This window comes from Hevea brasiliensis, chromosome 1 (assembly GCF_030052815.1).
Source record: "Hevea brasiliensis isolate MT/VB/25A 57/8 chromosome 1, ASM3005281v1, whole genome shotgun sequence".
NCBI lineage: Eukaryota > Viridiplantae > Streptophyta > Magnoliopsida > Malpighiales > Euphorbiaceae > Hevea > Hevea brasiliensis.
The window spans coordinates 13,633,331-13,705,419 of NC_079493.1; the positions used below are offsets into that span (position 1 = coordinate 13,633,331).

Consider the following 72,089-nt stretch of genomic DNA (forward strand, 5'->3'; position numbering starts at 1 on the left):
TTATAAAAATCAAATATCAAGTAACTAAAATTAACAAAAAAGCTAAAATAGAACTAAAAACAAAAAAAGTACTTAATTATAAAAAAAAGGGCAAAATGAATGTAAAACTACCCTAAAAAACCTATATGAAATGAGTGTAACAAATTCTCCCAAACTCAAACCTTTACTTGTCGTCAAGCAAATTAAAAAAAAAATTCATGCAATTTGGGTACCTTCCTTAGATTCATGAAAATTACCTATCTAGCTCTTAAGCTTACCTCTAGCTACCTACAAACTATATACCCACTTTCAAGGTACAAAAAATTCAATCCTTACCAAAGCTATCATTGCTTAGCCTTGGGTTAATTATCCATCTTATCAAACCCAAACCAATCAATTACAAAGAGAAATAATTCCCAAATAGACTCTAGAGCAATCCATAGACTAAAGTGTCTCAAGTAATGATGGAAATAAATGAATGGATGAATGATATTCCAATCCAATAGGTAATCCTCCTATTCCAATCTCCACTAATGTAGTAAAACACTATTAAAAGATCAAAAGGACTTTTAAGGGTTGTGATGGGGCCAAAAGGGTAATAATGTGGCTAACAAGGAAAGGATAAAGGAAACAAAGCATGAGACTAAACAAATTATTGAAAGATCAAGATACACAATTTTTTTTTCTCTTTTTTTTTCTTTTTTTATTTATTGAATTAAATAGGAGGAAGAACTTTACAATAAATAACCAATGCTACCATATAATTTTGAAGTTTTTGGAGGAACTACATAAATAACATTAACTTTGAATTACAATTGTCACTTTTTGATTTATCCCCAAACTCATTTCTTTTTATACTTGGGTGATGAATTACTTTATATACCATAATTGAATTTGCTAGCCTCTTTAATTTAGTTACTTCTCCCATTTAATTATTATATTTTTTTTCTTTCATTTTCTTTTTTTCCATACTTTTCTTTTTTCTTTCTTTCTTTTTTTATTTTTTATGGTGTATTTATCTCTTAAAGAATTATTCTCATAAAGAGTAGGTAAGTATTTGAGTTCATGGCTAGGTAGTAATGTGGGTACCAAAGAAAGAAAAGGAAATAAATGTAGGCTCAAATTGGTTTCAAAGGGGAATTTTAAAATGAGATTGGCTAAGGCTAAAATGTGAGTATAAAATTCAAAGAATACCTAGATCATTTCTTTCTCAAGCATGCCAGGATTTCACCTTGAAAGGTTTAGATGGATTGTTCTACTATTGGTAAGATATCAATTAGCTACTTTTTACCCTAGAGTTTTTTATAAGTATTTAAACTCAATGCAATAATTGGGTGGCCCTTGGCTAAGAAGATATAAACTAAGGCAAGAATCTCACAACATTATACCTATTTAGAACATTCAATCCATCAAACCCTTCTAAAAGTAAGCTCAATTACTCTTCAAAGCAACTCTTACTCCTCTAAGGACAAGGTAAAAAATTATTTTTATGATATGCATGATCCTAAAATGAATGCATAAATTAAATAAAAACTATATGCAATCTATATGAAAACTATATGCAAGTGTATATATATAGGTATGTGTGGTATAAATGTAAGTATATGGACTAACTATGTATGAATGAATGAAATGCAATAAATGAATTAAAATGCTCGAAATTTTAAAAATTTTACAAAAATTTTACCCTCAACCGTAAACCGAAATGAGACATTGTCCTCAATATCTAAAATGAATGTAAAGATGGGCAAAATTGAATAAATCAATCAATTTATAAAATATAAACAATTGGAAATTAAGTCTAAGTAACCATAAGAAATTCAAAATTAAGCTCAAAAGGATATTAACAATGTATTTCAAAGAGAAAAGTATGTAAAAGTGTTAGACCTAGGCGTCTTAACCCATGTTTTAATGATAATAAATAATTAGTGTGCTACTAATTATATTGGAAGTGTTTGTGATGAGTTTGTAAGCCTTAAATTCAAAATTGTCAAATTGCTTTAAATCAAAGTTAAACAAGAGCAAGATAGGAAAACAAACCTCTGTGGGATCCTATAATGTAATTTTTATTTATTTTTATATCTTGTGAATCCCATTTAATTAATTGTGTTGGCTCAAGCTTAGGTGGTGCTAAGAAAATCTTATTTAATTTAGTTTTCACCTAATCTTTATCAAGTGAGAATTAAATAATTTTTTTTAAAGTGTAAAATAAATTTTGGAAAGTATTTTAGTTGAAAAATATATTGAATTAGCTTTCCAACGCTTCAAACGGATCAAAAATCCGATTTTGGGATAAAAAATTATGCATTTTTCAAGTTTTCAAAAAAACTAGACAGAATGGACTTCGACAACCGAAATGGGAGACTTAGGCAGTCAAAGTCTATTTTTCAAAAATGATATTTTGGTAGCATAAACTTTGGCAACTGAAGTAGGGGACTTTGACAGCCAAACCTGGGTTTCTAAAAGCCATTAGAACGCATTTTAAGTGGTTAAATGACCAGTTTTATATTTAATGTACCCCTAACGGTCATATTTATGCTAAAACTATAAATATAAGGTGTTTTTGATATGAAAAGAGTTTGTGAATTTATTGTGTTAAAACCTTCTTTCACACTTTCTCTCTCTAGAACTTGAGCCAAAGCATTTAACCCATTGGGATTTCTTTGAAGTTGTAATTTCTTTGTTATTCTGAGATAGAAAGTGAGATTATTGAGTGAATTTATTATTTCTCTTCATTAGAGAATGGTTGTAGAGTATTAAATTACTATTGAGTAAAAAGGGTATGTAAGAGTGCTTGATTTTGCACTCAAGGTTGTAAGAGTTTGTAAGAGTGTTAGAGATTGCACTAAAGATTGTAAGGGGTTTGATATTTTAACAAAGAAGATTGTTATAGTGGGGTGGATTTCTCAAGGAGGGCCTTGAGGAGAGAGGACGTAGGCTTGGGATAACCGAACCTCTATAAATTTCTTGTGTTCATTCTTCTTTTCTCTCTTCCTTGTGCTTATTCTCAAAAATCCCTCTTAGCCTTCTAAATTTTTAATTAGAAACCAATTCACCCTTACTTTTGGGTTGCTACAAGGGATAAAAAAATGTATCCCAAATACTTGAATTGACAATACTTAAGAAGTTGCTTACCCAGTATCAGTCACTATCTCAACATTTCACAAATCATTTCTCATTTCATTTCAAGCAATCAACACATATATACAAAAGTAAGATTTCAATATTTGCAAACTCAAATATTATACAAGACTTTTTGTACAACTGCTCAATATTCATGATCATATACATATATATACTATAAATACATCAAAAAGGAAAATACAATGGGTATTTCTAATATACCTAAAAATGAGACCGCAAAAAGCTCCAATCTATAGCTCACTCAGCCGTCTAAGTAGACTTCTCCTTACTCCTACCAGTGATAGCATAACAAGCTATCGCTGAGTATTTAAGTAAACACAATTTGTCAAAAATATAAATAAGAGTTTTCAACATTCATCTAACATTCATATTTTCAAAAATATTATATCAAATAATTTCAAACATTGGTGTTGCCACAATTCACACCACTTAGGTCACCACACAAAATTTTTAATCAATGCTGTGTTATACACCACGACAAAGCAATCTACAACCTCACTAACCGAAATTAATGAGGGAGGTGGCTAGCTAGCTATATGAGTACTCATCTGAACTCAACCTCAAACTGGCAAGCTAGAGAGGGAGAAAACATAATCAAACTCAACTCCATGAATGGAAGAGGAACACAATAGAAATTGTCATGCCAAGTATGGTTTCAAAACCAATTTAAACCATTTCATTCAAATAATTTCATTTCAAACACTAGTCATATGTCATTCAAAATTTTCACTTATAGAGTAGGCAACACACTATTTCTCAAATAAATTTCTCAAGGCCATAATAGTCAAAATTCATTCACACACTTATTCAAACAAATTTCCAAGTGAAAAACAAAGAGTTAAAGTTTGTTGTGCACAAACCTTCCCTACTTGTCTTGACTTAATCTAATCTTTCTCCTTCTTTGAAAGGCTCCTTTCCAACTGAAACACATAGTTAAAGTGTCTCAATACTCATCCAAAATGTTTCCAATAACTAATCCAATAATTGCATTATGCCTACTTAAGTTACTTATGAAGTTTCATAAGGTTTGAGTTCTGGACAGTTTTACTTCCTGACTTTTGAACCCGATTTCGACCTAGTTCTAGTCATAATCTAGTAAGGTGTTCTTCATAAGATTTGTCCCTCTATGTCTTAATTTCATTTTCCAATTTGAATCACTCCATTTGGAGTTCTGGTTTTCAAGTTATGGTCAATTTATCATGTGTTGGTCCAATGACTCTTTATAGTTCTAGAACCAGACAGATTCAGGAACCTCACTTTGCCCAGCCAATTGAACTAGCTACAATCTTATTTTGGCCTAATGTTCTTCATATAAGTTGTTCCTCTATGTGTCTTGGTTACACAAGTTTAAAATCATAATTTTTAAAGTTATGCATGGTGAGTTATGACAATTTAACTGGCATGGACTCATAAACTCTGTGCATCAGGATTCCAGGTTCAGGTCAGTGTATTGCATTTCACATTTGAGGTTATTATCCTAACAATTTGGGTAAGGTTGCTAAAGCAAAGTTGTGGCCCTGTTTCTTATATTTCCAGAACAGCTTGGCTCATCCCAATTGGAATTTCCTAGTGGGAGATATGATTTAAATACTATTCTGAGGTCAATGGCTATTTAACTCATTTTCAGAATTTGAATTGGTAACTTGTCCTAGCAAATTGCCCAAGTTCCATTAGGTTCTGGATTTTGGTCAAAACACCAAAATTGTAGTTCTAGGTCTTATAAAATTTTTTGCTTTGGTTTCACTAAATTTGTAGTTTTGTGGACCAAGTTATGGCATTTTTGCCAAAACTGGTCAGATGGCCATTTGTCCAGGATTTCAGGTCAATTTTGGTTCTGGTCAATTTTATTGACCTAATTTTTTCAAACAAATTGGTTGGGTTACAGTCAAAATTGAGGCTCATGATCTTCATGAAAAATGTGCTCCTATGTCTAACCTTTCCAATGGTTCAAGAATCAGGTCATTCTGACCTTCCTAGAGTGAGTTATGGCCATTTGAACATTTACTGTTCATTTGGTCATTTTTCCAGGTCCAGCATTAAGTCACTCGGATTCAAGCCAATTTTAGACCAACTTATGGTCAGTTTTTGGGCAAGATTTCTCCATGAAAAATGTGGCTTTAGGTCTTAAATTTCATCTCCAATTGGCCTCACACCAATTGGAGCTGCCTAGCTCTACTTATAACCCTAAAAGCATACTAGACTCAAAGGTCCAGCAATCCAGCACATCAAACACACTTCCCATCTCATTAATTCATCTCAATCACTACGTCAATTCACAATCAAAGCTCATCAATTGGTCAATATTTGACCTTAACAACATTAATTTAGCATCATAGCACAATTTGCCCAAATTGTTTCAAAACCCTAATTGGCTATCTTCTCCATCTCTTACAACTTATACAATTCACGTCATTCCAAACATACAAATCAATATAATTCATCATTTAAGCTCAATTACATGCTCAATTCCATTCAATTCCATCAAACCCTAAATCCCATCATGCTCGCCAAATTTGTCTCCCAAAACTCATGCATGATTTTTCCATCTTTTTAAATCAATTTTCCTAGACTTAACCTTAATTCAATGATCATACAAGAATTATAGCTTGTAAAAAGATTTACCTCTAATGAAGCTTGTCAAATCCTCCAATTTCTTTCACTTTCTCAAATTTTCTTGCTCTAAATCTTTAAATCAAAGTCCAATTTGAGTTTTACTCAAGATAAGTTGTGGGATTTATGGTAGAAGTTTGAGGTTGTAAGCTTTGGAAATTGGTGACAATGGAAGAAAGAGAGAGAGATGAGGTGAGAGAGCTGGCCGGATGGAATTTAGAGAAGAAGATGATTATTTTCTTTTTAATTTTTGTCTTTATATATGTATAATTATCCCCAAATTTTCATAAATTAAAATTATAAATTAATTAGATCATGCTCACTTCATGATGATGTCATAATCCATTAAAAATTGTAATTTCTTTTTCTTTCATTTTCTTTTCCTTACTCTTCTTTACATTTCTAAGTATTTTTCATTATTTTAATTTCCTACATTTTAATGGACATTTAGGGCAAAAGTCACCTCTAAGAGTGAATTGACCAAAATGCCTCTCGTCGGTTCAATTTATCTTTCTAATAGTGCTTGGTAACTCTTTGAGTTCTGATTCACTTATTTGGACTTTTTTTTTCTTTTCTGAGGTTTTCACATTGCCATTAGTTTTGCAATTATCCCTAGGCCTGGGGTGTCATAGGGTCCCACGCGAATTTAGGGTAGCAACTGAGCTCGCAGTCACTTCCCGGGTTGGCCACCCATTGCCAGGACCTCGGCTCATTTAACCGATTAGGCTTTGTTTTTCTTATTTCCATTTCATCTTCATGTGATTTCTATTAATTTTTATTTATGGCTTTTCAAGATGACTTAGATATGGTTCTAAACATCCTGACTGTCCGGACAGACACTAGTCACCGGAACAGTAGAATGTATAGGCTACTTGGTATGGGGGTGTTACATGATTCAAATACCAAAGTGCAAATATCATCAAATTGCACAACCCTACCTTTATTACTAAACTCAACCCTTTATATTAATAACGTATTCTTTCCAAGCCAAGCTTGTCACTCGGTCCCCTTGCTTCAGAGGCACATGAATTAGTTTCCTTTACTCATTAACCAGTGATCAAGCCATCCACACCAAGAATTACTCATTACTCCACCTAGACAAGCCATTCATGGAAAGAAATTCCTTCTTAGAAGCACTAATGCGCACAAAGTTGAACTCTTTGTTGTCAAATTTAGAATATTGCTGAACAATACTAATTAAAATGTCACTAAAAAATATAGTTGAATATATATATATATATATATATATATATATATATATATATATATATATATATATATATATATATATTAAACCAAAACTGAGCTGTAATATGAGATGTACAGTGGCCACCACAACCCAGAATAGAAGCATGCATTTTCAATCATCCAACATGCTTATGACATAAATTTCATACAAACAGCACTAAATTCTCTTAAATCTTTCAATTAATTTTGCCTACAAACCCCCTCCCCAAGTAATATGAGATGTATAGTGGCCACCATAACGCAGAATAGAAGGCATGCATTGTCAATCTTCCAACATGCTTATGAAATAAATTTCATACAAATGGTTCTAAATTCTCTTAAATCTTTCAATTAATTTTGCTTACAAAAAACCTCCCCACTTGAGGGAATACATTTACTTAATTCACTTGTGATACTAGGCTGGCAAGTGGAAATGACAAAGAGCTAGCAGATTGAGGGCCATAGATTCTGCAGTAAAAGCGAGATAAATGGAGACACTAGGCTAGCGAAGTGGCAATGACAGAGGCTGCCACTTATGGGTTGGGCGGTGTAAGATGGGAGGTTGAGGTTCAGACTTGAGAGAGAGGCCGACTAGATGGAAGCCTATGGGTTCTACTAAACGCATATGGGAGGAGCTACTACAACTTAGAGATAAGAGAATAAGGGATCTGATTTATGTTTATTTGTGAACTGTGAATCAATGGACTATGGAAAATGCATTAGATGCTTCTCAATACTACATAGTTTTCACTAATAAGGCAAAATAGGTATAAAAAAGTTATTTTTATAATAAAAATCTTTCTAAATTATAATATAAAAACATTTTATTATAAACCCAAACCCCTTAAGCATAATTAATATGAGCATTTATGTTATAATGTAAATATGAGTGTTTATGTTATAATGTAAAAAAGTTTAATTTGAGAAGTTCCTAAATTATTATTTAGATTAATATAATTTAATTTAACTTAATTATTTAAAAATTGAATTTTAGATTATTTTTAATAAATATAATATTGTAGTATTTTTATTTCTTAATTAACAAAAATTTATAATTTAATATATCATTTATCTATTTGTAAAATAGTCATTAGATTACAATTTTTATAATTAAAATTTTTTAAAATTAAAATTAAAATGAAAATAGCTAATATATATATATATATATATATATAGACACACACACACTAGAATCCAATGGGGATCCTAGGCCTTCAGTTACCTGGTTTTGTAATTCAAGGAGATGATTTTAGTTAGAAGTGCATGGATCTGATGGACTAATTCTGGATGTATGAGTTTTGTATAAAATTTGATTTTGTAAAAACTCAATGAATGATTGAGCTACCATGATATGATCCTCATGATATTTAATTCTGCTAAGGAGGTCAGCCACATATTCATTAGCTTCCTCGAACTCAATACAAAGTGCATTGAGAGCTGTTACTCCCAATCTTTTATTTTGTATTAAAGTCCAAAGATTATCTAATAAACATTGGTGTCTTTCTGTGGGAACATATGCAGTTCTGGCTACATTAATTCTGATAGTTAATAGTGAAGAAATTATAATTGAAGATTTTGAAAAATGTATAGATAATTAAGAAATTCCAAGAGTACAAAAAGATCAAATCTATCAGACTACAAAACTCAATTTTTTCAAAATCGATTTCACAATCAAAACTGAAGAGAGAGATCTTCAGATTTCAAAACCTTTTGAGATGATTTCTCTTCTGTCTCAAAAATCTTTACAAAAACATCGTGAAAAATCATACAAATACATCCACATAGGTTTAGTCCAAGTAGGAATTAAACCTCTTACAAAAGAAGGGTTGAACACCTCAATCCTAGCAGTCCAGGAGACATAGCATAACCTACAAAACATGATGGAAGGATGAAGGGGTGGTCCCAGCTCCACTCCACTTAAAAAAAAAAAAGACCGGCAAAAGAAATTTATGGCGATAACAGAATTATCCTTTTCTTTACTTTGTTTAAAATTTTCCACTTTACTTTTGTATTATTCTACTTTTCTGCTTTTTACTTTACTTTTGTAATTATTCTTGTACTTTTACTTTTCTTTTTCTTAATCAGACAGGACACTGTTCACTAGTCATCTTTTATACTGTTCACTTTTTACTGTTCGCATGTGAAAGAGACAAAAAGCACTGTTCACACGTGAAGGCATCAAGTGGCAGACACTGTTCAAAACCTACAAAATTATGGAGCATGCCCTCGACTACTTCTATAAAAGGAGGCTTTCATCCAAATGGAAGGCATTCTTTGAAAGATCCCAGCAAGCATCCTTTGAAGAATCCGAAGAAGGCATCCAAAGCCTTTCTTCTTACAAAATCCAAAAGGCATCGAAGGAAGGAAGAAGGTCGTCCATCCCTGCCCTACCTCTGCCTTACTTACAAAACTTACAAAACCTCTTATAACTTCCTTATAGTAGATCCTAAGAAGCTCATGTGTTGAGCAACCTTTGTAATACCTATCTAGAATTACATCTCCAAAGCCTTGTACAAAACTTTAAAAATCTATAAAATTTTGAAGTAAGTTCTTCAATTTCTTTACAAAATTACAAATTTATTTTACATGCATATGGCTAGTTCAACCGCCAAATCTGCATATATATATATTTCATATTTAAATTTCATATTTAATTTTCATTTCTGAAGATTTCCCATCTTTCTTGTATATTTTATTTATTTCTTTAATTATTTATATATTTTTCAAGATTTAGATTGTAGTTTAGGTTTTGTAAGCATTTGTTGCCATGGTCATTTGCTGGAGCAAATTCAAGATGTTATATTCAGACATACCATCTATGTTCCATTCATAGACAGTAGAGGCATTGAATTTAAACTAGGTCAGAATTTTAGGTCTATTGATTTGTAAAGGTTTTGTAGACTAAATTTCTTTAGCTTGGACAGACTAGGTTTCTTGGCTTTGAGCATCTGAATCTTCCTCTATTATATTGATACTTCTTTGGGCAGTTTGAGGTGTTTCAGGTGCTACTGGAGTAGAAGTCAAAGCTTCTAGTCTAGCTTTCATGTCTCTCAAAGCTTGGATAAATTCAGATTGGTTATTGTTTTGTAAATCCTTCTGACTATTTTTGGAAACTTGGAATGGTTTGAAGATTGGGTTTTTTAGTTTTGTATTTGGCTTAGTTTCAACCTGAGAAACTGTAGCCTGTTGGGTCTATTCTATTTTTTGTAATTACTTTCCTATGGTATGCAAATGGGCATTTGTAAAATTATTCTGTAAAATAATTTTTTTATGTTTACAAAATCATCTTCGTTTACATTTTTGTAAGGGACTGCATCTACAGGTTGGTCTAAATGAGGAAATTTTATCTTCCTAAGAGGAGGATGTTCAGACTGTATTTTTCTACCATCTGAAATTTCTCATTCAGGAGTTTTGTTTCTTGTAGTAACAGGGTTTACAGACTTTTCTAACTTCCTTAATTGAGCTTTAATAGCTTCAATAAATTCAGTTCTATTGTCTTGTGACCCCTGTTATTTTGAAATTTGAGAGGGTTTGGAAACTGGGGATGTTGATTTTGTAGACTTTTTAGATTTTTTGGAAGTTTTGGAAAACGGATATGAAATTTTATGTTTTTCGGCATACATTTCAAATTAGTCAAAGAAAAGAATATGAACTTTATGTTGGTATATAAAGTCATAATATTCCTTTTGGATTTCTTTTCTTTGATCATAAAATTTTGTAAAAAACCATATTTGCTTTTTATGATTTTTAGGAGAATAAAAATCATCATGCAAATATTGTTTATCTACTTCAAATTCTTTTTCAAGCACATTAAGTTCATGACATTTTCTGTAATGGCCGAAAAAATAGGAGAAATGGGTTCTGATTCTGTTTGGGTTTCAACCTGAACAGACTAGTTTTGTAAATTTGTATAGACAGGATGTGGAACATTTGTAGAGTAATCTACGTTTTGTAAGGTGAAACTAGGTATTTCTAAGGTAGAAAACCTAGAAGAGCTAGGTAAATTAGAGGTAGAATACCTAGGCTGGATGTTTTGTATTTCAATTGGTTTTGTAACACGCAAACTTATAATAGAAGGTATACGAGATACTCTTCCTATATATATAATTGATTTTTCTATTCAGATAGGGGTGGCAATTTTGGACACGACCCGCGAACATGACACGAAAATATAGGGTTTGGGTTAGGCTTATTAGTGTTCGTGTCGAATTCGTGTCGACCTATTTATGACATGGTTATAATCATGTCGTGTCACGTGTTAACCCGCTAATCTGACTTGACACATTTATGACACGATTTAATATTCGTGTCACTTGTTGACCCGTGACCCACTAACCCATTTGACCCACTATGACCCATGAACCCACTTATATAGCGTGTTAAATGGGTTAAGTCATGTCAAACCGTGTTAAATGGGTTATTTCGTGTTAAATGGGTCGTGTCGTGTTGAATACACCTAATACAATTTAATATTAATCGTGTCGTGTCGTGTAACCCATATAATAGAAGGGTCATGTTCGTGTTTAAATTTTTGACACGATTTGTTAATCGTGTCGTATTCGTGTCGCGTGTTGACTATTGACACGACACGAACATGACCCATCAACCCGAATTACCACCCCTAAGTTCAGGTACGATTCTTCATGAAGAATCAAAATCAAATCAAAACAGTAAACTAAGTTCGGTTTGACACAGTTTGTTTCCTACAATAACGGAAAATATTTTCATGAAAAATAATTTTTTTTAGAAAATATTTTCTGTGAAAAATATTATCCATATATAAGTTATTTTCCGCAAAATAAATGAGCCTTAATTCTAAATAAATGTTCCTATATAACAAACTAAATAAATAACAATCTATAAATGATTCAATCATATATAATAACTAAATAAGAGAAAATTTATAGGTTGTATTTTTCTCTACCTATTTACAAAACTTGTTACAGACTTACAAATTCAATCATGTATCAAATTGGTTCACACAATTACCTTTTCCTCTACAAAAATTGAACACACAGAAGACATTTTCTACAACAAATTTGCTCACTTTATCCAAAAATGAAATCAGCCCCTGCACTGATCCTCTCCTCCATGCATTATGGAAGTCCTTTCAGCAAGGGTGGTATTAACAGATTTAGCTGAGAAGTAGCAAAGAGATCTTTTTGTTATATTCACGCATTCTCAGACAATGGGACAAATGTCATTGGAGTAGTCAACAAAATAGTCCCTATTTCAATGCTGCCACCATGATTTGCACCATCTTTCAGACCACTTATAGCCACATGGAAATACAACCACTAATATGTGCAAGCATGAAAAAAAATCCTGCAAGTTCAAATCTAACAATGTCTTGAAACCCATGAACTTCTCAATAAGAAAGGTGAATACACAATTAGGAAATACTAAAACCTGATAAAAACCAAATCTCAATGATTCTAAAATCAAACAAGAAAATTAACAATTTCACAAAATGGCAAAAATAACGATAGTATTTAATGATGTAGATATTTCATCTTTATAAATGATCATGAATATTTTCCTTCTTTTTTACTAAAAAAACAAGTTTGTTGTTCCTTGTGTTTTTATGCAAAAATGCTGAGAATGAAAAGTGTATTTTTGGTAAAAGAAAAGTCATGATCCAACAGCTATTCTTTGTTTCTCAAGAAAGCTGTCTACAGCTATTGTTTGTTTTTCAAGAAACCAATTATAAACCTTTTTGCCTACCAAAGAATACTTCACTTTAGATGAGAGTTACCTTGATATTTTCTTCACAATATTTCAAAACCACAGAGATGTTTGCATAATGACCCTGCAATAACGTGTAAGGCCATAATAGGAGCTTCCTTGGAATACTCAGATTTAGAATTTCAACCCCATTTAAGACATGTTGAAATTGTGTTTCCATTGATAGCCGAGTTGGAACCAAATAAAGGTTGAGACCAGATGGAAGTATTACACAGGAACTCTCACCAAAGAACTTATAAGAGCTTCTAAGCAAGGAATTGGCTATCTCAAAATTTTCATCTGAAGCTCTTTTTATAATGATATTCTTAATTTTATCCAACACTAGATTCCATTTTGTTTCATGTTTTTCAAAACGGGTAGAATCCTCAAATGTTAAATTCCAAAACTCATTTGTTTACAGATCAACACAAAGCATATGACCACTTTCCAGAATGCTATCTGATGGGTTAAGGGTTTACATCTCAATTAGAGTTCCAGGTTGTAATGAAGTGATCAATGCTAAACTAAGTACAAGAGAACGACACCAAGCAACAGAAGCATGCCTGCAAACTTTTGCACAGCTTAAATTTGACAACTTGGGATTCTTAAAACGCTTCCGAATCTTCTCATTTATTGCTTCAAGTGTCTCAAGCTTGCCATTTATCTCCAATGATGCAATGTATCTGTGGGGGGTAGCTGCAACAAGTAGAGAATTGTGTGAAAATAAACAATTGTAAGAGTACAAAATAGGTGATGCATAAAATGTTCAACATATATGCAAACCCAAGAATGGTTTTTAAATCTTTGTATGAGTCAGAAAACTGGCATTTCAGGACTCTAACGTTATAAGCTAATCAAAAGAAAAAATTTTAAGAATTCGATAAAGGAATTACGAACTAGCTGGGAAGTCAATCATAACAAGAAAACATCAATAGAAAGTTTCAAAAAACTTAGTGAAAAAGGAAATTTAGCGTAAAGGAAGTTGGGCAATTCGAATCAGTTGAAAAAAGCATATAATGCCAAAATTATATAATTCAAAATAAGATATTTTCACAAGTACTTGCATAAGTGGAAAAAAAATTTCATAGGTAACTCATAAGCATAAAATTCTCATAGGTAACTCCTTTTTTTTTTTTTTCTTTTTAACTCATAAGCATGTTACATTTAACAACTTGGCCACTCAAGTGGTTTTGGGGGTGGGGATTTCAGTGAGGTCCTAATTTTGAACCATAGTCCTCTATATTTGTACAAAGGAAAAAAGCTCTCTCCTTATATCATACTATAATACTAAGGTTAAATGAAATTTATGCATATAAGCTTCTTTCAGATATTTCTGGGCTTCTGATCTCAGGCAAGGTGAATATTTCTGGCTATAAGTTTCTTTGTTCCATGAATAATTAGAACATCTTCTCCAATTGATGCTCAGTGTTGCACAAGGCACCAGAGCTAACTTGATGCATGGATGATACAAGGGCCTCGATGAACCTCCCCAGGGCTACTGGTACAAGATCTTCAATGCACAATGAAAACTAGATTCAAATTGAAGTTAGATCCCAACTATATACCAGAAAGTAGGATGAGCATAGAGAAATTGACATTAATAATGCCTAGTTATATTGAGTCAGCATAAAATAATATTAGAGGCTTATGTATGTCCTTCTTTGTAACAAACGTCCTAACCATCAGTAAGAATTTATTTTCCAACTGCCCAACACCCAGAAAAGAGAAGGGGAAAAACAAAGACTAAACAATGGCAAGCAATTCATTACTATAAGAGAGCATGCCCAAATCCACTCGTTTAGATCAACAGAAGCATGAAAAACTAGCAGGGAAATGACCGTGGCAACAGATTCAGAATAAATTAAATAATTTTTTTATTCTTGTGTACTGATTAAACTAAAGTATGCTCTTGGCAAGTCACTATAAATAATGTTTGATGTCTAAAAGGTTTAAGATTTTACCCTTTTATCTGCCCGAAGAGATATAAAAGCACGATCCAGGTTACAAATGTCTCTAATGTCTGTAATTTGATGTTTTCTGCCTGACATATATATAAGAAAAATAAATTTCAAATATAATATGACAGTTAGAAATTACTTAAAAGGAAGCCAGGTAAGTGACCGAGAAATGTTAATAAGGAAAACTTCCAACACAGCAAAATAATAAAATGACACTTGTTATAAGATGCACTTGGAACATTTCAACAAGGTCATTAGTTATATCCATGAGGTAATGCTAGGAGCATAGTTGCCAGATACTCCTAACCCTCGGGTTCTGCGACCCAGATTGCGCGTTCCAAAACGAGAGACATTTGCGTCCCAAATTGCTTGGTAACGCATTCTGGGTCTCTAAATGAAGCGATCCCATTTCTCCATGCTCAACACAAAATCAAAGGGAAGAAGAAGAAAATATCCTATCAATTTCTTCTTATTTTTTCTTCTCTTTCTTTTCAATAAAATAAGTGTACTTGGGATGTTAGTATACAAAGAACAAAAAAAGAGGAGAATAAATAAGAACAAAGAACAATAAGCAACTGCCACCACAAAGCCTTAGAAAGAGAAAGAAGAAACTTTCTAAAAGAGGCCTTGTATCTCTCATTCTCTCTTTGCATCAACGTTTTAATCTCCGCTGGCTTAGGTAATTGTGAATATAGGTTCTTGATTTCGCATGCTATTAAGTTTAATAAGGCTCATTAAGTAATTATAATGTGTTATCATACTATTAGGCCCTAAATTACAAGGGCCATTAAATATCAATTAAAAGCCCATACTATTTAAAATACTCAGATTTTTTAAAATTTCTTTTAGTAGTATTAATCTTGTGAAATATATACATCACAAAAAAATTAAAAATTATGAAAAAAGAAATTATTTTATTGATTGTTTTTAGAACAAAAATTAAACTAATTAGTTATAATTTATGTATCACGAATTGAATTGATATAATCAATGTATCGCGTTCTGAATTAACGTATTGACTCAATCTACCCTTGCGTACCCTATATTTAGCTAAGTGACGAATTGCATACTCATATCCATGCCCGTACCACAATCCAAGACATTCCGTGTTGGAGTTTAAAAACACATTTGGATTTTAAAACCACCTTCAGAACTGACATTCATCTTCTCCTAGGACATGATGAGTAAGGCCATATTCTCTGCCATGTGATAGTCCATCAAAAGATTGTGAGGATTAGTAATAGGTATCAACAGGAATGAGTCATACCTTCCTTTTTTAACCATGCTATCAATCTCCCACATATTTATAGTGAAGGATGATCGGGATGATTTAAAACAAAAAGAAAGTTCATCCTTTGCAAATCACCCTTCAGATAGTCCTTGAGCAAGTATATATATGGCCTTATGAAAATGTTTGAGATCCCCTTCAACACAAATTTCCAAAGAAGAAATACAATCGTTGTAAGGCATATTCTACACTTCATCCATGTGAATTGATTCCTCTTGTTTTCTCTCCAGGGAAGCTTCTTGAGTGCTCCTGTCCTTTGTATCATCCGGTAAATGTGGCATTTCAGCTGCCAATTTACCTAGGACATTCATAGCAGGTTCCTTCATTGATAGATCAAAGGAATATCCAGATAGTACCTGGGATAAAAAAATAAAAAAACTATAATACATCAAAACATATATAAAGATATCAATTACTGTAAATTTGTGATTCCAAAAACACTAAGATGATAAATTGTCGATAGGAAAGGCTACAAAGGGGGTCACAAGCACGTCACTTCAAAAACATAACATGAGCTGTAAAGGAAGTTCAAACTAATAAACAAAAAGTTAGCAATTAGGAAGAGATTCTTGTTCTTTTTCCTTTTCTTTCGTTTGTTTATGCTTAGAGCAGGGAGGGAAAGAAACCTTTAAGGGTTCCAGATTCTGTTTTCCATAGAAGCAAAGTAACTTTACGCATGAAACATGCATCCTATAGACAGGATCCACGGCCAATGGATTCGAAGCAATACCCTTATCATAATATGATAATGATGTCTCATACGAGTATCCAAGCTTCTCACAGAGTTTTTCCATATGGAATGCATGTGAACAATCCTGCCTGTAACATAAAAATAAGTAACCTTAATTTTTCATCTGTTAAGCATGGAAGAAGAATATCAATTAAGAACAGCAACCATACTTGGGCAAGGAAGCCTTTTTAAAAGGCTTCAGTGAGTTCTCACAATATGCTATCCATGCTGCATCCTTTGCAGGCACAACAGGTCGCTGGTCATAAAATGGCACCACATTCTGAAGGCTGTCATAGTATACCAGTGCCAGTAATTCGTGTATCTCGCACTGTAGCCAGAGAGATTTTTGCACTTGTTATAAATTTATTATAAAAATATAACTGCTGAAAGCTAAAACTAAATCACATAACTGGTGCTCCTCCATAACCACATTCATTCCAAGGAGGAAAGAAATCCTAATGTTATTTCTATTAAATCTATATATCGATTAAAAAAGGACATGATGTTAATGAAAATAGAAATCCAAAGGGTTTAATGCAACACAATAGGAATACAAGGGCTTAATAGACAAAACCTAATAAGTAGAGAGGCCTAAGGATGGAAACAAACATCTCAAATAATTCATATAGTTACTAAATCCATCTGGTCATCCTCGGATGATATAATGAATAAACTCCCAGTAGGAACTTGTCCTGTTTGACACCTCATTTCTAGCAAGCCACCTTTACCAAAAGTAAGGTGCTTTATATGATCATGGGATGAGACTTAAGATATAACCCCAGATGTACCTAAGGATATCATATCGGTCCAAGAGAAAGAAAAATAAATCAGATCCACATGCCACACAACAAAAGATGAACCTGTTGAGCTAATGTCTTTGCCAAAGCCAAACTCACTAACAGACAGCGCCTGCTCCTCCTTTGACTTGTCTCAACTCTCTGAGGCAAAGTACCATTCTTTCTCCATCCTGCAACATTTATGTGCTTACTTCCATCAGTCAACAACAAATCTACCTCCTGTTTCAATGAAACCAAAGGAAAAAAAATTCTGATGAAGTCAAAGCATGGTAAGAAAAAATTTGTAAACCTCAGCCAAGTGAGGATATCTTAGTTTCTATATCACTGACTGTTTTAATGACAGGCAGAATAAATCTTACCTCATCATAAATATTTCCAAGCTGTTGCCAACTCTCAAACCGTAAAGGGTTGTACAGAAGATCATATTTGAAGAGATTTGCATTTTTCTGTACAAACTCTTCACCTTCCTTGGTAAGTACAAAGCCTGGCCGCTTATCAGTTGCACTTATTTCCTCTGACAGAGCTAGAAAATAATATAAATTGCAATATACATCCACATACGGCTCAGAGTGGCAACAAGTAAATTATTCATACTGTGAGCTCATTCCTAAAGAATTTAGATATCAACAATCTCAAACACCAATTGAAAGAAACAAAATAGCTTATATATACAATAAACAAAATAACTTTCAACCATCATTGAACTATGCTGGTTGACAGTTTCCACATCAGGAAGTATTATCTTTGTTATGGTCTCAAGATACCCTTCAGATCCTGCTTCCTTAGTTTGTCTTCACATAAGTTAAGATCAACTGAGAACTTATCGATTGCATTTCCAATCAAAACCTCTTCAGCTGGTTGTGGAAAGTGTTTGCGAATGGCTCTTAACACTCTACGAAGTTTTACCAATCCAGTTCTCTGAGATGTAACATGCATGGCCAAGTCAAAAGGAAGCAGAAATTCACATACAGACAGATACACAAACAAACAAAGAGGGGCAGAGAGATGGAGAGCACTCACAGAAGAAGCCTTTGCATACAGCAGTATATATTGAAAAACATCAGCACATTGCTCCTTGGTCTGATAATCTCCACGACTAGTATTTTTGTGCATGGCTAGGTCATCCTCACAGGACGAATCAGATCTAAGATTGAGGCCATATAAGCAGAAAAAGCATTGACCCAAAGCACCATCAATTATTAACTCAAGTTCCTCCCCTTCATCTTCAGTAAGTTTATTTCTAGATTCAGTAAATTGTCCAGTGGTTTTTTCTCCTTCGTCCTTGCCCTCATCACTGCCTTGCATTTCACATCCTATACCTGCATTGTCTTTCTCTGGGCCTAAAAGAGATGGAATGCTTTCAGAAGCAATTCCACCAAAAGCATCATCCTCTACAGCACTTGATTCATTAATTTCCCATCTCCACATCCAGCATATCAGATTTTAATTCCTTTTTACGTGTTCTGTTTTGAGAATGAGGGGAAAGATGCTTATCATGCTGAGTTGTTTCTCTGTCTGATGAGTTTAAATTGGACTTGAGCTTCATGTCCAAGGCTAAGAGGTGCTTTATTGCAAATCTAATAAATGTTCCCTCCCCCCCTTGCCCCCCTCACCCACACAGCATATTCCACACTCAGCAAGCAAGTCATGGATTGCCACAATTAATGCAACCTGGACCAGAAATCAGAAATCATTACAAATCCATGAGAAAAAGAAAATTATCTATGACCAGAGCATATCCAAAATTCAGTACCTCGATAGAAGAAAGTAAGACTCACTTGGGTTTTGACAGGGACAGTAGGGATGAGATGTTCAAATTTGCAGAAGGCAATACCAGAATCAACGAAGCAGAATCCTTGCTTTTGTTCAGTTTCATCAGCAATCACTGTTGCAGAAGATCTCTTAGAGAGGCAGTTTATTGCAACATGGCACATGACTGCCAGAAGCAAAGTTTGAATATCAATGATGCTGCCGATTGGAATGACCACACCATTCTGCAAGCATAAAATATTCACATCCTTTATTGCTAATGTGGTATTTAAAGTTATGTTAAGAGCAAGAATTGAAAAGAAGTAACATCGTAACCAACAAAACTATTAGATCATGAGCTTCCTTAACTACATGGTTAGGGTGAGCAAGTGAGCTAAGCTACTTGTGGGCTCATTGAACTTGACTTGCAAACTTCTTGAATTCGACAGTAGTTAGGTTGAGCTTGAACTCAAATAACTCAAGTAATGAGTCAATTCTAGCTTGAGTATTACAATACATAACTCATGTAGCTTGGAACCCTACCTTCTAATTTAAACAATAACTTAAGAAACTTACTTGAGTTTATTAGAAAGTTAATTCCAGGTCAGTTAAAAACTTGAATTGAATTTGTTGCGGTAATCAAGATGAGTCATACTAAACTCAAGCAACTCGAGTACTATATTGAAACATGTTTGAACATAAAATATAAAGCTCAATTGAGTGTGAGCTTTGAGTCAATTTAGTTCAATGGTGCATTGTATTGACTCTACTTCAGTCGATTATAGACCAATTACGATACAAACTATCTGCACTTTATAATTTTATAATGAACTGATGTAGCAGCAATTTTTGTCTTTGACCTAAAATGTGGACATAAAGAATATTAATTTCTTGAAAATATACAAGGACTCACAGAATTAAGAGATGAATCCATCTTCAATTGTGACACACAATGTGAAATTGCTTTCACCTCCTCCATCACTAAGTCCAACCCATGTTTGCCAGGATTTTCTTTCAAGATGATATCAATGGCAGAAAGTGGATTTAACCCATACTTCTGACGAAGAGTTTCATATTCATCAATACCAGCTGCTACCATCAGTATTTGCAACTTTCCCCAGTGGCAATTCAAATGTACCTCAATATCCATTGTCTTTGTCTTTTCACATGCTTGAATTAATAAATCTATTGCTGATAATTCAATGCGTGCGAGTCCTTCACCTTTCCTATCAGAAGCATGTGATGACAGTACACCAAGGTGACCATGTTCTGTAAGAAAATAGAAGTGGAGCAAACAAATTTATGCAGCCGACATACATTTCTTTCTCGGTCATCTCGCCTACAGTCTTCTCAAGCAAGAAATCAACCTTTAATAAATTAATTTCATGAAGGACCCTGATTACAGTTAACTCTTTATTGACCTTCAGGTGTGGAAGGTGAACTGAACAAGGAGAATCACTCACTTTTTCTTCCTTCACCAAAAGTGACAAAAAAATACAGAACTCTTCAAGAGCTTTTGCCTTGTTTCCATCATAGATAGACAATTTTCCACTCAACCAGAAGTATCAAACCGACAAGGAATTTTTATCATTCACTAAGAAACTATGAAAAAATGAATCTTGTAAACTAGAGTCTTTGGCAAATATTTCGTTATTATCTTCAGAACTCTTCACAAAAGTGTAGCTTTCATTACCAGACATACAGTTTGAGTGAAAACGATAATCCAAAGCAACTGATTCAATTATTTTGCAAAGATAATATGATGCCTCTGACATGAATTCTGGCTACTTCAGAGCATCTGAAGGCAAAGATCCTAGGTCATGACACAGTTCAGCAAGAAAAAGACTACATTCAGAGTTCCTATCCTGCCCCCAATGCCTTGTCAGCCTCTCCAATTCCAGAAATTTGACAAATGCATCTTGATATGCAAAACCCCTGCTTGCAACATGTTCCAAAAGCAAGTGGCACATATGATACGCACCATAATTTTTTGAAGTTTCTTATAAAAATGCAGAAACATCCTTATATTCTCTATCCAAAGTAGGCTGATCAGGACATGAAAGAGAATGACTAGATTCTTGATCAGAATCTTTACTTCCAAGTCTGCAAACAATAAAAGGTTCTAGTAATTGAAGTACAACCTTGGCTAGATCCTCACTGGCAGCAGTATCCAATTCCTCTTTTCCTGGTTTACGACTCCTAAGCCTTTCAAGGCGAGTGCTCCACCTCCCATGAGGATGTTCTTCAAAAGCATTTGCTTCTCTTTCTTTAACAAGATTGGCTCTTTTAGAGTTACAAACACCGACAGGAAGGCTTTCGCTAGTATGGGATTCAGCCCTTTATTTTCATTAGATCCCATAATAGTATCCCATAATAATTGCATGATGCAACAATCAAACTTCAATTTTTCAATCAATAAATGATCAGCAGATGAATGTTTTCCTTCTCCTTTACAAGAAAAAACAAGTAAGTTTATTTTATTGTCCCTTATGTTTTCATGCAAAAATGCTTGCTGGAAACCTTCAAGAATGAACAGTGCATTTTTGCAGTGTCAATGGGCCTTCAATTGGTCAAGGGACATAAAACAAAGGGGTTAAAAAAAGGAGAAGTCATGATCTAACAACTATTGTTTGTTTCCCAAGAAAGCTGTCCACAGCTATTGTTTGATTTTCAAGAAAGCAATTATAAATGCTTTCGCATGCCTGAGAATACTTCACTTTACATGAAAGTTACCTTGATATTTTCTTCACAATGTTTCAGAACCATAGATATGTTTGCATAACTGCCAAGCAATAGCGTGCAAGCCCATAACACGAGCTTTCTTGGAATGCTCAGATCTAGAATTTCAACCCCATTTAAGACAGGTTGAAGTCGTGTTTCCATTGATAGCTGAGTTGGCACCAAATAAAGGTTGAGACCAGATGGAAGCATTACACAGGAACTCTCACGGAAGAAATTATAAGAGCTTATAAGCAAGGAATTGACTATCTCAAAATTTTCATCTGAAGCTCTTTCTATAACGATGTTCTTAATTTTATCCAACACAGGATACCATATTTGCTTCAAGATTTTCAAAATGGGTAGAATCCTCAAATGCTGATTTCCAAAACTCATTTGTTTGCAGATCAACACAAAGCAAATGACTAGTTTCTCGAATGTTATCGGATGGGTTAAGGGTCTGCATCTCAATTGGAGTTCCAGGCCGTAATGGAGTGATGAATGCTAAAAACAGCCTGCAAACTTTTGCACAATTACTATTTGACAACTTAAGATTCTTAATACGCTTCCAGATCTTCTCATTTATTGCTTCAAGTGCCTCAAGCTTGCCATTTCTCTCCAGTGATGCAATATATCTATGGAGGTAGCTGCAACAAGTAGAAAATTGTTTAAAAATAAACAACTGTAAGAGTACAAAACAGGTGATGCATAAAATGTTCAACATATGTGCAAACCCAGGAATGAATTTTAAATCTTTGTAAAAATCAACAAACTGGCATTTCAGGACTCTTAACATTATAAGCTAAACAAAAGAAGAAACTTTTAGAATTTGATGAAGGAGTTATGAACCAGTTGGGAAGTCAATCATAAAGGGAAATCTTCAACAAAAAAGTTTCAAAAAACTTAGCGAAAAAGGAAATCTAGAGTAAAGGAAGTTGGGCGATTCGAACCAGTTAAAAAAGCATATAACACCAAAATTATGCAACTCAAAATAAGATACTTTCGCAAGTAGTTGCATAAGTAGAAATAAAATTTTCATAAATAACTCATAAGCATAGGACTTTTATAGTAACTCCCTTTTTTTCTTCTAACTCATAAGCATGTTATATTTAACAACATGGCCACTCAAGTGGTTTGGGTGGTGGCGATTTCAGTTGAGGTCCTAATTTTGAGCCATAGTGCTCTCCACTTTTATAAAGAAAAAAAATGCTCTCCATATATCAGAATATAATACCAAGGTTGAATGGAATTTACGCATATAAGCTTTTCCTTCTGATATTTCTGGGCTTCTGATCTCAGGCAAGGTGAATATTTCTGGCCATAAGTTTCCCTGTTCCCTGAATAATGAAAACATCTTCTCCAATTGATGCTCAAAGCTGCTCAAGGCACCAGAGCTAGCTTGATGCATGGATGATACAAGGGCCTTGATGAACCTCCCTAGAGCTACTATACAAGATCTTCAATGCACAATGAAAACTGGATTCAAATTAAAGTTAGATCCCAACTGTATACTAGAAAGTTGGATGAGTATAGAGAAATTGACATTATTAATGCCTAGTTATATCAAGTCAGCATAAAATAATATTAGAGGCTTAAGTACATCCTTCTTTGCAACAAACAAATGTCCTACCCATCAATAAGAATTCCATTTCCAACCGCCCAATACCCTGAAAAGTGAAGGGTAAAAACAAAGACTAAACAGTGGAAAGAAATTTATTACTATATGAGAGCATGCCCAAATCCACTTATTTAGACAAATTGAACCATGAATAACATGCAGGGAATTGACAACAATGTCTACAACTTAGCTGAAGTTGCATACATAAAGAAAGAAGCAAGTTTATCTAAAGAGTGCATTTATTCCTTGTTCAAAACTTTGGGAACTTTGATATAAGGCTCTTCATAGCTTGGAATAGCAGCAACCGCAGCTTCCCTGCTCAAAGCACAATAGAAATTAACTTTACAACTACTGTACTGCAGGAAACAATTAATAATTACTATTCCTCCCTCACCTATTCCCATATGCTTGAGGAATATCATCACGCAAGTTCTCACCTTTTGTCTCTATAAATTCAACAAAGAAACTTTGCAAGATTAAAATAGTGAAAAGTTTAGTGCCCATTTATATGATTGAACTTAAGTTAATTATTAAAGCAATAAAAAGATTGATATGCTAGAAAAAATACTGATGAACATAGAAAACTTATATAAAGTGGAAAAAAAACATTCTATACAACTCAATTACACATCAATATCCTTTAGAATGTATTGTTTATATCATTAAAACTTAACTATAAGTTCCACACAAATCTCAACAATTGGTCAAGTTATAATCACTACATTAAAAATTGAAATGAAAGAATTTTGAAAAATATAACTTTTAAAATTTTGTAGGACTGGATAATATGAAGACTAAATCAGCTAGATGTCAATTAATTAGCCTAAAAAATAATACCCACAAATGTGATTACAGGCATTCTTGTTATGAAACCATATCAGTGGCCAAAGTAGGTTCTCATAAAATTTTCCATGTTCGACCCCATCTCCCTATTCAATTCAAAGACCCAAATCCAAAGTGTTGTATAACTAGCAAGCCAAAAATTATTGAATAAATATAAGTGATTAATGTAAAGAACCTGCTCTGATTGCAGGCTCAACACTATTAAGATCAACTGCTTGAAGTTGTCCAAACCTAGCAAATAACGAACTATAGTCAACCCCTAAAAATAAAATAAAATAGAATCACAAAAACATGGCCACAATGAGAGACAAGCATATACCAGTCAATCACTTGTCGAATTTTGGGGGTGAATTCTTCAACCTGAAATAGTTATCAGAAAGCAAATGGGATAAGAGAAGAAGATTAACAAATAAAGTTTGATAAGGAATTTCAAATGGGTAATGAATAAGATAACAAGACCTCATTTGGGGTGATTGAAATTCGAGCAGTTTCAGCCAAACGACACACATCTGGGGGTTGAAGAGAGGACCCATGTGTTGCTTTTGTTGAGCATTTTCGAGTCTTAAAACTATTGTAATGAGTGAGCAGCTCTGAAACAGAGCTCAATTTTCTGTTGTTGAAAAATGAGTGATGCCTTGGTGGTGATGGTACTTTGAGCAGTAACAGAGCTATGCTTCCCATTTTGACTCTGTTGCTTCAATCAAAAACACCTCTTCAAACCTCGATCCCTTCCTCCTAGTCCTATCGTCAATAATAGAAACCAAGTTTAATATTAGCTGCGGGCTCACCTCTGCATGGGCCAAGCTTCTATCGCTGCAATCACTTGCGATTTTGAACTTAAAAATCTGTAATTGAATTTGATTTTTATTTTGTTTATTTATTTTATATTTGACTCAGACTGAAGTTCAAATTAATGTTACAATTTCATAAGCTCATTAATAATATTCCAATTATTTTTTAGAGCAAACGATATCAAATTTTATTGCTTTTTCCCCCTCGTATTATTTAGATATCGTCACGGCTATAATCTTCTTGTACTCAGGTTTCATTTATTTTACAAAAAAAATAAAAATATTTTTCATATTTTCTAATTCTTGAAAAATTAAAAAAAAAATTGATCAACGAAAAATATTTTTTCTTATCAAAAGAGAAACTAAGTCATTTTTAAGAAAAATGACTTCCTTTTTTTAAAAAAAAGAAATCATTTGTCATTTTATAAACTTTGATAATCTTATTAAAATGTGAAAATACTTATATATACATGATATAAACACATACCATTAGTTTAATATTACAACCAAATAACAAAAAATATTTTTATGGAATATATTCTTTTAGAAAACATTTTCCATAAAAAATATTATCCATATATAAGTTATTTTCCGCGAAATAAATAATGTCTTATTTTTAAATAAATTTTCCTATATAACAAAACAAATAAATAACAATTTATAAATGATTGAATCATAAATAATAACTAAATAGGAGAATTTGTAGCTTGCATTTTTCTCTGCTTATAAATGTATCTAATTAATTCAAATTAAGGGTATGTGGTTTCAATTCAGTTTCTGGCAGGAAACGAAACTGGAACCAAAGTTTGATTCTTTTGTTTTTTGTTTTTTAGCTCAGTTCTAGTTCAATTCTTAGTACATTCGATTCTGGTTCAGCAACATTTTCGATTCTAAATTCGGTTTCGATTTTAGTATCAATTTTGGTTCTTACATTCAAATTATTATATTTAAAAATAATTATATATTTTCAACATCAAAATATCGATAAAAATACTAATATTACTATTAAAATAGCAATACTAATATCTAATCTAAAAGGTATGCAAAATTTAAAAAAAAAAAATTTGAGAAATAGCTAAATGATTATGTGTAATAATTGAAATTATATTATATTTATAATGCTTTTAAAATTTTAGTTTAATAATGTCAAGTCTAAAGAGATATTATATGAGTAAAACATTCTCTTGTACATAAGGGTGAGCGTTCGGTTCGAACCAAACCGAATCGAATTAAATTATAAAAACTAAATTTTAAATTTTAGAAACTGAACCGAACTGAAATAGGTGAAAAATCGAATCGAACCGAACCGCTCTATTTCTGTTTAGTTCGGTTTAAACCGATCGGTTTTGATTTTTGATTAATTTTTTAATTTAGACTTTATTTTTAAGTTATTTGGTCTAATTTTGACTTTGGTTTGAACCTAATAACCATTAATCAATGAAATTAAACAATTAATATATATATAATTAAATATAATTCATAAATTTCCCATAAAAATAAATCAATTCAAAAATCGATTCGGTTCGATTTAGTTCGATTTGAATATATAAATTACTATTCGGTTCGGTTCGGTTTAACCGATTTTTTTCTCTTCAAAACTGAACCGAACCAAAATAATAGAAAGTTTTATAATATAAAATCGAATCGAACCGATTGAATTTTAAAATCGAACCGATTGAACCGAATTGACTCGGTTCGGTTCGGTTTTTTGTTTTGAACCGAATTCTGCTCAGCCCATCCTGTACAGTCCCTTCTTTATTTCAAAATTATTTTCTTAAGGACAACTTGTCTTTATCATTTCAAAATCAGTTACTTTAATAATTATTATTAACAAAAAAATTGAGGCAGCTCAAGTTTATGATACAACTACCAAAGTGCAAAGATCATCAAATTACACAACCCTGCCTTTATTACTAAATTCAACCCTTTATATTAATAATGTATTCCTTCCAAGCCAAGCTTGTCACTCGGTCCCCTTGCTTCAGAGGTACATGAATTAGTTTCCTTTATTCATCGACCAGTGATCGAGCTACCCACACCAAGAATTACTCATTACTCTACCTAGACAAGCCATTCAGGGAAAGAAATTCCTTCTTAGAAGCACTAATGCGTACAAAGTTGAATTCTTTGTTGTCAAATTTAGAATATTACTGAACAATACTGATTAAAATGTCACTAAAAAACAGAGTCGAATAACAAAATATATATATATATATATATATATATATATATATATATATATATATATATATATATGCTACAGTGGCCACCACAACCTAGAATAGAAGGCATGCATTGTCAATCATCCAACATGCTTATGACATAATTTCATACAAACAGTTCTAATTCTCTTAAATCTATCAATTAATTATGCCTACAAACAACACACCCAACCCCCCCCCCCCCCCCCCCCCAACTTAATGGAATACATTTACTTAACTCACCTGTGATACTAGGTTGGCGAGGTGGCAATGACAAAGAGGCTGTCACTTGCGGGTTGGGCGGTGTAAGATGGGAGGTTGAGGTTGAGACTTGAGAGAGAGGCCGACTAGATGAAAGTCTGTGGGTTCTGCTTAACGGAGGGAGCTGCTGAACCTCAGAGATAAGACAATAAGGGATCTGATTTTGGTTTTTTTGTGAACTGTGAATCAATGGACTATGGAAGATGGATGGGATGCTTCTCAATACTACGTAGTTTTCACTAATAAGGTAAAATTGGTATAAAAAAGCTATTTTTATAATAAAAATCTTTCTAAATTATAATATAAAAACATTTCATTATAAATCCAAACCCTTAAACATAATTAATATGTGCATTTATATTATAATGTAAATATGAGTGTTTTATGTTTTAATGTAAAAAGTTTAATTTGAGAAGTTTCTAAATTATTATGTAGATTAATATAATTTAATTTACCTTAGTTATTTAAAAAATTAATTTTAAATTATTATTAAATAATATTATAGTATTTTTATTTCATAATTAACAAAAAATTATAATTTAATATATCATTTATCCATTTGCAAAATAGTCATCAAATTGCAATTTTTATAATTAAAACTTTTTAAAATTAAAATTAAAACTAAAATACCTAATAAACACTAATATTTACATTATAATATAAATGCCTATATTAATTATCCTTAAAGGGTTTGAGTTTATAAGAAAAATCTTTCTAAATTAAAATATAAAAACATTTTATTGTAAACCCAAACTCCTTAAGCATAATTAATATGGGCATTTATATTATAATGTAAATACAAGTGTTTATGTTACAATGTAAAAAGTTTACTTTGAGAAATTTCTAAATTATTATTCAGATTAATATAATTAATTTACCTTAATTAGTTAAAAATTAAATTTTAAATTATTTTTAATTAAAATAATATTACGGTATTTTTATTTCTTAATTAACAAAAAATTATAATTTAATATGTCATTTATCCATTTGTAAAATAGTCATTAAATTACAATTTTTGTAATTAAAACTTTTTAAAATTAAAGTTAAAACTAAAATAGCTAATAAATACTATATTTACATTATAATATAAATACCCATATTAATTATGCTTAAAGGGTTTGGGTTTATAATAAAAATCTTTCTAAATTATAGTATAAAAACATTTTATTATAAACCCAAATCCCATAAGCATAATTAATATGGGCATTTATATTATAATGTAAATACGAGTGTTTATGTTATAATGTAAAATGTTTAACTCAATTTTTAAATTATTTTTAATTAAAATGATATTATAAGTATTTTTATTTCTTAATTAACAAAAATTAAAATTTAATATATCATTTATCCATTTGTGAAATAGTCATTAAATTACAATTTTATAATTAAAACTTTTTAAAATTAAAATTAAAATTAAAACTAAAATACCTCATGAAGAACTATACCTAAACCAAAGAATGGAAAATATTTGTTACATACAATAATGAAAAATATTTTGATAAAAATATTTGTTTTTTGAAAATGTTTTCTGTGAAAATATTATCCACATATAAGTTATTTTCCACGAAATGAACGAGCTTTCATTCTAAATAAATTTTTCTATATAACAAAATAAATAAATAATAATCTATAAATGATTCAATCATATATAATAACTAAACAAGAGAAAATTTATAGCTTGTATTTTTCTCTGTCTATTTACAAAACTTATTATAGACTTACAAATTCAATCATGTATCAAATTGGTTCATACAATTACCTTTCCTTCTACAAAAATTGAACAGACTGAAGACATTTTCTACAAGAAATTTGCTCACTTTTTAGCCAAAAACGAAGTCAACCCCTGCATTGATCCTCTCCTTTATGCATTGTGGAAGTCCTTTCAACTAGGGTGGTATTAACAAGATTTAGCTGAAAAGTAGCAAAAAGCTCTTTTGGTTATCACTAGAAGGTGGTGATGGATTCATGCATCCTGTTTCATTACCGCCACCATGATTTGCACCATATTTCAATGATTCTCAAATCAAACAAGAAAATTAATAATTTCACAGGATGGCAAAAATAACCTATATGAAAAGCAATGGTACTAGGCAGGATAGTACTTAATAATGTGGATAAGGTTGCAACTCCCTTTTTTATCTTTGACTGCAAAACACAACCACAATTTCATGATGCAACAATCAAACTTCAATTTTTCAGTCAGTAAATGATTAGCAAATGAATGTTTTCCTTCTTCCTTACAAGAAAAATAAGTTTGTTTGTTCCTCGTGTTTTCATGGAAAAATGCCTGTTGGAAATCTTAGAGAATGAAAAGTGTATTTCTGCAATGTCAATGGGCCTTTAATTATTGGTTAAGGGACATATTAAAAAAGAGGGTTAAAAAAAAAGGAGAAGTCAAACTCCTACAGCTATTCTTTGTTTTTTCAAGAAAGTTGTTTATAGCTATTGTTTGTTTTTCAAGAAACCAATTATAAACGTTTTCGCTTGCTAGAGAATACTTCACTTTAGATGAGAGTTACCTTGATATTTTCTTCACAATGTTTCAAAACCATAGAGATGTTTGCATAACGACCATGCAATAACGTGTAAGGCCATAACAGGAGCTTCCTTGGAATACCCAGATCTAGAATTTCAACCCCATTTAAGACAGGCTGAAGTTGCATTTCAATTGATAGCTGAGTTGAAACCAAATAAAGGTTGAGACCAGATGGAAGCATTACAAAGGAACTCCCACAAAAAAACTTATAAGACCTTCTAAGCAAGGAATTGCCTATCTCAAAATTTTCATCTGAAGCTCTTTCTATAATGATGTTCTTAATTTTATCCAACACTGGATTCCATTTTGTTTCAAGATTTTCAAAAAAGGGTAGAAACCTCAAATGCTGAATTTCAAAACTCGTTTGTTGCATATCAACACAAAGCATATGACTAGTTTCCAAAATGCTATCTGATGGGTTAAGGGTCTACATCTCAATTGGAGTTCCAGGCTGCAATGGAGTGATCAATGCTAAACTAATTACAAGAGAATGACACTGAGCAATAGAAGCATGCCTATAAACTTTTGCACAGTTACTATTTAACAACTTGGGATTCTTAAAACGCTTTCGAATCTTCTCATTTATTGCTTCAAGTGTCTCAAGCTTGCCATTTCTCTTCAGTGATGCAATATATCTATCGGGGTAGCTGCAACAAGTTGAAAATTGTGTGAAAATAAACAATTGTAGGAGTACAAAATAGGTGATGCATAAAATGTTCAACATATATGCAAACCCAGGAATGATTTTTAAATTATTATATGAAGCAACAAGTTGACATTTCAGGACTCTAACATAATAAGCTAAGCAAAAGAAAAATTTTAAGAATTTGATAAAGGAATTATGAACTAGATGGGAAGTCAATCATAACGAGAAAGCATCAACAAAAAGTTTCAGAAAACTTATTGAAAAAGGAAATTTAGAGTAAAGGAAGTTGGGCAATTCGAATTAGTTGAAAAAAGCATATAATGCCAAAATTATGTAATTCAAAATAAGGCTCCGTTTGTTTTGCAAAAAATAACTTGTGTATGAAAATATTTTTTATGAAAAATATTTTCTAAAAATATATTTTCTATAAAAATATTTTTCATTATTTATTGCAATGTTAAATTAATGATATGCGTTTATTTCATGTATGTATAAGTGAGTTCATATTTTAATAAAACTATTTAAGTTTTGAAAAAGAAAAAAGACTTTCTTTTTTAAAAAATGAAAGTCATTTTCCTTAAAAATGACTTAGTTTTCCTTTTGATGAGGAAAATATTTTCTGTTGACCAATTTTTCTGAATGCTCCAAACGTCAAAAAATGCAAAAAATGTTTTCTAAGAAAATATTTCATGTGAAACAAACGGAGCCTAAGATACTTTCACAAGTAATTGCATAAGTGGAAAAAAAAAATTCATAGATAACTCATAAGCATAAAATTTTCATAGGTAACGCCCTTTTTTCTTCTTTTAACTCATAAGCATGTTATATTTAACAACTTGGCCGCTCAAGTGGTTTGGGGGGTGGGGATTTCAATGAGGTCCTAATTTTGAGCCATAGTGCTATATAATTGTACAAAGAAAAAAAGCTCTCTCCATATATCATAATATAATACTAAGGTTAAATGGAATTTATGCATATAAACTTCGTTCGAATATTTCTGGGCTTCTGATCTCAGGCAAGGTGAATATTTTTGAAGATAAGTTTCTCTGTTCCATGAATAATTAGAATATCTTTTCCAATTGATGGTCAGAGTTGCTCAAGGCACCAGAGCTAGCTTGATGCATGGATGATACAAGGGCCTTCCAGGGCTATTGGTACAAGATCTTCAATGCACAACGAAAACTAGATTCAAATTGAAGTTGGATCCTAACTGTAGACCAAAAAGTTGGATGAGCATAGAGAAATTGACATTAATAATGCCTAGTTATATTGAGTTAGCATAAAATAATATTAGAAGCTTATGTATGTCCTTCTTTGCAACAATCAAAGGTCCTAACAATCAGTAAGAATTCATTTTCTAACTGCCCAACACCCTGAAAAGTAAATGGGAAAAACAAAGACTAGGAGTGGAAAGTGATTCATTACTATATGAGAGCATGCCCAAATCCACTCATTTAGATCAACAGAAGCATGAATAACTAGCAAGGAAATGACCATGGAAACAGATTCAAAATAAATTAAATAATTTTCTCATGCTTGTGTACTGATTAAAATGAAGTAGGCTCTTGGCAGGTCACTATAAACAATGTTTGATGTCAAACACGTTTGAGATTTTACCCTTTTATCTACCCAAAGAGATATAAAAGCACAATCTAGGGTATAAATATAAATATCTCCAGTGTCCTCCAATACCAGGGTACAAATATCTCTAGTGTCCTCCAATAATTTCAAATAGAACAACAAATACTTACGAATTCAAGTAATAAATTTTTGAGAACTTTCAGGTAAGTTAACTTTGAGGACCTTTCTGTAATTTGATGTTTTTCTCCCGACACATATATAAGAAAAATAAATTTCAAATATTATATAACAATTAAAAATTACTTAAAAGGAAGCAAGGTAAGTGACTGAGAAATGTTAATAAGGAGAACTTGCAACACAACAAAATAATAAAATGACTATTGTTATAAGATGCACTTGGAACATTTCAACAAGGTCATCAATTATATCTGGATAAATTTCATCAATTGTCCCCAAGCTTAGGGTGTTGTAACAACACCATCACTAAACTTTAATTTGTAACATAAAACTCCACTACAGTTGATTTCAGTAACAATAAAGCCCTTTTTACTTGTGTTAGTCAGTTTACAGATAATTTCAATAATATGACAAAGAAAAATTTTTAAAAAAATTATTTTCTTTCTACTCTTTCCATTCTCTCTCAAAACTTTCTTTCTCCTCTAGTTCTCTCTCCCAACCTTATTCTCTCTTGCACCTAGCCCACTATTTCCCTCACCCTTCTGCTCTAGCTCTAGGTTTTGTTTGAGCGCATAGCTCCGGCATAAAATCAACCTATAAATAAATCCAACGAAAACCCAATGTCCAAAATTCAAAATTAAAAAATCACAATTCAATAAATTTAATATTAAATTTCAACAACTAAAATTGAAGAATTACAAGATACATAGGAAACTCAATTTCAACACCATTTCTCTTGATCGACAAGCACAAGGCAATAGAGCCTTGGCGATGTAACACCCTCCTTGTAGCAACTTCGTACATTCTACCGTTCCAGTGACCAGTGTCGGTCCGGACAACTAGAACATCCGGAAAAATATTTAAACTAAATTGAAGAACCATAATTAACTCAAATATTAATAAGAAAAATTTAGGAAAAATTTTAGAAATAAATTACAACCAAGTTAAATGAGCCGGTGCCCTAGCGATGGGTAACCTAGTGGGAAGTTGCGGTTCTCGCAACTAGGAGCCGTAGACCTGAGGGAAAATTCATAAAATAATTTTTGGGACTCCAGAGAAGGGTCATTGAGATTCCTATGGTATTAGAATGCCAACAAAATGCTTAGAAATTTTTTTCAATCGGTACAGACAATTTTAGTCTGTTAAGCCAAACGGAGGGCATTTTGGTTATTTCGCCTTCAGAGGTGATTTTTGGCCGACTTGTTCAGTTAAGTAAATAATTATTATGACACAAAATATGAATAAATATTGCTAAAAATTGAATTGAAATTTGGTAGAAAATAAAAGAAAGAAAAAGAAGTTAAATTGGGAATTATGATGTCATGCTTATGTAATTAAGAGTTTCCACCCAATCACCACTTAACAAAATAACTTAAGAGATAAAAGGGACACAAAATAAGATAAAAACAAAGAAGAAAATTTCAGCAGCTATTTTCTTTCCAAACCAACGGGAATATTAAAGAAAGAGAAAGAGAAGAGAAACTCCATGGAAGCTTAGGAAAGCTTGAAATCACCCACTAAATTACCTTGAAACTCAACTTTGTCTTCACAAAAAATTGTTCATACATCTTGGGCAAGCTAAAGACAGCAAAAGGAAATAGAAAGGAGGAGCTTTGATAAGCTTGGAATTTACTTCATTAAAGGTTAGTGACTAAACTCACTCATTCTCTTTTGATTCATGTTAAAGGAGTGGAGTGGAATGTAAATTTGCACGAAAATTAAAATATACCATGTGTAAACTTTTCTTAAAATTCCAGTAGCCTTGGGCTTGGTAGGGTTTTGAAGATTTTCTTGAATTAAAATGGTACCCTAGCTGCCCTTAACACTAACCTATTGTTTAGGATGATGAAATGCAAGTTAAATGCATGATTTGAGATGTTAGGGTTAGGGTTTGGGTATAAAATGGAGACTTTGATCATGTAATGATGAAAGTAAGTTTTAATGGTCAATTAGTGACCATTTGGTTATGTGCAAACAAGAAATGAGGTGGTTTGATTAGTGGGAATTGCAGTTAGTTTTGCTGCCTTGGCTGACCTGCAGGACTGAGCATGAGTCTAGCAGGTTTGGGTAGCAATAACTAGAGTTGTAGAGGTTCAATTGGTGCAAGGCCAATTGGACATGAAACTAGACACATAATGGCACAACTTTGGTGAAGAAACCATGCCCAGAAAACCAAACCAAGTTGAACTAAAGATTGCCCTAATCCGGGTGACCTGCAATCTGCCTGGGTAAAATGACCAAATGACCAAATGAACAGTGTTTAGTCATTTGGTCATAACTCAGTGAAGAAAGGTCCAATTGACCTGAAATTTTACCAAAAACAAGATGAGATATAGACCTACAACTTTAATGAAGAAACCTAACCCAAATTATGACCATAACATATTCAAAAAGTGACCTGCAATCACTGCTTAAAATACTATAGATTTGGTCAGTCCAGAAAATCTGGAAAATTTGTAATCCGGCCAGTTGTGGTTTTTGGGCCATAAATTGAGTTACAAAACTCCAAATGGAGTGATTCGAAAAAAAGAAATGTAACTAGACAAAATAAGGAACAACTTTCATGTTGACCACTTTGCCAAATTCCCACTGCAAAAATGACTAATGGAATAGTAAACACAAAGCTTAAAATCTGAAAATTTTGAACAATTAACATTAAGCTTAAAAATGGTATTGGCAACAAATACCAACAATTTTAGAATGTAAAATGTGGTATGTTGGGAGTATTAAAACCAATGTACCTATTGTCCATGTAAAAGTCAACATTTTTGTTGACTAATGAATTGAATAGTAACACCTAAACTTAAATTTCAAGAATTGTATAAATTAAGAGTGTAACATGCCCTAATACACCTAGCAAGATTGGTTTGGATAGGTTGGCATGCCAATAGGGTTCTGTTAGCAGTACTGCATATGGCTTCATGCCATTCTGTGTTTTATGGCCTCACGTGCCATTCTGTGACATAATAGCCTTTGGCTATGTTGATTGAGTTGTTATACTTGGGTTTTATCCTTGATAATTATTATAGGTTATTAGCTGTTCTGTTACACACCGGGAGACACAATGTGACAGATGGTGTGATGGTCCGAGGTACTTAGTACCTAGTGCCAGTTTACTCGTTTATCCAGTCCAGTCGACTAGTATGGGTTACTCGGGCAATGATAATGAATCTTACAAAATTTTAATCAAATTATAATGCAATAAATGCCAGAAATTAAGTCTATCTAAAATATAAACATACATTCTGCATATTTATATTATTTTAGTTATTTTATTTTATTTTATATTGTCACCACTAAGCAGAATTGCTTAGCGCATCGCTTTTACCATGCGCAGGTACTGGAGACATAGCTGGGGAGCCCAGCAGACATCGCAGGTGAACTTTCGTGAGTCGTGACATCGAGTCCAGAGTCACCTCACATCTGCAGTGCACTTGGTAGGACATTAGGACTTTGTGTGGCATTTTGTATTTTGCATTTTGTATTAGTTTTGGATTGTAACTATAAACTCTTGAAATTATGTGATAATGTAAATATAAGAAATTTCATGTTATTGAAATTTTCTGTATATTATGTTGAAAAAAAAATGAAATGTTGGGAAATATTCATGAATATGCTTCAAGTGATGAAGTGAATAGAAAAAAATTCTGAAAATAGTGTTGAGATTTTGAGATGTGTGTATAATGGAGTTCTGGATTTGAAAATTTTATTAGAAGTGTTTTTTAAACAGGTTCAGAAGAACTATTTTTCCAATTTATAGCCGGCACTCTGCCGGATTTTCTATAAAATTTGCGAAAAAAATTCAGATTAATCAAAATTATAAATTAATGAATTAAAAAGGGTAAATTGTAATGGAAATGTGAATTGGTGCTCCGGCACACTGTGTGGCATATCTTGCTCGGCTACACTGTAGACGAGTAAGGGGTGTCATAGGCGAGGTCATGCTAGATTACACTCTTCCTCTTTCTCATTATTAACACAACATTATCACCCTCTCAGCTTCTTCCATTGATCTCTCACCACCAGTGTCCCTTTGTTCTTCCTCTCCCTTCCAAAGGTAGCTCACATGCAAAATCTTCAACACTCAGTTCCATTTTGCTCTTCGAATGAGCCCATTGTTGTATTCTTGACATCTTCCCCATCATTGCTTATTGTCTTTCCATTATCAACCAAGACGAAGTCATCAATTGTTGTTCCATTATAATTGACAAATTTTTTAATGGAGGTCATGCCATTTTAGTTGTCAATAAGGCAAAGGTCCAATATCAAGACTTGACCAAGAATTGTTATAATATATATTTTTTTCCAATTTCATGTGATTCAAATAAAGTTCAGCTTTCCAATAATGGAGATCTACAAATATAACTACAAAAACAATCGTTAAAATAAGAAATTTGACTAAGAAAATTGATTAGGAGAATTTAGGAAAAGAAATTACCATCTAGTAACATCAAATAATACCTTTTACCATTCTCATCATTTCTATTCATGATGCACCAGGAGCATCTTCTTCTATCTCAAAAACAAAGTTTCATTTTACACCATGTCCTCTTTCGAATCAATCAAGTCTATCTCCTTTGTGATGAAAAAATCTTCACTGCTAGTCATGAACAGTTCAATTTAAAAAAGAACAAAAGGATTGCACAATTTTATTGCAATTTCATTTGGGGTTTTTGCAATTTGATTTCACAGTTTTAATTTGGAATTTTTGTTGTGTAGTTATAGTTTGAAGTGGAAGAGCTAAAGGGATGGAGGGAAAAGATAAGATAGTGGAATGGAAAAGGAAAAATAGAAGTGCCATTGCACTAGGTGAAGCCAAGAGGGAAGGAGATGGGGAAGGGGAGCAAAAATCAAGAGGGACAGATCATGAGCAAAGGGGCTAAGAAAACAATGATAGTGATGAGTTTGAGAGAGAGAATGGAGAGTGGAAAAAGAAATGAATTTTTTATTTCTCTATTAATTATCACATCACTTAGTTAATTGTAAACTAGTTGTCATAGGTTAAAAGGGTATTACTGTTATTAAAATTAAAGTTAAAGGAGTTTTATGTTACAAATTTAAATTTAGGGACAATATTGTTACAACATTATAAGTTTAGGGACCATCTGTGAAATTTATCTGTTATATCAATGTCGTAAGGTTAGGAGCATAGTTGCCAGATTCTCCTAACCCTTGGGTTCCGTGACCCAAATTGTGCGTTCCAAAACATGAGACATTTGCGTCCCAAATTGTTTGGGAATGCATTCTGGATCTCTAAATCAAACGATCTCATTTCACCATGCTCAACACAAAATCAAAGGGAAGAAGAAGCAGATCCTATTCATTTCTTCTTATTTTTTCTTTTCTTTCTTTTTAATAAAAAAAGGGTACCTTGGGATGTTAGTATGCAAAGAAGAAAAAAAGAGGATGAGAAGAGATAAGAACAAAGAACGATAAGCAGCTGCCGCCGTGAAGCCTTAGAAAGAGGAAGAAGAAGAAACTTTCTAGAAGAGGTCTCATATCTCTCATTCCCTCTCTGCTTCAATGTTTTAATCTTCATTGGCTTAGGTGATAGTAAATATGGGTTGCTGGTTTTACATGCTATTAAGTCTAATGAGGCCCATTAAGTAATTATAATGTGTTATATATACCATTAAACCCTAAATTACAAGGCCCATTAAATGTCAATTAAAAGCCCATACTATTTAAAATACCATTCCTTTTTAAAATTTATTTGATAAAAAAGTTTAATAGTATATTGTTAAAAAAATTAGATTTTTGAAAATTTCTTTTACTAATATTAATCTTGCAAAATATATACATCGCAAAAAAATTAAAAATTATAAAAAAAGAAATTATTTTATTGGTTATTTTTAAATAGAAATTATACTAATTAGTTGTAATTTATGTATCACGAATACAATACAATTGATATAATTAATGCATTGCGTTCTGAATTAACGTAGCGACTAAATCTACCCATGCGTACCCTATATTTAGCTAAGTGACAAATTGTATACTTATACCCATACTTGTACCACGATCCAAGACGTTCCGTGCTCTAGATAAGGAGTTCAAAACACATTCGGATTTTAAAACTACCTTTAGAACTGATATTCATCTTCTTTGATGATTTTGAATATTTTTCATGTTATTATTCAATGTCACTATACTAGATGTCAATTGAAATAATATATATATATATATATATATATATATATATATATATATATATATGGCCATATTCTCTTAGGATATGATGAGTAAGGCCATATTCCCTGCCATGTGATAGTCCATCAAAAGACCCTGAGAATTAGTAATAGGTATCAACAGGAATTAGTCACACCTTCCTTTTTTAACTATGCTATCAATCTCCCACATATTTATAGTGAAGGATGAGCGGGATGATTTAAAACAAAAAGAAAGTCCATCCTTTGCCCTCTCCAAGTCACCCTTCAGACCCCTTCTATATAGTCCTTGAGCAAGCATATATCTGGCCTTATGAAAATGTTCGAGATCCCCTTCAACACAAATTTCCAAAGCAGAAATGCAATCATTGTAAAGCATATTCCACACATCTTCCATGTGAATTGATTCCTATTGTTTTCTCTCTAGGGAAGCTTCTTGAGTGCTTCTGTCCTTTGTATCATCAGCTGCCAATTTACCTAGGACATTCATAGCAGCTTCCTTCTGATAGATCAAAGTAATATCCAGATAGTACCTGGGATAAAAAAAAACTATAATACATCAAAACATATATAAAGATATCAATTACTGTAAATTTGTGATTCCAAAAGCCCTAGGATGTTAAATTATCGAAAGGAAAGGCTACAAAGGGGGTCACAAGCACGTCACTTCAAAAACATAACATGAGCTATAAAGGAAGTTCAAACTAGTAAACAAAAAGTTAGCAATTAGGAAGAGATTCTTGTTCTTTTTCCTTTTCTTTCGCTTATTTGTGAGTAGAGCAGGAGGGAAAGAAACCTTTAAGAGTTCCAGATTCTATTTTCCATAGAAGCAAATTAACTTTATGCATGAAGCAAGCATCCTATAGAAAGGATCCATGGCCAATGGACTCAAAGCAATAGCCTTGGCATAATATGATAGTGATGTCTCATACGAGTATCCAAGCTTCTCACAGTGTTTTTCCATATAGAATGCATGTAAACAATCCTGCCTGTTACACAAATTAGTAACATTTATTTGTCATCTGTTAAGCATAGAAGAAGAATATCAATTAAGAACAGTAAGCATACTTGTGCAAGGAAAGCTTTTTTAAAATGCTTCAGTGAGTTCCCACAATATGCTATCCATGCTGCATCCTTTGCAGGCCCGTGTCAAATACAAAGAGGCCTGTTGATGAGAATCAAGCTACATCCACACCAAAGGATTTCATCCAAGGTCCAATTACTAGAGCTAGAGCTAAATCACTTCAGAATTTAATTTGTGAAATCTTGAGGAGCAAGGATTATAAGCTGGAATGGCATGTAGAAAATTATAAAGGATTAAATTTGGTGAAAAGTAAGCTTGGAAGTGATCAGGTGTCATGTGGAGCATTAGGTTACATGGAATAACCTGTGTACATGCATGCACTAGATCCAACCCATGCTGCTGGCACCTTTTTAAAGGAATATTCCTTGCTGTTATAACTACCTCTCTTTTGGACTTAAATGCCCTTATTGCTGCTGTATTAAGTTTGCTTTTTGTTAGGACATTTTAGTCTTTTGATAGATTAATTTCTGTTTGGACTTAAAGCTCCTTGCAGCTGTTACTAAAGTAGGGATATTTTTGTCTTTAGCTTTGGGGTCAAGAGGCTATAAATACAAGTGTAATGAGAGAGGTGGAGGACACACTTTGAATATTAATGAAAGATTGTTTTTGCTCCATTAGTGAGTAAATTAGCTATTGCCTTTGTTCTTGTGAAGCTCATTAACTTGCTGAGATTTCTATCTTGCAAGGTTTAATGTGCATAATATTCTTGGTTTATTCATTCTCCATATGAATTAGGTCAAGAATCCCATTTCTGATATTTTCTTTGAATTACATAGCAATCTGATTGTGCAGGTTCAAAGAATCAAATTCATACATCTTGATTTGGTGCTTTCCATATTGTTCCTTTAATTCTTGAATGTGGGTTTTCAAGTTACCAATTACTTGAGGGTTCACATCAGTTTTGGTATCAGAGCAAAGGGACGTCCAAACAAGGTAGATTCTCTGTTTGCTTCTTCTTCTTCATCTTGCACCTGGTTCTTTCTTGCTAAACCTTATTTTGCTTCTTATTGTGTTTCTGTTATTCACATTTTTGTTCATTGTATGCTTGACCAAAATTGGCTCTTGCGGTTTAGTATGATCTGTTTGTTTAAAAATTTATTTTTTTGAGTTTGTCTTAGGGTTTTGGGTTAATCCAGCCAAAGCCATTATTCTAGTTATCTATTTTGCTTCCTTCATTTTGATATCAAGCATCAAAGCTTATTTGGGTCATTGAGTTCGACTTACCTATTTGGCCTAAAACTGTACCAGCATTATTTGGGTGTGTTTAAGACATTGGGTGTAAATTTTGGGGGTTGTTTGATATTGTTTGCCTGCTGAACCAAAATTTTGCGACGAACCTGATCAAATTAAGTTCACATAGCAAATAGACCCAGAAATTCTTGAAAATTTACATGATGTTTATACCCCATTTTAGTAGTTTCCAAATTAAATTTTAGCTTAAAATTCAACCGTTTGTGTGGGGAACCAAAATTTTACGGCAGACCTGATCAAATTAAGTTCACATAGCAAATATACCCAGAAATTCTTGAAAATTTACAGGGTGTTTATACCTCATTTCAGTAGTTTCCAAATTAAATTTCAGCTTAAAATTCAACTGTTTGTGTGGGGAACCAAAATTTTGTGATAGACTCGATCAAATTAAGTTCACACAGCAAATCAGCCCCGAAATTCCTGAAAATTTACAAATTGTTTGTGCCACATTTGAGCTATTCTTAAATTAAATCTCAGCTCAAAATTTAACCGTTTGTGTGGGGAACCAAAATTTTACGGCAGACACGATTAAATTTAGTTTACATAGTAAACCTGCTAAGAAAAGCCTGAAATTCTAACAGCAATTAGTCAGTATTGGGTTGCATTTGCCAACTCAATTTCAGATCAAAATACACTCGTTTGCTTGGTGATCCTAAATTGATGCAATTCTTGGTGTATTGTGTGAACTGCTGGTAGTTGTGATAAGTTGGTGGTAAACTTGGATATTTAAGCTTGATATCACTTCTTTAGGTTGTCTCTTTTTTAGCTTACTACTATTTTATTTTGGTGTCTTCTTTCTTGATTCTTTATTGTATTACATTTCCATACTTGAACTTTTCTTTTCTTAACTTCTTGAGTCACATTATTGCTTTCTTGATTACTCGTTTTGATCCGTCATGTGCAAGAATTTTATTGTGTTAAATTTTTATGAGTACAGTCTTGGTTTGAGTTACTTGAGTTTGATAAGAACTTGTGGACATAGCCAAGAGAGATAAAAGGCATAGAGTGGTGAGTTCATAAGAGGGGAAAAGCCTTGTTGAGTTAAACACGAGTGGAGTGTCCCCTGTTGAGTGTAAACACGTAAGGGAGTGAGTGAGATGTTTTCTTTACACTAACCATTTTCTTGCAGGTCTGAAAACATATCTAGAAGGGGTGATGGTAGTGAGGGGGAAGGTGAAAATCCATTCTATATGCAGGCTATCAGACAACAATTTGAAAGAATGAATGTTGTGTGCAATGGAATCATAGATAGGTTGGAAATATTGGAGCAAAGAGATAAGCAAAATGAGAGAAGGCCAAATAGGAGGGATCTTGTACCTCCAGTAGTTGAATCTGATGAAGATGAGGTTGATAACAATGATTTTGAGGTTGAAAGACCTAGGAGGGGTAGGTATGAAAGAAGAGCTGAAGATAGGAGGAATGGGGATAGGAGGATAAGAAGAGAGGAAAGAGAGAGGAATATGGTAGATGACAATATCAAAAGTATTAAAATGAGCATCCCTTCTTTCCAAGGGAAAAATGATCCATATGTGTATCTAGAATGGGAAAGGAAGGTAGAAGTTGTCTTTGATTGTCATCACTATTCAGAGGAGAAGAAAGTAAAGATAGCAGTAGTAGAATTTACTGATTATGCTTTGGTATGGTGGGATTAAGTGTTGATTAGTAGAAGGAGAAATTATGAGCAATCCATTGCAACCTGGGGTGAGATGAAAACTATAATGAGGAAGAGATTTGTTCCTAGTCATTACTATAGAGAGCTACATCAGAGGTTACAAAGATTGACTCAAGGTTCTAAAAGTGTTGAAGATTATCATAAAGAAATGGAAATTGCTATGATTAGAGCAAATGTGGAGGAGGATAGAGAAGCCACCATGGCTAGATTCTTGAATGGGCTAAATAAGGAGATTGCTCATATTGTTGAGTTACATCACTATGTTGAGTTGGAGGATATGGTCCACATGGCTATAAAGGTAGAAAGGCAACTTAAAAGCAAGTCAAAATTTGGAGGAAATGCATGTACTTCTTCATCTTGGAAGTCTAACTGGAAGAAAGAGGATAGGGAAAAGGCTGTTAGCAAATATAAGAAAAATGAGGAAAAGGAAAAGAAGGTGGAGAAGAAATTTGTAGAAAGTAAAGGAAAGGAGGTTGCAACTACTACCCGAAATAGAGAATAGAAGTGTTTTAGGTGTTTGGGCAGTGGACACATAGCTTCTCAATGCCCTAATAAGAGAGTCATGGTCATGAGAGAAAATGGTGAGATAGAAACGGAGGAGGAAATTGTGAGTGATTCCACATCTTCAGGGGAGGAGGATGCAGAGGTAGAATATGCTGCTGAAGGAAGTGCTCTAGTGATTATGAGAGCATTAAATACTCAAGTAAAGGAGGATGTTGGTGATGAATTACAAAGAGAAACAATTTTCCATACAAGGTGTCTTATCCAAGACAAAGCTTGTAGTGTCATCATTGATGGGGGAAGTTGTGCCAATGTTGCTAGTCCTATTTTGGTGCAAAGATTAGGGTTGAGGACTTTGAAACACCATAGACCCTATAAATTGCAGTGGTAGAATGAATGCGGTGAGGTGAAAGTAACAAAACAAGTGCTGATTTCCTTTGCAATAGGAAAGTATCAAGATGAGGTTATGTGTGACGTGGTTCCAATGCAAGCTGGCCATTTATTACTTGGTCGACCATGGCAATTTGTTAGCAAGGTGATCCACGATGGGTATAAAAATAGGTATTCTTTTGAAATGAATGGAAGGAAAATCATTTTGGCACCTATGACACCAAAATAGATTTATGAAGACCAAACAAGGCTTAAACAAGCAATGGGTGAGGTAAAATCAAGAGTGGCCGAAAAGAGAGCAGAGAAGAAAAGAAGGAGTGAAAAGAAATTGAGTGAAAATGTTGCGAGTGAACAAGACAAGGTTGGTTATGAGGAAAGAAAAGAGAGTAAAGAAAACATTCCAAGAGTGCTTGAAAAAGGTGAATCTTCGGTGCAAAAGGAGAGCTGTGCGGAAAGAGGGGAGAGAAAATTAAGCTTGTATACTAAAGGAAGAGATGTGAGGAATGCCATGTTTGCCAATAAGCAAATGTTATTAATTGTGTTTAAGGACTCTTGTTTATCCACATCTGACCTTAACCCCAATTTGCCTAGTGTTATTATCTCCCTTTTGCAGGAATATGAGGATGTGCTACCCGAGGAGATGCCGGCTGGACTAACACCTATTTGAGGGATTCAACACCAAATTGATTTTATACCTGGAGCAGTTATTCCCAACTGTCCAGCCTATAGAACTAACCCTGAAGAAATCAAAGAATTACAAAGGCAAGTTGAGGAATTGCTAGCTAAGGGTTATGTGAGAGAAAGTATGAGCCCTTGTGCTGTACCCATCCTTTTGGTACCAAAGAAAGATGGCACATGGCGCATGTATGTGGATTGTCGGGCGGTCAACAAAATTACTGTAAAATATCACCACCCTATACCTAGATTGGATGATATGTTGGATGAACTTTGTGGTGCTTGTGTTTTTACCAAAATTGACTTGAAAAGCGAATATCATCAAATTCGCATGAAAGTAGGTGATGAATAGAAGACTACATTTAAAACAAAGCATGGACTATATGAGTGGTTAGTGATGCCTTTTGGACTAACTAATGCTACTAGCACTTTTATGAGATTGATGAATCATGTGTTGCGTGCTTTTATTGGAAAATTTGTTGTTGTTTATTTTGATGATATATTGGTTTACAGTAGAGACATGAATGAACATATGCATCATTTAAGAGCTATATTCGATGTGTTAAGAAAGGAAAAATTATATGCTAACTTGAAGAAATGTTCATTTTGCATGGAAAAGGTTGTCCTTTTAGGATTTGTCATTAGTGCTAATGGTGTTGAAGTTGATGATGAAAAAATTAGAGCTATTAAAGACAAGCCAATTCCAAAGTCTGCATCTGAAGTATGTAGTTTCCATGGACTAGCTAGTTTCTATAGAAGATTTATTAAGAATTTAAGTACCATTGCAGCACCATTGAATGATCTTGTCAAAAAGAATATTAATTTTGTTTGGGAACAGAAATAAGATGATGCTTTTCACAAAATTAAAGACATGTTATGTTCCGCTCCTGTGTTGGCTTTACCTAATTTTTCTAAGACTTTTGAGATTGAGTGTGACGCATCAGGAATAGGTATTGGAGCCGTTTTAATGCAGGATAAGAGACCAATAGCATACTTTAGTGAGAAGCTTAATGGAGCAGCTTTGAACTGTTCTACATATGATAAAGAGTTGTATGCATTGGTACGTGCCTTGGAAATGTGGCAATATTACCTTTGGCCAAAACAATTTGTCATCCACACAGATCATGAGTCATTGAAGCATATCAAGGGGCAAAATAAGTTGAGTAGGCGTTATGCAAAATGGGTTGAGTTCCTTGAGACCTTCCCATATGTGATTCAATACAAATATGGGAAAGAAAATGTGGTTGCTGATGCCTTATCTCGGAGGTATAACCTTCTTGCCCTTTTTGATGGAAAGTTATTGGGATTCGAATATGTGAAAGAATTATATGCTGAAGATGATGACTTTGCTAGAGTGTATGCAGCTTGTGGAAAGAATGCTTTTGAGAAGTTTTATAGGCATGATGGATATTTGTTTAGAGAAAATAGATTGTGTGTGCCTAAGAGTTCCATGCGTGAATTACTTGTGAAGAAGTCTCATGCTGGTGGATTAATGGGTCATTTTGGTGTTGCAAAAACTTTAGATGTGTTAAAGGAACATTTTTATAGGTCGACTATGAAAAGAGATGTTGAAAGAGTATGTGTTAGGTGCGTTGTGTGTGCTAAGGCTAAATCTAGAGTTTTGCCACAAGGTTTGTATACACCTTTACCTACCCCTAGTGATCCTTGGGTTCATTTTTCTATGGATTTTGTGTTAGGATTACCTAGGTCTAAACAAGGCCATGATTCAATTTTTGTTGTTGACAGGTTTTCAAAAATGGCACATTTTATTCCATACCATAAAACTGATGATGCTACAAATGTTGCAAATTTATTCTTTAGAGATATTATTAGGTTGCATGGCATACCTAAGAGTTTAGTTAGTGATAGGGATGTTAAATTCCTTAGTCATTTTTGGAAGGTTTTGTGGGGAAAATTGTGTACCAAGTTGTTATTTTCCACCACTAGTCACCCACAAACCGATGGTCAAACTGAAGTAGTAAATAGGACACTAACCACTCTTTTGCGTGCTGTGGTTAAGCAAAATTTGAAGTCATGGGAAGATTGCATTCCACTTGTTGAATTTGCATACAATAGAAATGTGCATTCTTCTACTGGCTATTCTCCATTTGAAATTGTGTATGGTTTCAATCCTTTAACTCCTTTGGATCTTTTACCTTTGCCTGTGAACGAGCTTGCTAGTTTAGATGGAAAAAGAAAAGCAGAATTGGTAAAGAAAATCCATGAACAAGCCAAGCTTCAAATTGAAAAGAAAAATGAAAAATATGCTAGTCAAGCCAACAAAGGAAGGAAGAAAGTTACATTTCAACCTGGAGATTGGGTATGGGTTCACTTGCGCAAAGAGAGGTTTCCCTCTCGAAGGAAATCAAAATTACAATCAAGATGTGATGGACCTTTCCAAGTGCTGACCAAAATTAATGATAATGCTTACAAAATAAACCTGCCCGGTGAGTATAATGTCAGTGCCACCTTTAATATTGCTGATTTATCTCCTTGTGTTGATGTAGGAACAGATTCGAGGACGAATCCTTTTGAAACGAAGGGGAATGATGAGAATCAAGCTACATCCATGCCAAAGAATTTCATCCAAGGTCCAATTACTAGATCTAGAGCTAAATCACTTCAGAATTTAATTTGTGAAATCTTGAGGAGCAAGGATTATAAGCTAGAATGGCATGAAAAAAATTATAAAGAATTAAATTTGGTGAAAATTAAGCTTGGAAGTGACCAGGTGTCATGTGGAGCATTAGGTTGCATGGAATAACCTATGTACATGCATGCACCAGATCCAACCCATGCTGCTGGCACCTTTATGAAGGAATATTCTTTGCTGTTATAACTACCTCTCTTTTGGACTTAAATGCCCTTATTGCTGCTATATTAAGTTTTCTTTTTGTTAGGACATTTTAGTCTTTTGATAGATTAATTTCTGTTTGGACTTAAAGCTCCTTGCAGTTGTTACTAAAGTAGGGATATTTTTGTCTTTAGCTTTGGGGCCAAGAGACTATAAATACAAGTGTAATGAGAGAGGTGGAGGACACACTTTGAATATTAATGAAAGATTGTTTTTGCTCCATTAGTGAGTAAATTGGTTGTTGCCTTTGTTCTTGTGAAGCTCATTAACTTGCTGAGATTTCTATCTTGCAAGGTTTAATGTGCATAATATTCTTGGTTTATTCATTCTCCATATGAATTAGGTCAAGAATCCCATTTTTGATATTTTCTTTGAATTACACAACAATCTGATTGTGCTGGTTCAAAAAATCAAATTCATACATCTTGATTTGGTGCTTTCTATATTGTTCCTTTAATTCTTGAATGTGAGTTTTCAAGTTACTAATTACTTGAGGGCTTGTCACACCCTACCCCTCTGTAAGGCATAACATGATCCCGTAATATACCTAATGAATTACCAACTCCGTCTACTGATAACCCATTAAGTACACTACAAGGGATTTTAAAAACTTTTCTTACTTCTTTTACAGTGGTGAGCACTATTTACAGGTGTTAAAGACTTTGGTGAACTGAAGTGAAACAACTAACTCATTTGGTTTATTTGGAATTTCTGTAAAAATTTTGGCAGAGTGCCATCTATATTTTGGACAAAACAGTTCTTCAGAAAACCTGTAAAAAGCACTTCAATATGTATTTGCAAATCTCAACTCCAACATATTTCTCAACACAACATTTTTCTCAACTCAAATCCGCAGTGATTTTTCAAAAACTGAGATACAAGAATATAATACAAAACTATTCAAGTAAATGAAATCTCAAATTTACATTCACGATAATTTACATTTAATTACATACCAAAATGTTTTACAAGAGTTTTTATACAACTGCTCAAATAATTTACATACATATTATTACATGCATACATCAAAACCTATGTACATGGGTATACCTATGATATACCTGGAGCTTATCTGAAAGTGTCCTCAAAGCAACTTAATCACTGCTCTATGCTCTTCTTACCTGCGACAGCATGCAAAGCTATCGCTGAGTGGTGAACTCAGTGGTGCACAACTATAATTTAAAACATAGTACAATATACATTGACAAATTTTACAGTAAATAATTTGAGAATCTGAATACTGATCAAATTTCACAACTCAAAATATTCATTGCCAATAATGTAAATCATTTGTATAAATGACTTGGAGCACAAAATTCAATTTATCAAATCATGACTATCCATTTAAGTAATTCCAACAAAATCAATTATACATAAACCATAATTGAAATCACCATTCCTTACCATTCAAAAGCCATTCTGTATCTCAAAAATCATACTGTATCTCAAAAATCATACTGTATCTCAAAAATCAATCTTTATCTCACTAATATGCAAGACTAATCCGAAAGGGCCATATTCGATGTGATTCTAACTCCCTATGGTCGGGGAGGTCGAATCAGATTCTAACTCCCTATGGTCGGGGAGGTCGAATCATCGTGCACAGTACCATCACAATAATGAATCTTCCGCAAGGGCCATAACGATAAAATAAACTTAGATCTAACCTCAAATCAGAGGAAAATCTAAGCCTGTGCACGTACCATGGTAATCAAAACACAACTAACTCCATTGTCTTCTCAACAAATGAGAGAGACGGGTAATAACCTAGTCAAGCATCTATAGTGAGATATAAAACAATATTACAATCCATTTAGTGAGCATAAATCACAATATAATTCGATTCAAAGTCAATTCTAACATCCAATAATTTTTATGCTCATCACAATTCAAATCATAAATTTGCATTTTTCCATGAAAATTACCTTCACAATTCAAAACATGTTCTATCACAATTTTCCAAAACATAATTTGTTCAATCCATAACAATGCTTAATACTTGTGGAAATACCATTTCACAAAGCTGAATTCATACATACTATAACAATTTTAATAATCATTGAATTAAATCCAATGCCTGTTAAACATAGTTCATAAGAAAATATGTCATTTAATCATATAAAATATTCAGAACAAAATTAGTTAAAAACTAGTTGTGCACAAACCTCTGATAATTGTCTCCTGGTCTGGACTCAGTGTTTTCTTCCCTTTTCCTGAGTCTTTGGTAACTGAGAAACACAATTTGAAGTGTTTCAGTACTAAATTAAACTGTCTCTATCGATGGTGTTTGGTAAATAATGCACTGAACCCAATTATTCACTTAATCACCTAATATACCGACCCTCGTTGCGTTTTAGGTAAATTAGGTTTTAGTGTCGTTAATATTTCACATTCGATAGGGTTTTAGGTTTGGTACGTTTTACCAAAGTCATTTCCTTGTTTAGTGCATTTCAATGCAAATTGCTGGATTCCGGGACACTGGTTTGACCTAGCCGGACGGCCTAGTTCCCTCAGTTTTCGGGCTTTGGTCAAAACTACAAACTTGTAGATCTAGGTCTTATGGACCGCGGTGCAAAATTTTAGGTCAATCCGAGTTAAGTAGACCAAGTTATGGTCATTATACTACTGCTGGTCAAATGGTACCAATTTAGGTCAATTTTAGGTCAATTTGGTCAACTCTGGTTCGGCCAGTTTTTGGACCCGAACTTGTGCAAGTTGTTTGACTTGCTTATGGTCATTTCTGGGCTTTGGTGTCTTCATAAGACTTGTAGGTATGGGTCTTAACTATTCATGGTCAAAATTTCAGGTCAATTGGACCTGGTTTGAGTGAGTTATGGCCTAAACACTCACTGCTGCCCAATTGGTCATTTTTCAGGTCCTAATTGCACCTAATCCGAATTGGTCATTTTCTTAGGTCACCTTGCAAGCAGAATTTTGGTATGGTTTCTCAATGAAAGTTGGCACATTTTGTGCCTAGTTTCATCTCAAATTGGTCTCATACCAATTGAGGTTACACATTTAAGGTTATAGGCTAAAATGTACACTGCCCTCAATATGCCTTTCACACCCCACTTCAAACACACATTTACCTTTGTAATTTGTTTACTTACCTACCAATCTGTTTTGGTACATTACCAAAAGCATTTTCTACATTACATTAACATTACTTTGGGCAGATTACCATTACCCTCAACACACCAAATATAATTCACATTTACAATTTCTAAGTACCATTACATACACACCTAACCATTACAAATTTTACATACACTTTACAATATCAATCTACATACATATCATCAATCCTTCTAGGTCAATATTCTGCCTACACTTCCTTCAATATATACATTTACTCAAGTGTTCCCAAGCTGCCGCAAACCTTCTTCAACATCAAAGTGCCGTCCAACTTACCAATTCCCATCCAAGTGCATAAATCACCATATAAACATGAAGTAATTCACTAGGTTACTAACTCACCATGATCAACATTATTTCTCACCAATTATATGCATAATAAATCACTAAATGCGTGACCCCATGGCTGTCCAAAAATGGCTATCTCAATAACTACTTAAACTTTAAAATTTCCTTCACAAAATTAACACCCATAACATGAACATAAAGTTTAACAAAGGAATTCTCAAAAGTGTAAACTTACCTTTGATTGTAACTTGCTAAACCTTCACCAAACTTCTCAAATTTGGTATCAATATCTTCCTTGTGATGTGTAGACAAAGTTTAATGGAGAACCCTAGGTGATTTGGGGTTGAAATGAGGGATTAGGTGAGCTTGGAGAAAACGTTAATGGTGTTTCCTCTCACTTTCATTCACGGCAATGTTGAGATAACTTTGAGGAAGATGAAGTTCAGCTGGTTAGTGGACTTGCATCAGCACCTTTTTATGTTTAATTAAATCTTTAGTGGTCCACTAACAAAGATTAAATCATATAATAAGGTAATTGTTCATTTATTCCACATTTAACCCATAATTTCCACTATTTATTTTAGGTACCACCAATTTAATTTTTCATTTTATTTTATAAGTGTAATACTATTTATTTTTAATGGACATTTAGGTCAAAAGACAATTCGGGGTGTCAAATGACCATAATGCCCCTGTTCGGGTTACATTCCTGATTTTTCGGTAACACCGTATTTTGTCTGTTTTTCAATTTCTCACTTTTCTTTGTACTAATTATTTAATTTTTCTTTAATCTTTCTAATGAGATTAATTCTTCAATAAGGTTCTATTTATGTCCTAAAATGTTTTTCCAGGGTTCCCCGCAGTCCAGGGCTAGTCAACGGTCCACGCCGTGACTTCCCGGTGCGGTCACCCATCGCTAGGGTTCCCGGCTCGCTTAACTTGGTTACATTTCTTTGCTATGATTTTTCCTTTGTTTTTTCTTGCATTTTCTTTTCTTGTATTTCATTATTTTATGTCTCCTCACTCATATTGAAGTGTAGTTCTAGGCATCCTAGCTGTCCGGACAACACTGGTCACCGGAGCAGCAGAACGCACTACCGAACTTTGGTGTGTTACAATTCTCTCCCCCTTAAAATAAATTTCGTCTCGAAATTTTACCTGGCATTAGTCTCTGAACAGCTGTGGGTGCTGTCTCCTCATATCCTCTTCACGTTCCCAAGTAGCTTCTGGCCCGAATGATGGTTCCACAAAGACTTTAACTGTATATCTGCTTGTTCCTCACCGCTTCACCTCATAAGCCGTAATTTTTATGGGTTCTTCCTCATATGAGAGGTCCGGATTTACCTCAATCTCTTCAATCGACAAGACATGAGATGGGTCTGATCTGTACCTCCTTAACATGGACACATGGAAGACATTGTGTATCCTTGCTAACTCTGGAGGTAATGCCAACCGATATGCCAAAGGACCCACTCTTTCCAAAACTTCATATGGTCCGATGAAACGAGGACTCAGTTTCCCCTTTTTGCCAAATCTCACATTCCTCTTCCAAGGAAAAACTTTGAGGAATACTTTATCACCCACTGCATATCCAATATCTCTTCTCCTCAGATCAACATAAGACTTCTGATGGTCTGATGCAGCCTTGAGTCTATCTCTGATCAATTTGATCTTTTCCTATGTCTGCTGAACAATTTCTGGCCCAATCACCTTTCTTTCACCTACTTCATCCCAACATAGGGGAGTTCTGTACTTTCTACCATACAAAGCTTCATATGGAGGCATCCCAATGCTTGATTGGTAGCTGTTGTTATAAGCAAACTCAATCAAGGGCAAGTGTGTATCCCAACTACCTTCAAACTCAATCACACAAGCCCGTAGCATATCCTCCAATATCTGAATAACCTTCTCGATCGCCATCCATGCATGGGTGGAATCTTTGTCTTTGAAGTTCAATCTAGTTCTTAGGGCTCTCAAGACTACCCTAATCCAGTGAACCTAGGATCTCTGTCAGACACAATCGATACTAGCACTCCATGCAATTTTACAATTTCATATATGTACAATCTGGCTAATCTTTTTAGGCTAGAGTCCATCCGGACTGGCAAAAAGTGAGCAGACTTGGTTAGTCTGTCAATTATGACCTATACTGCATCTTGACTATTCTGTGTCCTCAGGAGTCTCATCACAACATCCATAGTTATCTGTTCTCTTACAATGTTTCATAGGGTGCCACTCGTATGCTAGCTTGACACTTATTAATGTATACAAATTCTGTTAGTGGGATGTATCTGTCCCATCTCCTCTCGGATTCAATGACACAAGTTCTCAGTATATTCTTGAGGGCTTATCACATTTTACAGGTTATTATTATCATTTCATTTCATTATTTATAGGAACTCAATGAGTTTCCGAATTTACCTGAATTACTTGTTTCGACTGTCCATCCGTTTAAGGATGATAAGTTGTACTGATATCTCTAAGCTTATAGCAATTACTGTGGTACAGGTAGTTCACATTAATGTAACTGAGTCACTAACTCTAGTTACCTTACAAGTGTAGTCGTTTGATAGGCTAGTTCTGAAGTCTTAAATTTCTGACTAAAATTTTCACATTTATTTCCAGTAATAGTACTCTATTCGTGCAATCAGATCAATTTATAGATTACTTACAAATATTCTTAATTTATCAGATCACGAGGAAGTAAGTAGCTCTACACAATAATCCCAGATTTGCATCAGAATCAGAGCTTACAATACAAACATCGAGAACATTATATAGTCACTACGTTATAACCTCATGGACTAGGTTTTCTAACATCTTATCTTTCTCGAATCCATTAATATCCCAAACTGATTCTGATTACAATTTCCTTTGACAATTACTAACAGTAACATCTTTTCCCTCATCTAGAGCAATTCTATTATTGTAACTTACTTTTAGGTCCTCTTGCCATACATTAGTAGGCTCGCCAATTAGCTTTATAATTTACGGTATGTTAGAAAATACTTTTAGCTAACAATTCTTCCAAAATTAATGTCAACCATACTTGTTATTGTAGTTATTATCCTAAAGGACTAGTCACTAATACATCAAAATTCATTTCCATGTGAAGGAATAACAACAGAACATATAGTTCTGACACTAACACACAACTAAGTAGTGTTGGGATCAATAACATCTAATTGTTTCTTTAAAAAAAATTAAGAACTTACCAGCAGCTACATCTGAAGTTTCTGCTCTTTCTCCTCGGCGCATAGTGGACGCTCTAACTGGTGAGCTACCATATTCGGGTTGATTCACTGTGTTATAGTGGTGAGGAGTACTAACTCTATTTCTATCTTGACTTTGACTGACGGTCTGTGAAATCCAGAGAGCAGATCGAGGTGGTTTAGCACAATCTTTAGCAAAGTGTCCAAGTTTTCCACAATTGTAACAGGCTCCAGAGGCCTTACGATAAATACCTCCATGATATCTTCTACAAGTTTCACATTGGCGGGAAGGGTAGGAACTTCTAGTTGTTCGACGACTAGATCTTAGCGGTCTCTGCCCTGATGATCCGCCTCTATCATATTTCTGAGTTCGGGGTTCCTCAAATTCTTTTCTCTTCCCCAAATTACTGTTCGAACTCTGACCCATAGGTTTCTCCCTCTTTTCCATTTCACACTGCCCTTGTAGGGGTTGGGTCTGTACTTGGGCTTGGGCTGACAGATTATCATCCATTTGTTGGAAGAAAGTGGCCATTTGCTGGGCCATTTGTGCAGTAATTTGTATTGGTAAAACTGGTACAGTCGGGCCTTCGACACTTTGTGGAGCTGGGGCCTCAACTTGTACTTCTGCCATCACGGACTGTTCTATTGTCTCATTCTTCTCTTCCATATCTTTTCACAAAATTCTCTATTCCTGTATAACCAACATAAGGAGATTCCTCTCCATTAGTTCATATTTATGATGTAAATGTACTATATGTATCAAACATTTGAGCAGTTGTAGTTACCGACAAAAAGATTTCAAATTCACAGTTCAAAATTTACTTTAAAACCATTGCTCTGATACCACTAAAACATGTCACACCCTACCCCTCTGTAAGGCATAACATGATCCCGTAATATACCTAATGAATTACCAACTCCGTCTACTGATAACCCATTAAGTACACTACAAGGGATTTTAAAAACTTTTCTTACTTCTTTTACAGTGGTGAGCACTATTTACAGGTGTTAACGACTTTGGTGAACTAAAGTGAAACAACTAACTCATTTGGTTTATTTGGAATTTCTGTAAAAATTTTGGCAGAGTGTCATCTATATTTTGGACAAAACAGTTCTTCAGAAAACCTGTAAAAAGAACTTCAATATGTATTTGCAAATCTCAACTCCAACATATTTCTCAACACAACATTTTTCTCAACTCAAATCCGCAGTGATTTTTCAAAAATTAAGATACAAGAATATAATACAAAACTATTCAAGTAAATGAAATCTCAAATTTACATTCACGATAATTTACATTTAATTACATACCAAAATGTTTTACAAGAGTTTTTATACAACTGCTCAAATAATTTACATACATATTATTACATGCATACATCAAAACCTATGTACATGGGTATACCTATGATATACCTGGAGCTTATCTGAAAGTGTCCTCAAAGCAACTTAATCACTGCTCTATGCTCTTCTTACCTGCAACAGCATGCAAAGCTATCGCTGAGTGGTGAACTCAGTGGTGCACAACTATAATTTAAAACATATTACAATATACATTGACAAATTTCTGATAAATAATTTGAGAATCGAATCGATCAAATTTCACAACTCAAAATATTCATTGCCAATAATGTAAATCATTTGTATAAATGACTTGGAGCACAAAATTCAATTTATCAAATCATGACTATCCATTTAAGTAATTCCAACAAAATCAATTATACATAAACCATAATTGAAATCACCATTCCTTACCAGTCAAAAGCCATTCTCAGATCTCAAAAATCATCTTCAGATCTCAAAATCATAATCAGATCTCAAAAATCAATCTTTATCTCACTAATATGCAAGACTAATCCGAAAGGGCCATATTCGATGTGATTCTAACTCCCTATGGTCGGGAGGTCGAATCGATTCTAACTCCTATGGTCGGGAGGTCGAATCATCGTGCACAGTACCATCACAATAATGAATCTTCCGCAAGGGCCATAACGATAAAATAAACTTAGATCTAACCTCAAATCGGAGGAAAATCTAAGCCTGTGCACGTACCATGGTAATCAAAACACAACTAACTCCATTGTCTTCTCAACAAATGAGAGAGACGGGTAATAACCTAATCAAGCATCTATAGTGAGATATAAAACAATATCACAATCCATTTAGTGAGCATAAATCACAATATAATTCGATTCAAAGTCAATTCTAATATCCAATAATTTTTATGCTCATCACAATTCAAATCATAAATTTGCATTTTTCCATGAAAATTACCTTCACAATTCAAAACATGTTCTATCACAATTTTCCAAAACATAATTTGTTCAATCCATAACAATGCTTAATACTTGTGGAAATACCATTTCACAAAGCTGAATTCATACATACTATAACAATTTTAATAATCATTGAATTAAATCCAATGCCTGTTAAACATAGTTCATAAGAAAATATGTCATTTAATCATATAAAATATTCAGAACAAAATTAGTTAAAAACTAGTTGTGCTCAAACCTCTGATAATTGTCTCCCTGTCCGACTCGTTTCCTTCCCTTTTCGAGTCTTTGGTAAATCGAAACACAATTTGAAGTGTTTCAGTACTAAATTAAACTGTCTCTATCGATGGTGTTTGGTAAATAATGCACTGAACCCAATTATTCACTTAATCACCTAATATACCGACCCTCGTTGCGTTTTAGGTAAATTAGGTTTTAGTGTCGTTAATATTTCACATTCGATAGGGTTTTAGGTTTGGTACGTTTTACCAAAGTCATTTCCTTGTTTAGTGCATTTCAATGCAAATTGCTGGATTCCGGGACACTGGTTTGACCTAGCCGGACGGCCTAGTTCCCTCAGTTTTCGGGCTTTGGTCAAAACTACAAACTTGTAGATCTAGGTCTTATGGACCGCGGTGCAAAATTTTAGGTCAATCCGAGTTAAGTAGACCAAGTTATGGTCATTATACTACTGCTGGTCAAATGGTACCAATTTAGGTCAATTTTAGGTCAATTTGGTCAACTCTGGTTCGGCCAGTTTTTGGACCCGAACTTGTGCAAGTTGTTTGACTTGCTTATGGTCATTTCTGGGCTTTGGTGTCTTCATAAGACTTGTAGGTATGGGTCTTAACTATTCATGGTCAAAATTTCAGGTCAATTGGACCTGGTTTGAGTGAGTTATGGCCTAAACACTCACTGCTGCCCAATTGGTCATTTTTCAGGTCCTAATTGCACCTAATCCGAATTGGTCATTTTCTTAGGTCACCTTGCAAGCAGAATTTTGGTATGGTTTCTCAATGAAAGTTGGCACATTTTGTGCCTAGTTTCATCTCAAATTGGTCTCATACCAATTGAGGTTACACATTTAAGGTTATAGGCTAAAATGTACACTGCCCTCAATATGCCTTTCACACCCCACTTCAAACACACATTTACCTTTGCAATTTGTTTACTTACCTACCAATCTGTTTTGGTACATTACCAAAAGCATTTTCTACATTACATTAACATTACTTTGGGCAGATTACCATTACCCTCAACACACCAAATATAATTCACATTTATAATTTCTAAGTACCATTACATACACACCTAACCATTACAAATTTTACATACACTTTACAATATCAATCTACATACATATCATCAATCCTTCTAGGTCAATATTCTGCCTACACTTCCTTCAATATATACATTTACTCAAGTGTTCCCAAGCTGCCGCAAACCTTCTTCAACATCAAAGTGCCGTCCAACTTACCAATTCCCATCCAAGTGCATAAATCACCATATAAACATGAAGTAATTCACTAGGTTACTAACTCACCATGATCAACATTATTTCTCACCAATTATATGCATAATAAATCACTAAATGCGTGACCCCATGGCTGTCCAAAAATGGCTATCTCAATAACTACTTAAACTTTAAAATTTCCTTCACAAAATTAACACCCATAACATGAACATAAAGTTTAACAAAGGAATTCTCAAAAGTGTAAACTTACCTTTGATTGTAACTTGCTAAACCTTCACCAAACTTCTCAAATTTGGTATCAATATCTTCCTTGTGATGTGTAGACAAAGTTTAATGGAGAACCCTAGGTGATTTGGGGTTGAAATGAGGGATTAGGTGAGCTTGGAGAAAACGTTAACGGTGTTTCCTCTCACTTTCATTCACGGCAATGTTGAGATAACTTTGAGGAAGATGAAGTTCAGCTGGTTAGTGGACTTGCATCAGCACCTTTTTATGTTTAATTAAATCTTTAGTGGTCCACTAACAAAGATTAAATCATATAATAAGGTAATTGTTCATTTATTCCACATTTAACCCATAATTTTCACTATTTATTTTAGGTACCACCAATTTAATTTTTCATTTTATTTTATAAGTGTAATACTATTTATTTTTAATGGACATTTAGGTCAAAAGACAATTCGGGGTGTCAAATGACCATAATGCCCCTGTTCGGGTTACATTCCCGATTTTTCGGTAACACCGTATTTTGTCTGTTTTTCGATTTCTCACTTTTCTTTGTACTAATTATTTAATTTTTCTTTAATCTTTCTAATGAGATTAATTCTTCAATAAGGTTCTATTTATGTCCTAAAATGTTTTTCCAGGGTTCCATGATCCGTGAGCTAGTCAACGGTCCACGCCGTGACTTCCTCATGATCACCCATCGCTAGGGTTCCCGCCGCTTAACTTGGTTACATTTCTTTGCTATGATTTTTCCTTTGTTTTTTCTTGCATTTTCTTTTCTTGTATTTCATTATTTTATGTCTCCTCACTCATATTGAAGTGTAGTTCTAGGCATCCTAGCTGTCCGGACAACACTGGTCACCGGAGCAGCAGAACGCACTACCGAACTTTGGGGTGTTACAGGGTTCACATCACCTGTGTAAATCCCTGGCTTTAAGTTTTTTTGCTAGAGACATTACACGGTTCGTGTAAATTGGGCTATAGACGCGTGTAACTTTCTGTCTCCCTCAAAGTTAAAAATGCAAGAAATTTTCGGACTTCTAGAAAGTTACACGGGGCGTGTAAAACCAGTACACGACCCGTGTAATTTTCCGATCTTTCAAATTTTTGTGAAATGATAAATTTTTATGATCACAACACATGAAATGGATGTAAAGTTTAGCAATAGAGCTACTTCCCTGGTTTTATCCAATTTTCCCTTTTGTGGTTTTGACTTGGTGATTCCTTTCCTCTCTTGATCTCTACTCCCCTTTCCAAAAAAATCCTACAAAATGAAATGCTAATAAGTATGAAACAAAAAATCAATATGAAAAAGGAGAAAAAAGAAAAGTTCAGAAAAATTTTTGGGTTGCCTCCCAAAAAGCGCTTGTTTATAGTCTTTAGCTGGACTTTGCTTGTTTATGGTCTGTCGGTAGGATGGTCGAGGGTGCAATTGACTCCCATTTCTATGGGTTCTCCCTGAAAGTAAGGCTTCAGCCTCTGCCCATTAACCTTAAATGCACGTGAGGTTTTGCTCCACACTTCTACTGCTCCATGTGGGAAGACTTGAGTGACCTTGAAAGGTTTGGACCATCTTGATTTTAGCTTCCCTGGAAAGAGTTTCAATCTAGAGTTGAATAAGAGGACAAGATCTCCTTCTTTTATTTCTTTCCTTGCTATGTGCCTGTCATGCCATCTTTTGGTTTTATCCTTGAAAATTTTGGCATTTTCGTATGCATCCTGTCGGATTTCTTCCAACTCATTCAGTTGTAGGAGTCTTTTCTCACCAGCAGCTTTAAGGTCAAAGTTTAGGATCTGAATTGCCCAGTAAGCTTTATGCTCAAGTTCAACAGGGAGATGGCATGATTTTCCATAAACCAGTCGGAAGGGTGTTGTGCCAATTGGGGTTTTATATGCAGTGCGGTATGCCCATAGTGCATCATCTAACTTCATGCACCAGTCCTTCCTGGATCTGTTTACAGTTTTCTCCAGAATCTGCTTCAGTTCCCTGTTTGAGATTTCTACTTGACCGCTGGTTTGAGGATGATAAGGTGTGGCCACCTTGTGAGTCACTCCATACTTTTTCAGTAGTGTTTCGAATTGTTGGTTGCAGAAGTGACTTCCTCCATCACTGATTATTGCTCGGGTGTGCCAAATCTTGTAAAGATGTTCTTCTTAAGGAACCTTGTGACCACTCTAGCATCGTTGGTTGGTGTTGTAATTGCTTCTACCCATTTTGACACATAATCAACTCCAAACATAATATACTTGTTTCCACGGGAAGAGGGAAATGGGCCCATGAAGTCTATTCCGCATATATCAAACAATTTTATCTCAAGTATACCATGCAGTGGCATTTCATTCCTTCTTGAACTGTTACCTATTCTTTGGCATTGATCACAAGCTAGCACAAAGGATCTTACATCCTTAAACAAATGTGGCCAGTAAAACCCTGCTTGCAAAATCTTGGCTGCGATTTTTGAGGTGCCGAAGTGTCCTCCATATAGTGATGAATGGCAGTGATGAATGATACTTTCCATATCTTCCTCTGGTATGCATCTTCTTATCAGCATATCATTACATCTCTTGTACAGTAGAGGTTCCTCCCATATGTAATATCTCACATCATGTAGGAATTTCTTCCTTTGCTGATAAGTCATGTTTGTAGGCAGTACTCTGCATACAAGAAAGTTAACAAAGTCAGCGTACCATGGAGCCTTGGAGAATGCAAGTAATTGCTCATCAGGAAATGAATCATCAGTTAGCAAATCTTCGAAGTCCCCTGTGTACTCCAATTTTAGTCTAGAAAGATGGTCAGCTACTACATTTTCGGATCCTTTTTTGTCCTTGATTTCAAAGTCATGTTCTTGCAGGAGTAGAATCCATCGAATTAGCCTTGGTTTTGCTTCCTTCTTGTTCAAAAGGTAAGATCTGAACTTGTCCATTGCAAACACTACTGCTAGGAATTCCTTCTCTGTGGTGGCATAATTGATTTGTGCATCATCGAGTGTCTTGCTAGCATAATAAATAGCATGGAGCTTTTTATCTTTTCTTTGCTCGAGCACTGCTCCAACTACAAAGTCATTCGCGTTGCACATCACCTCGAATGGTAGCTCCCAATTTGGTGGCTACATTATTGGTGCTGATATCAGGGCTTCTTTGATCCTGTTAAAGGAGACAAGGCAATTTTCATCAAAATCAAAGAGAACATCTTGACTTAACAAGTTGGTAAGTGGCTTAGCTATTTTGGAAAAGTCCTTGATGAATCTTTTGTAGAATCCTACATGTCCCAAAAAGCTTCACACTCCCTTGAATGATGTTTTTGGTGGCATGTTTTCAATGATCTCAATTTTCGCCTTATCAACTTCAATTCCTCTTTCTGATATCAAATGTCCCAAAACTATGCCTTCCCTTACCATGAAGTGGCATTTTTCCCAATTTAGAACCAGGTTTGATTCTTCACATCTTTGCAACACCTTAGATAAATTAGCTAAGCAATCATCAAAAGTAGTTCCATATATAGAAAAATCATCCATAAAAACTTCTATGATATCTTCAATATAATCAGAAAAGATAGCCATCATGCATCTTTGAAAGGTAGCAGAGGCATTACAAAGACCAAAAGGCATTCTCCTATATGCAAATGTTCCATAGGGACAAGTGAATGTTGTCTTTTCTTGGTCTTCTAGGTGAATAGGAATTTGAAAGAATCTTGAATACCCATCTAGATAACAAAAATAAGAGTGTTTCGCTAACCTTTCTAACATTTGGTCGATGAATGGGAGAGGAAATAGTATTTTCTGGTAGCACTGTTCAATTTCCTATAATCTATGCACATTCACCAACCAGTGACTACTCTCGTAGGGATTAGTTCATTGTTTGCATTTTGGATAATAGTTATCCCGCCTTTTTTAGGAACTACATGTACTAGACTAACCCATTTACTATCAGAAATTGGGTATATGATACCTGCATCTAATAGTTTTAAAATTTCTTTCTTGACTACTTCTTTCATGTTTGGGTTAAGTCTTCTTTGGTGTTCGATAGTGGGTTTACTGTTTTCTTCCATGGGTATCCTATGCATGCAAATCGAAGGGTTGATTCCCTTCAGGTCTTCTATTTTATACCCTATGGCTTTGTTATGGATCCTAAGTTCTCTTAATAATTTTTCCTCTTCTAACTTAGATAAGCTAGCATTGATTATAATAGGATATTTAGAATTTGAGTCTAGAAATGCGTACCTTAGCGAGGAGGAGAGAGGTTTAAGATCTACCTGTTTAGCATTTTCCTGGAGCTTACTTTTGGTTTGTTCTTCCTTCAACTTCTCCATCTCGGAAGTCTTAGCTAAGGGTAGGGGTGGATGAGCTGCTAACTGTTGTGCACATGCTGCTATTTCTGTATTTTCATCATCCACTATGTGGCTATGCACAATACATGCTTCAAGAGGATCTTTAGGATGTGTCTTATGAAATTCCTTTTCAACTTGTTCATCAATTATGTCAACCTTAAAGCATTGATTAGGTTCAAATTTGTGTTTCATTGTGTCGAACAAGTTGAACTCCACTTCTTCTTCTCCTACCTTGAGGGTTAGTCGCCCATTTTTGACGTCTATGATGGCTTTGGCGATTGCCAAGAATGGTCTTCCCAAGATGATAGGAATTTGAACATCTTCTTTCATCTCAAGGACAATAAAATCTACTGGAATGAAGAATTTGCCACTTTGATAGGGATGTTCTCAAGTATGCCCATAGGATATTTAATAGATCGATCAGCCAATTGCAATGAGATTGTCGTGGGCTTCAGTTCTCCAATCTCCAGCTTTTTGCATATTGATAGAGGCATTAAACTGACGCTTGCCCCAAGATCGCAGAGGGCCTTATCTATTTTCTTGTTACCAATGAGGCAGGGTATGGAGAAGCTTCCTAGATCTTTCAACTTTGGAGGCAGTTTGTTTTGCAGTATGGCACTGCATTCCTCTATTAGAGCTACTGTTCCATAGTCTTCTAGCTTTCTTTTCTTTGACAGAATTTCCTTAAGAAATTTGGCATAGGATGGCATCTGAGAAAGTGCTTCAGTGAAGGGGATGTTGATATAAAGTTTCTTTAAAACTTTCAAAAACTTTCCAAACTACTTGTCCAATTTGGCTTTCTGAAATCTCTGAGGAAAAGGTAGGGGAGGCTGGTATGGCTTTGGTAATTTCTTTGTCTTCCTTGCTTCCTCTTCCTGATCTTTCTTAACTTCTTCCTCCTTTTTCTCTGCTTGGCCTTTAGATTTTTCTATGGTTTCCTCTGTCGGTTCTACCTCTGGTTGTACTAGAGTTCTCTCACTCCTCAGTGTAACTACCTTACAATGCTCCCTTGGGTTCATTTCTAGTTGGCTAGACAGTTTGCCAGCAGCCTTACTTGAAGAACTCGCTTGCTGAGCGATTTGATTCTCTAGCATCTTGCTATGAGTAGCAAGTTGGTCCATTCTGGAAGTCAGCTATTTAATTAATTCATTTTGTTGTTGTTGAGCTGCTAGGAATCCTTCCATCATGGTTTCCATGGTCATCTTCAGTTCAAGTTGTTGAGGTTGGAGAGGTAGTGATGGCTGTGCAAAGTTTTGACCTCTATTCTAAAATCTAGGGGGCGCTGGTGGTTTATACCCTTATTGCTTGTTTATTGGTTGGTTCTGCTAATTGGACCATGAGAAATTTAGGTGGTTCCTCCATCCAGGGTTGTAAGTATTTGAATATGGATTGTTAGGCTGCCTCTGGTTGAAGTTTCCTCCATTATTCACATAGTACATCTGTTCTGTGGAGGGTTCATTAAAATTGCTGTATTCTGAACTCATGTATCCTCCTCCATAGCTGTCTTCATGTTGACTATTTGTACCAACTGCGTTGGCTTGCATTCTTTTGAGTCTCTTTGTGAGCTGATCAAATTGAGCATTTATCATGCTTAGGGCGTCTACTTCCAGGAACCCTGCAGTTCTCCTTGCATTTCCTCTTTCATTTGACCACTCATGATTATGGTATGCAAACCTTTCTAGAAGTTTAAGTGCTTGTGTCACTGTTTTCTCCATTAGATCACCTTCTGCAGCTGAATCAACTGTGCTCCTTGTAGAGGGTAGTAACCTATTATAGAAATTTTGCACTAATAGTCAATCCTCTATGCCATGGTGTGGACATTCCCTCTGCAGGTCTTTATATATTTCCCATGCATCATAGAGTGATTCTCCTTCCTTTTGTCTGAAGGTGTTGAGCTCAAGCCTCAGTTTTGCAATCTTTGCAGGTGGAAAATACCTTGCTAGAAAAGCTTGAGAGAGGTTTTCCCAAGTGGTGAATGTTCCAGCCAGTTGAGAAAGTAACCACTTCCTTGCTCTGTCCTGAAGGGAGAATGGGAATGCTCTGAGTCTTATTGCTTGATTAGACACTCCATTCATCTTGAATGTGTCGCATAGGGCAAGAAAGCACTGGAGGTGATAGTGTGGGTCTTCTGTTGGTGAACCTGCAAACTAGGTTTGTTGAATCATTTGGACCCATGCTAGTTTTAATTCAAAGTTATTGGCTTCCACTGTGGGTCTAGTGACACTGGGCTGAAATCCTTGGACAGATAGAGCTCCATAATCTTTTAAGAGTCTTTGTCTGTCATTATTATCGGCCATGGTTGGAATTTCTGGATCTTCTTGACCGTGCTCTTGTTGTTTTCTTTCCCTCCTGATGGCTCTCAGAGTTCTATCTATCTCCGGATCACAGTCCAAAATTTCTTCTTCTGGCATTGTTTTGGTCATATACCAGATCGGGTACCTGAGAGAAAAGAAGAGAAATACAACCAGTAAAATAAAATTAGATAATAAATATAATTGCCTAAATCAGCTAAATTGCCTATCGCTTGATATTACTAAAACCAAAAATCACTGGCAATGGTGCCAAAAACTTGTTTCGCTGGTTTTACAACCTCGCAAGTGCACGGATCGCTAACAAGTAATAAAGTGATGAGTAGAGTATCATTCCCACGAGGAATTTGATTAGTAAGTACCAATCTATACAGTAATTTTGACTGTCTAGGCTATCAAATACTTAGAGAGTGAAGTTTGTTAACCTTAAACACTAGAATGGTAAACTTAAAACAAAATAATTTATTTGAAACAATTTTGAAATTAAGATTTCACACTTGAATCTTACTAGGGATGTTATCTCATTTATTTACTGAATTGAGGATTGTTTTCCTTGATGGAAATCAGTCATAAGTTATTGTAAATCTTCTCTCAAGGCATCTATGGTGTATTTTAATTAACTCAAACCCAACTTTCGTGGTGATCAAATTAATTAAAATCCTTTAAGATCTTTGACCAATTTTGAAGTTCCACAAAGGTATCAGCCTATGTCTAGGTCAGAATTCCTAGGTTCAAGATCTTGATTTTCTAATATTAATCTTCACCTTTCAGTCCTTCAATTAACATCTACAATCATAGCTAAGTGGGTACCAGCACATAGCATGCATTAAGATCACAAGAAATTAAATCAAGGAATGAATATCAAATCCAATAAATAAAACTTAGTGTTCATCCATAATAATAATTACAAGCATTACTCTCCCAAATCCAGAATAAGAAAACTACTCACTCATGGTGAGTTCAGCAAACATCATGATAAAAGGTAAAAACAATAAAAAGAAAATCATGTAGAAGAAATAAAACAATAAAAATCTATCTAGGGAGATGAAATGAAGGAACCGAAGAGAGTTTGCAGCTTTTATCTTGTGGAGCTTCAGCTGGAAAACTCCTTTTGGTACTGATGTTTCTCTCCTCGAGATGGCTAGAGAGAGTGCAGAGTGTGGATTTCTTTCCTTCAAAACTCCTCAAAAGTGCTGTCAAAAGATAAAAGAGAGCCTCCCTTTTCTGATGTTTTCCTTTCTATTTATAATGGTTGCTCTAGGGTTAGGTCATTTTGAGTCCAAAAGGCTTTAGGAGTCTCATTTGAATCAGAAAATAAGAGCGAGAATTCGAGTTATAAAACTAGCTGTCGCATAGTACACGACTCGTGTGTCACTACACGGCTCAGGGCCTTATAACTTGTTAGAATGGAACTGCGGAGTCTTGTATTGGCACAGAGAGTTGCACGGGTCTGCGACAACTACACGGGCCGTGTACTTTTATTCCCATAAGGTTCTTCAAGCTTGTGTCCGGCAGAGACCTACATGGGTCCCGACAGATTACACGGGTCCTGGCAGATTACACGAGTCTAATTACACGACCCGTGTACTTTTATTTCTCCATTGGCTATCTGGCTTTCTTCTGGCAGAAGGTTACACAGGTCTGGGGCTTGGCTTACACAACCCGTGTACTTTGTATCAGCAGCAATACTTAGTCTCTTGACCTCTCCAAGCTTCCTTTTGCACTCTTATACTGTGAGGCTTCACCCAAACACCTGAAATGATGCAGAAAACATGGAATTAAGGGCTTGGCAATAAAAATTACAAAAATTAATAAAATCAACTACTATGCATGAAAATACTTGCCTAAATGCTATAAGATAGTATATAAATGTGCTTAAAAATATCTATACAATTCAAGTGTATCAGCAAGCTAACGCAGTTGGTACAAACAGTCAATATGAGGACAGTTATGGAGGAGGATACATGAGTTCACAATACAACAATTTCAATGAACCCTCCACAGAACAGATGAACTATGTGAATAATGGAGGAAACTTGAACCAGAGGCAGCCCAACAATCTATTTTCAAATACTTACAATCCTGGATGGAGGAACCACCTAAATTTCTCATGGTCCAATCAGCAGAACCAGCCAATAAACAAGCAACAAGGGTACAAACCACCAGTACTCCCTAGATTTTAGAACAAAGGTCAAAACTTTATACAACCATCACTACCTCTTCAACTTCAACAACCTGAACTAAAGATGACCATAGAATCCATGATGGAAGGATTCCTAGCAGCACAACAACAATAAAATGAATTGATTAAACAGCTGACTTCCAAAATGGACCAACTTGCTACTCATAACAAGATGCTAGAGAATCAAATCGCTCAGCAAGCAAGTTCTTCAAGTAAGGCTGTTGGCAAACTGCCTAGCCAACCAGAAATGAACCCAAGGGAGCATTGTAAGACAGTTACACTGAGGAGTGGGAGAACTCTAGTACAACCAGAGGTAGAACCGATAGAGGAAACCATAGAAAAATATAAAGGCCAATCAGAGAAAAAGGAGGAAGAAGCTAAGAAAGATCAGGAAGAGGAAGCAAGGGAGACAAAGAAATTACCAGAGCCATACCAGCCTCCCCTACCTTTTCCTCAGAGATTTTAGAAAGCCAAATTGGACAAGCAGTTTGGGAAGTTTTTAGAAGTTTTACAAAAACTTTATATCAATATCCCCTTCAATGAAGCACTTTCTCAGATGCCATCTTATGCCAAATTTCTTAAGGAAATTCTGTCAAAGAAAACCAAGCTAGAAGACTATGGAACAATAGCTCTAACAGAGGAATGTAGTGCCATACTGCGAAACAAACTACCTCCAAAGTTGAAAGATCCAAGAAGCTTCTCCATACCCTGCCTCATTGATAACAAGCAAATAGACAAGGCCCTCTGCGATCTTGGGGCAAACGTCAGTTTAATGCCTCTATCAATATGCAAAAAGCTAGAGATCGGAGAACTGAAGCCCATGACAATCTCATTGCAATTGGCTGATCGATCTGTTAAATATCCTGTGGGCATACTTGAGAACATCTCTATCAAAGTGGGCAAATTCTTCATTCCAGTAGACTTTGTTGTCCTTGAGATGGAATAAGATGTTCAAATTCCTATCATCTTGGGAAGACCATTCTTGGCAACCGCCGGAGCCATCATAGACGTAAAAAATGGGCGACTAACCCTCAAGGTAGGAGAAGAAGAAGTGGAGTTCAACTTGTTCGACACAATGAAACAAAAATTTAAACCTGATGAATACTTCAAGGTTGACATAATTGACAACCAAGTTGAAAAGGAATTTCATAAGACACATCCTAAAGATCCTCTTGAAGCATGTATTATGCACAGCCACACAGTAGATAATGAAAATACAGAAATAGTAGCTTGTGCACAACAGTTAGCAGCCCTACCCTTAGCTAAGGCTTCCGAGATGGAGAAGTTGAAGGAGGAACAAACCAAAGGTAAGCTCCAGGAAAATGCCAAACAGGTAGAGCTTAAACCTCTCTCCTCCTTGCTAAGGTATGCATTTCTAGACTCAAATTCTAAATATCCTGTTATAATCAATGCTAGCCTGTCTAAGTTAGAAGAGAAAAAATTGCTAAGAGAACTTAGGATCTATAACAAAGTCATAGGGTATAAAATAGAAGACCTGAAGGGAATCAACCCTTCGATTTGCATGCATAGGATACCCATGGAAGAAAATAGTAAACCCACTATTGAACACTAAAGAAGACTTAATCCAAACATGAAACAAGTAGTCAAGAAAGAAATTTTAAAACTATTAGATGCAGGTATCATATATCCAATTTCTGATAGTTAATGGGTTAGTCCAGTACATGTAGTTCCTAAGAAAGGTGGGACAACTGTTATCCAAAATGCAAACAATGAACTAATCCCTACTAGAGTATTCACTGGTTGGTGAATGTACATAGATTATAAGAAATTGAACAGTGCTACTAGAAAAGACCATTTTCCTCTCCCCTTCATCGACCAAATGTTAGAAAGGTTAGCGAAACACTCTTATTTCTGGTATCTAGATGGGTATTTGGGATTCTTTCAAATTCCTATTCACCCAGAAGACCAAGAAAAGACAACATTCACTTGTCCCTATGGAACATTTGCATATAGGAGAATGCCTTTTGGTGTTTGTAATGCCCCTGCTACTTTTCAAAGATGCATGATGGCTATCTTTTCTAATTATATTAAAGATATCATAGAAGTTTTTATGGATGAAATTTTTGTCTATGGAACTACTGTTGATGATTGCCTAGCTAATTTATCTAAGGTGTTGCAAAGATGTGAAGAATCAAACCTGGTCCTAAATTGGGAAAAATGCCACTTCATGGCAAGGGAAGGCATAGTTTTGGGACATTTGATATCAGAAAGAGGAATTGAAGTTGATAAGGCAAAAATTGAAATCATTGAAAACATGCCACCACCAACATCAGTCAAGGGAGTGCGAAGCTTTTTGGGACATGCAGGATTCTACAGAAGATTCATCAAGGACTTTTCCAAAATAGCTAAGCCACTTACCAACTTGTTAAGCCAAGATGTTCCCTTTGATTTTGATGAAAATTGCCTTGTCTCCTTTAACAGGATCAAAGAAGCTCTGATATCAGCACCAATAATGTAGCCACCAAATTGGGAGCTACCATTCGAGGTGATGTGCGACGCGAGTGACTTTGCAGTTGGAGCAGTGCTCGGGCAAAGAAAAGATAAAGAGCTCCGTGCTATTTATTATGCTAGCAAGACACTCGATGATGCGCAAATCAATTATGCCACCACAGAGAAGGAATTTTCAGCAATGATGTTTGCAATGGACAAGTTCAGATCTTACCTCATTGGGTCAAAAGTCATTGTATTCACAGATCATGCTGTAATCTGGTACCTTTTGAACAAGAAGGAAGCAAAACCAAGGCTGATTCAATGGATTCTACTCCTGCAAGAATTTGACCTTGAAATCAAGGACAAAAAAGGATCCGAAAATGTAGCAGTTGACCATCTTTCCAAACTAAAATTTGAGTACACAGGGGACTTCGAAGATTTGCCAATTGATGATTCATTTCCTGATAAGCAATTACTTGCATTCTCCAAGGCTCCATGGTTTGTTGACTTTATTAATTTTCTTGTATGCAGTGTACTGCCTCCAAACATGACTTATCAGCAAAGGAAGAAATTCCTACATGATGTGAGATATTACATATGGGAGGAACCTCTACTGTACAAGAGATGTAATGATGGGCTGATAAGAAGATGCATACCAGAGGAAGATATGGAAAGTATCATTCATCACTGCCATTCATCACTATATGGAGGACACTTTGGCACCTCAAAAACCGCAGCCAAGATTTTACAAGCAGGGTTTTACTGGCTACATTTGTTTAAGGATGTAAGATCCTTTGTGCTAGCTTGTGATCAATGCTAAAGAACAGGTAACAGTTCAAGAAGGAATGAAATGCCACTGCATGGTATACTTGAGATAGAATTGTTTGATGTATAGGGAGTAGACTTCATGGGCCCATTTCCCTCTTCCCGTGGAAATAAGTATATTCTGGTTAGAGTTAATTATGTGTCAAAATGGGTAGAAGCAATTGCAACACCAACCAACGATGCTAGAGTGGTCACAAGGTTCCTTAAGAAGAACATCTTCACAAGATTTGGCACACCATGAGCAATAATCAGCGATGGAGGAAGTCACTTCTGCAACCAACAATTCGAAACATTACAGAAAAAGTATGGAGTGACTCACAAGGTGGCCACACCTTATCATCCTCAAACCAACGGTCAAGTAGAAATCTCAAACAGGGAACTGAAGTAGATTCTGGAGAAAACTGTAAACAGATCCAAGAAGGACTGGTGCATGAAGTTAGATGATACACTATGGGCATACCGCACTGCATATAAAACCCCAATTGGCACAACACACTTCCGACTGGTTTATGGAAAATCATGCCATCTCCCTATTGAACTTGAGCATAAAGATTACTGGGCAATTCAGATCCTAAACTTTGACCTCAAAACTGCTGGTGAGAAAAGACTCCTACAACTGAATGAGTTGGAATAAATCCGACAGGATGCACATGAAAATGCCAAAATTTTCAAGGATAAAACCAAAAGATGACATGACAGGCGCATAGCAAGGAAAGAAATAAAAGAAGGAGATCTTGTCCTCTTATTCAACTCTACATTGAAATTCTTTCCAGGGAAGCTAAAATCAAGATGGTCCGGACTTTTCAAGGTCACCCAAGTCTTCCCACATGGAGCAGTAGAAGTGTGGAGCGAAACCTCAGGTGCATTTAAGGTCAATGGGCAGAGGCTGAAGCCTTACTTTTAGGGAGAACCCATAGAAATGGGAGTCAATTGCACCCTCAACTATCCTACCGATAGACCATAAACAAGCAAAGTCCAGCTAAAGACTATAAACAAGCGCTTTTTGGGAGGCAACCCAAAAATTTTTCTGAACTTTTCTTTTTTCTCATTTTTCATATTGATTTTTGTTTCGTACTCATTAGCATTTCATTTTGTAGGACTTTTTGGAAAGGGGAGTAGAGGACAAGAGAGGAAAGGAATCACTAAGTCAAAACCACAAAAGGGAAAATTAGACAAAACCAGGGAAGTAACTCTATTGCTAAACTTTACATCCATTTCATGTGTTGTGATGATAAAAATTTTTCATTTGACAAAAATTTGAAAAATCAGAAAATTACACGGGTCGTGTACTGGTTTTACACGCCCCGTGTAACTTTCTGAAAGTCCGTAAATTTCTTGCATTTTTAACTCTGAGGGAGACAGAAAGTTACATGGGTCCATAGCCCAATTTACACGGACTGTGTAATGGCTCTAGCAGAATAACTTAATGCCAGGGAGTTACACGGGCCTCCTTGTATTTGACACGGGCCATGTAACATATCCAATAAAGTAACTCGGGAGACAGAAAGTTACACGGGTCCCAGAGCTAATTTACACGGGCCGTGTACTATGACATAATTTGAAATTTTCAGGCAGAAATTTACATGGCCCTAGATGTCGAGACCCGTGTAGTGATACACGACCCGTGTATCATGTCACATACGTGACTCTTGGGGCGCTAAACGCGCAAAATGAAGAGTCCTAACGGCTCTTTAAATACACCCCTCGCATTAAAACCATTCATAGAGGCAAAACCCTTTATCTCCACCCCTCCTAGCCTATAAAACCTCAAATCTCATATCCCTTCACCAAACCCTACTATTCTCCTTCCCAAAAACTCATTAATGGCTCCTGCAAAGCGATCTGCGAGAAGAATCGGCTCTTCCTGAAGGCAAAGAGGAGAATCCTCATCTTCTCCACCTCAGCCGCCACCCCAATGCCCAAGAACAAGGGTAGCCTCTCCCCAACCATCTCAACCAGCCCATCCTCCACCGCAACTCCAACTACAAGCCATTCCACAACCCAAAATCTCCATTCCTTGGGGATTCTGTGATGATGCCCACAAGGCAATGTGCACCCGACTTCACACCCGGAAAATAAGCTCCACCAAATACATGGATTTTCCGCTGCTGGAGCAAATCAGGCTGCAGAATGAAATCAATGGGCTACTAGATAGCATCGGGTGGACAAGGTTTGCCCAACTCCAATTTCCAGCATATCGAGACACCACACTA

The 72,089-nt window shown here is 34.7% G+C and overlaps 1 protein-coding gene, 1 non-coding gene and 1 pseudogene across 2 annotated transcripts; 1 reads left to right on the top strand and 2 right to left on the bottom strand.

Moving 5' to 3' along the window:
* Positions 1-12,131: 12,131 nt before the first annotated feature.
* On the bottom strand, positions 12,132-22,720 carry LOC110644147 (calcineurin-binding protein 1-like; annotated as a pseudogene).
* Positions 22,721-23,619: 899 nt separating this feature from the next.
* Positions 23,620-25,214, bottom strand: LOC110644146 (glutamyl-tRNA(Gln) amidotransferase subunit C, chloroplastic/mitochondrial). Its single transcript, XM_058144202.1, has 5 exons — positions 24,845-25,214; positions 24,705-24,745; positions 24,561-24,616; positions 23,937-23,988; positions 23,620-23,857 (listed from the first exon to the last, which is right to left on the bottom strand). Exons 1-5 carry the CDS (start codon positions 25,064-25,066, stop codon positions 23,782-23,784), a joined length of 447 nt encoding a protein of 148 aa, XP_058000185.1. The 5' UTR covers positions 25,067-25,214; the 3' UTR covers positions 23,620-23,781.
* Positions 25,215-63,912: 38,698 nt separating this feature from the next.
* On the top strand, positions 63,913-64,019 carry LOC131169848 (small nucleolar RNA R71). The gene has a single exon (XR_009140777.1). It is a non-coding gene; the product is annotated as a small nucleolar RNA R71 (small nucleolar RNA).
* The last annotated feature ends 8,070 nt before the right edge of the window (positions 64,020-72,089 follow it).

Excerpts from the sequence above, each read along its gene's own strand:
- LOC110644146 (XM_058144202.1), bottom strand. The coding sequence starts at position 25,066 with ATGGGAAGCATAGCTCTGTTACTGCTCAAAGTACCATCACCACCAAGG. Across the intron at positions 23,989-24,560 it reads TGAGCCTGCAATCAGAGCAG|AGACAAAAGGTGAGAACTTG; the intron begins GTTCTTTACATT and ends TTGAATTTATAG. Across the intron at positions 23,858-23,936 it reads CCTCAAGCATATGGGAATAG|GGAAGCTGCGGTTGCTGCTA; the intron begins GTGAGGGAGGAA and ends TGCTTTGAGCAG.